This window comes from Pleurodeles waltl, chromosome 6 (assembly GCF_031143425.1).
Source record: "Pleurodeles waltl isolate 20211129_DDA chromosome 6, aPleWal1.hap1.20221129, whole genome shotgun sequence".
Classification (NCBI taxonomy): Eukaryota; Metazoa; Chordata; class Amphibia; order Caudata; family Salamandridae; genus Pleurodeles; species Pleurodeles waltl.
In genome coordinates, this window is record NC_090445.1 from 540,368,926 (window position 1) to 540,441,014 (window position 72,089).

Genomic DNA, 72,089 nt, shown 5'->3' on the forward strand with positions numbered 1-72,089 from the left:
CTTTTTAATTGATAACGTTACTTGTGTATTGTGGATTTTTGTCATTTTGGTCTTGTTTTGTTTAGATAAATATTTCCTATTTTTCTAAACCTGTGTTGTGCCTTTTTGTAGTGTTTTCATTAAGTTACTGTGTGTGTTGGTACAAATATTTTACACCTAGCACTCTGAAGTTAAACTTACTGCTTGTGCCAAGCTACCAAGGGGGTAAGCAGGGGTTTGCTGAGGGAGATTCTCTTTTACTCTGACTACAGTGAGGGTCCTTGCTTGAACAGGGGGTAACCTGACTGTCAACCAAAGACCCCATTTCTAACATTGGTGATCAGTGTTTGGGACTTGGACTTGTATTTGTACTTGACATACAGTAATTAAGTGTACACTACTGCTTTGAGTGCAAACCACTACGTGACCACATACTACTTGTTTGGTGATCTTCTATTTTTCTCTTTGCTTGGATTTTTCCCTAAATCCATTTTTGTGGTAATCTTTGATTGACTTCTAAACTTCATTTGGTAACTTTTCTGCTTTTTGGAACTTTGTACTTTTGTTGACTTTTCATCATGTCCCAATCTGGAGATGCATCAGTTGGAGTTGCTTTTGACCTGGAGAAATAGGATAGCTATACCAAGGCTCAGTTAAAGCAGTTCTGTAAAAGTTTTGACTGTCCCATTAAGAGCTCATCCAAGAAGGAGGAGCTGCAAAAGGCGCTGAGGCCCTGGGTGACAGCAAAGAGCACTGAAGAGGATGGGGGAGATGAGGAGGAGGAGGAAGTGTTCCATGCACAATGGTATTGTGGGTGGGCCTGTTATGTCCAGGGAGAGAGTCTCCAGGGCAGGTAGCAGTGTCTCATCTAAGGGTCTGACCCCTGAAGAATTGCAGGACAGACAGGGAGAGAGGGAGCACCAGAGGGAGTTGGAGAAAATGAGGATGCCCTAGAAGAGAAAAAGATTTTGTTGGCTCATGAGAGTAGCTTGAGAGAGCTGGATCAGAGGAGCCAGTCTAGTAGGGATGGTGGCAGCCACATCACAGTGCAGCCTAAAAGGAGGGTGCACATTCCTAAAGATCTTGTGAAGGATTACAAGAGGGAGTATGACATACTTGTGGTTCAAGGGGTATGAGTCTGCTCTCCTTTTGATTTTGGTCCCTGAAGCTCAGTGGGGGGTGGGTCTAGGGAAGCACTTTGAGGTAGAGGGGAGGGATACACTGACAGCCTTGGGGGATCCTCAGACTCTCACTTACTCTAACATGAAGGATGCCTTGCTCACAAGGTATGGTCTCACCCCTGAGCAGTGCAAGGATAAATTTAGGTCCTACAAGAAGAAGGAATCCCAAACATGGGTGGAATGTGTTGATTCTTATTGCAGGTCACTGGATGGTTGGGTGAAGGGCAGAAAGGCAACTACGTATGAAGGGCGTTACAATCTGATTGCTTGGGAGCACTTGTACAGTTTATGTTTTCCAGAGCTGCGCCAGCACCTGATTGACAGCAAGCTGACTGACCCCAGGAAGCTTGCGCAGGAAGCGGACCGCTGGGAGAACACCAAGGTCCAAAAGAGGTATGGGGGAGACCACGCCAAGGGTGGGCATGGTCCCTCTCAGAAGAAAGGGGGGGGCAAGGGTAAACAGGGGGAGTTCGCTAAAGGGCCCCAAAGTGATTCCCAGGGTAAAGATTCCCAACCCCCCAGTGAAAAGAAGCCATGGTTCTCCAAAGGGAAGCCAGTGGCAGGTGGTCCCCCACGTAAGTGCTATGCGTGTGACCAGGTGGGTCATGTGAGAGGAGACTCCAAAAGCCCCAAAAGTACACCGGCACCCACTGGTGCGCTGTCCCAGAGTTTGGCCAGTGTAGCGCTTGGGAAAGAGTTGGTTTTAGGTGGGTGGGAACCAGCTGAGATGACCCTTGTCTCACTAGGGGACAGTGAGATGGTCCAGAGAACCCTTGTGCCTGAAAACACTAAGAAGTACAGGCAGTAGGTGAACATTAATGGACAGAGGGTGGAGACTCTGAGAGACACAAGGAGCCAGCGTGACTACAGTGAGGAGTCAGCTGGTGTCTGAAGAGCAGATTGATCCCCGGGTACTTCACCAAGTAGTTGCAGTGGACAACTCAGAGCGCCTGTGCAGAGTGGCGCAGGTTCCCTTTGAATGGGGGGCACTCAGGTTCCTTGAAGGTAGCTGTGAGTCCAACCATGCCTATTGATTGTTTGATAGGCAATGACCTGGAGGATTCCCCTTGGAAGGAGGTGGAACACAGGTCTCACTTGGAGATGTTAGGTCTGCCTAGGTGGGTATGCATATCCACCCGGTCAATGGCAGCCCATTAGGGTAATCAATAGCCCCTGGAGCCTGAAACAGTGGCCCAGGGGACTGCCAAGAAGAGGAAGGGCAGTGGGTGCGGGAAACCGGCCCCAGAAGTTCCCACGGGCCGCGAGGAGGCGGAGCCCAAGGGTGACGCCCCGGAGCCTACAGGGGAACAGGTGGCTGAATTGGGGGAGGTCCCTGAGCTGTCGCAGTGGCAGCAGGAAGGGGGGCCCACCAGGGAAGCATTCTGTGCAGCACAGAAGACATGTCCTACTCTGGAGGGTTTGCAGCAGCAGGCTGCAGACCAGGCGGCTGGCAAGGAGCCAGGATCACACCTGATTTATTGGGAGGATGACCTCCTGTATAGCAAGCCTAGGGTTCCTGAGCCTGGGTCAGCCCATGTGCTGGTGGTACCCCAGTGCTTCAGGGCCTTCCTACTGGGGTTGGCTCATTATGTGCCTTTAGCTGGACATTTGGGGCAGGACAAGACCTTTGAGAGGCTTGTCACCCACTTTTACTGGCCCCTAATGCACAGGCACTCAGATGCACATTACAGGTCTTGTCAGACTTGTCAGTCAAGTGGCAAGAGTGGGGGGAAATGTAAGGCTCCCCTCCAACCTTTACCTGTTGTCAGTACTCCCTTTGAGAGGGTAGGCATTGACATTGTGGGGCCTCTGGATCACAAGGCAGCCATGGGCAACAGGTTTATCCTGGTCTTGGTGGATCATGCCACCATGTACCCAGAAGCCATTCCTTTGAGATCAATCACTTCCCCTGTGGTGGGTCGTGCTTTGATGGGGTTTTTACCCGCATGGGGTTCCCCAAAGAAGTGGTATCTGATAGGGGTACCAACTTCATATCCACGTATATGAAGTCTCTGTGGACTGAGTGTGGGGTAACCTACAAGTTCACCACCCCTTCCCACCCCCAAAGTAATGGTCTGGTTGAGAGATTCAACCGCACCTTAAAAGGCATGATCATGGGCCTGTCAGAGCCCTTGTGGCGGAAGTGGGACGTCCTCTTGCCATGCCTTCTGTTTGCCTACAGGGAGGTGCCTCAAAAGGGACTTGGGTTTAGTCCCTTTGAGTTGATTTATGGCTGCCCTGTGAGGGGACCTTTGAGTCGGGTTAAGAAAGCTTTGGAGAAAGCTCCTAGTAACCTCCCCCCCCCCCCCCAGGATGTATTCAGTTACATTCTGGCTCTGAGAAACCAGACTGCCCGCTTCAGGAGTCTCGCTCAGGAGAACCTGGAAGCAAGCCTGGAGGCCATGAAACGCTGGTATGACCAGAATGCCACTCTGGTCGAGTTTCAACCTGCACAAAAAGTGTAGGTGATGGCACCAGTGGAGCCTAGGGCGCTCCAGGATAAGTGGACTGGGCTATTTGAGGTGGTGGAGCGCAAGAGTGAAGTCACCTACCTGGTGTACTTGCTGTCTCCAAGGAACTCTTTAAGGGTCCTGCATGTCAACCGCCTTAAATCTCACTTGAGCGGACTGAACTGTCCATGCTCCTTGCGACGGATGATGGGGAAGAGGAGGAGAGTGAGCCTCTTCCTGACCTCCTGTCTGCAGGAGAAAAAGATGGGTCAATGGAGGGAATGATCCTCTCTCCCTCCCTGATTGAGGAGCAGTAAGGTGACTGTCGCCACGTGTTGGGACAGTTTTCCTCACTGTTTTCCCTGATCCCAGGAGTCACACACTTGTGCACACATGATGTGGACATTGGGGACAGTACACCCATTAAACAGAAGGTTTACAGGGTGACTGACAGGGCCAGGGCATGTATTAAGGATGAGGTATCCAAAATAATTGCCATAGGGGTTATTGAGCACTCCAGCCCAGTGGTATTGGTCCCAAAGGCTGCTGCACCTGGTGCCACTCCAGAACTCAGGTTCTGTATGGACTACTGGGGACTCAGTGTGGTCAGCAAGACTGGCGCACTCCCCATCCCCCGAGCTGATGAGCTCATTGACCAGGTTGGGAGCTGCCAAGTACCCCTGTACGTCTGATTTAATATCTGGGTACTGGCAGATTGCCTTACCTGAGGGGGCTAAGGAGAGGTCAGCATTCTCTACCTCAGATGGCCACTTTCAATTTAAAGTGATGCCTTTTGGGATGAAGAATGCCCCTGCCACCTTACAGAGGTTGGTCAACCAGGTGTTGGCTGGGCTGGATGGGTTCAGTGCCGCCTACCTGGATGACATTGCTGTGTTTAGTTCCACATGGGAGGAACACCTGCAACACCTCTGGAGAGTGCTAGAAGCCCTGAAGAATGCAGGCCTCACTATTAAGGTGAGCATGTGCCAAATAGGACAGGGATCTGTGGTGCACTTAGGACACCAGGCAGGGAGTGGCCAGGTGGCACCCCTACAGCCTAAGATCGATACCATTCTGGCTTGGGAACCTCCCAAGACCCAGACTGAAGTGAGAGCCTTTTTAGGTCTCACAGGATACTACAGGAGGTTTGTTAAGGGATATGGTACCATTGTTACCCCCTTACCTGGGTTGACTTTGAAGAAGCAACCCAGGAAAGTGATCTGGCCAGAGGCTTGCCAGAATGCTTTTGATGCCCTGAAGGCTGCCATGTGCACAGCACCTGTGCTAAAGGCACCTGACTAAGCCAAGAAGTTTGTTGTGCAAACAGACCCCTCAGAGCATGGTATTGGAGCAGTAATCTCACAGCTTAATGAAGAAGGCCTAGATCAACCCATAGCCTTCATTAGCAGAGGTTACTACCCAGGGAGCGTAGGTGGAGTGCCATAGAACGTGAAGCGTTTGCTGTGGTCTGGGCACTGAAGAAGCTAAGACCCTACTTGTTTGGGACTCACTTTCTAGTTCAGATCGATCACAGGCCCCTCAGATGGTTAATGCAGATGAGGGGTGAGAATCCAAAACTGTTGAGGTGGTCCATTTCCCTACAGGGGATGGACTTTACGGTGGAACACCATCCTGGTATAGAGCACGCCAATGCTGATGGTCTGTCCAGGTTCTTCCGCCTTAGTGATGAGAACTCCCATAAGGTTGGGTAGTTGCTCCCCACTTTCAGCTGGGGGGGACACATGTTAGACTTTTCATCCTTGGCGTGGTCTCCCTCAACTTTTTGCCTCTTTTCCCCAGGTTGTTGATGTGTGCTGGACTCTGATTTTACTGTTTTTGTTACTCTGGGCACTTTACCACTGCTAACCAGTGTTAAAGTGCAAGTGCTCCTTTACAAAATGTGTATGTAATTGGCTTATCCATGATTGGCATATTTGATTTATTAGTAAGTCTCTAGTACAGTGCACTAGAGGTGCCCTGGGCCTCTAAATCACATGCTACTAATGGGCCTGCAGCACTGATTGTGCCACCTACATAAGTAGCTCTGTAATCATGTCTCAGACCTGCCACTGCAGTGTCTGTGTGTGCAGTTGTAACTGTAAATTCGACCTGGCAAGTGTACCCACTTGCCAGACCTAAACCTTCCCTTTTCTCACATGTCAGGCACCCCTAAGGTATGCCCTAGGTAGCCCCAAGGGCAGGGTGCAGTGTATGGTTAAGGTAGGATATATAGTAATGTGTTTTATATGTCCTGACAGTGAAATATTACTAAATTCGTTTTTCTCTGTTGCAAGGCCTGTCCCTCTCATAGGTTAACATGGGGGCTACCTTTACATCTGATTAAAGTGTAGATTCCCTTTGGAAGTGGATGGACATGTGGAGTTTGAGGTCTCTGAGCTCACAAGTTGAAAATACATCTTTTAGTAAAGTTGATTTTAAGATTGTGTGTTTGTAAATGCCACTTTTAGAAAGTGACCATTTTCTTGCTTATACCATTTCTGTGACTCTGCCTGTTTGTGGATTCCTTGTCTGGGTCAGTTTGACAGTTGGGCTTGTTGCACCTCACACTAGACAGTGATACAAAGGGAGCTGGGGTGTAGTCTGCATTTCCTGATGAGCCATCTGTGCTAGGAGGGTGGGGAGGTGTGGTCACTCACACCTGAAAGGGCTGTGCCTGTCCTCACACACTGCAGTCTCCAACCCCCTGGTGAGTGTCTGGGGCCTGGCCTGGGCAAGGCAGGATTCCACATTCAAAAGAGACTTTACTTTGAAGTAGGCCTACTTCAAAGGAGCAATTGGGTATAAGAAGGGCACCTAAAACCACAGATTTTAGAACACTTATGGAAACAAGAGGAACCTCTGCCGAGAGAAGAGCTGAAGAGCTGAGGAAGAAGAGATGCCCTGCCTGTGACTGTGCTTTGTGGAGCTATCCTAAAGTTTTTGTTTCTACCAGAGTAAGAGAGCAAAGACTGGACTTTGTGTGCCTTCCATCTTGAGAACAAATCTCCAAGGGATTGATTTAGAGCTTGCCTCCTGTTGTTTGAAGTCTCAGGGACAGCAAAGGCTTCTCTCTGCCAGCACCTGGAGTCTCTGGAGAGACTCCTAATCTGCCCTGTGGTGCCCATCCAGTTCCTGGGACCCTGAAATGAGAAGCTGGCAGCCTAAGAGGAGGAAATCCACGCACAGAGCGCCGTGCAGGGAAAAGATTGACGCAACTCCGATCTGTAGCTGAAAATCGACGCTCGCCGGAAACGCGACCGAAGAGTCGACACATGGAGCTGGAGAAACGATGCGGAGCATCGCTGACGGAGACTTGGAGATCAAAACCCACCCTGTGTGGTTTTTTAATCATCGAGCGGCTGGATTTCCGACGCAAGTACCGCTGGGCATGTAAAAACAATGCAAGGCCTGCCCGGACCCGAGAGTGCTGACCGGATCGACGCATCGCTCTCCTGTGGAGAGAAGAAACAATGCACCCCGACCCGATGAAAGTAGAAACGACACAAGGTCTCGCTCGTGAGTGAACTTGACACACACTCGCCCGTGCGGGGTTATTTTTGACACACCCAAGGTACATTTTCACGCTAACAGTGTTAGTGTGTGTTTTAAACTACAGAAAGACTCTTTTTGCTTTTTAATTGATAAATTGAGTTGTGTATTGTGGATTTTTTTCCTATTTTTCTAAACCTGTGTTGTGTCATTTTGTAGTGTTTTCATTAAGTTACTGTGTGTGTTGGTACAAATACTTTACACCTAGCACTCTGAAGTTAAGCCTACTGCTCTGCCAAGCTACCAAGGGGATTAGTAGGGGTTAGCTGAGGGTGATTCTCTTTTACCCTGACTAGAGTGAGGGTCCTTGCTTGAACAGGGGGTAACCTGACTGTCAACCAAAGACCCCATTTCTAACACTTGGCATGAGATAAGCATCAGGATTGGTCTGAGCGGCTTGGTCTGCCACTTGGACAGTGCACTGGGGTCTGTGCAGTTTCTCCAACCCGGCTGTGCTGCCAGGTAAAGAGTGGTTTTGCTTGTGGTATTTTAGACTGTCTCAGTCTAACATGATCTGGAAGTGCAACCACCAGGAAGTTAAGATCAGGTAAGAGGTGGTAAAGTAAAGTGTTCCCCATACAAAAATCAATCCCATCAGCTTATCAGGCTTTTAAGAATATGTTTAGCAAATCTGGAGGTAACACTTTATCATCTCATAGAGAATATGATTGTGTAATAGATCTCCAAACAGGAGCCAAGATACCACATGGAAAAATATACCTGCTCACCACTAAGTAAGATTTAGGAGGTCATTATGAACATGGCGGTCCGGACCGCCATGTCAGCTGTGGCAGAAATTACCGCCACCGGCATGGCGGTCCAGACCGCCATATTGTGTTCAATGCGAGACTGCCACAGGCGGAACTCTGCCACCACCAGGCTACTGCTGCCAGGCAGCCTGGCGATAGCAGAGTTCCTTATCTGAAAGGGCAGTGCTGCAAGCAGCGCTGGCCGCCAGATGATGAGCCTGTGTTCCACCAGCCTTTCCCTGGTGGTTTCCCCCGCCAGGAAAAGTCTGGCAGAATGGGGTCCCCTGCACTGCCCATGCACTTGGCATAGGCAGTGCAGGGGCCCCCGTGCACAGCCCCATCGCACATGTCACTGTCCGATTTACGGGCAGTGATATGCGCGACGGGTGCTGCTGCACTGCTACATTGACGTCTGTGATTAGACCGCCAGCCTGAACATGGTGGAAAATCCTGCCGTGTTCACAATGAGGGCCTTAGTGTTGGAGGGATAGTTGGAAGAAAAACTAGCTAAGGGGTTCAACAGACACTCGGTATCCCCAGCAGGGGCTCCGATATTGTTCATCTCAATACCAAATTGCCAGTGCAGACTGTACATTGCTTACAGACAAATGAATGCAATAACTATTCATAACAGGTACCCTATCCCCTGTGTCTCAGTACTTTAGATCAAATAAAGACAGCTAAGGTCTTCTCCAAACTAGATCAATGAGGCAATTATAATTTGGTCCAGATAAGACAGAGAGATGTGGGGAAAGTGTCATTTAACAGTGAGCAGGGTCATACCCTTTAGACTCTGCAATGCTCCTGCTACATTCTTACATTTTGTAAATTATGTTTCTCAAGACATAGTGGATACTTTTGTAGCCATATATCTGGTATATATATTAATATTCTCTCAGAACCTTGAAGAAAACAGACAACATGTGCAAGAAGTGCTACATGGACTGCGGAAACATTCTTTATATGCCAAAGCAGAAAAGTGCATTTTTGATTGAGACTACATAGTTGTCTGACTTAGGATTCATAAATTCTGATAAAGGAATGCAAATGTATTCAGACAAGATGAAGGCAGTGGCTGAATTGCCTGCCCCTAAGACTGTGAAGCATATGTAAAAATGTCTGGGTTTTGCTCATTTCTATAGACATGGAGAGGATGTATCTGAGATTATCAAACCTATTACCGATATTGCAAAATAACTCTAACTTTTAAATGCAGAAAAGAACAAGAAGATGTCTTGCAGTTTTTTAAGTCTCCCTTTTCATATATGCCCAGCTTAAGGCATTCTGATTGTACTTGGCCTTACTACGGACACAGAGACGCTTTGGGGGTGATTTTAACCTTGGCGGACGGCGGAGGCCGTCCGCCAAGGTACCGCCGTGAAATGACTGCACCGCGGTCAAAAGACCGCGGCGGCCATTTAAACATTTCCGCTGGGCCGGCGGGCGCTCTCCGAAAGAGCACCCGCCGGCCCAGCAGAAATGCCCCTGCAACGAGGACGCCGGCTCAGAATTGAGCCGGCGTAGTTGCAGGGGTGCGACGGGTGCAGTTGCACCCGTCGCGTATTTCAATGTCTGCAAAGCAGACACTGAAATACTTTGCGGGCCCTCTTACGGGGGCCCCCTGCAGTGCCCATGCCATTGGCATGGGCACTGCAGCGGCCCCCAGGGGCCCCGCGGCACCCCCTACCGCCATCCTGTTCATGGTGGGTTTCCCGCCATGAACAGGATGGCGGTAGGGGGTGTCTGAATCCCCATGGCGGCGGAGCGTGCTCCGCCGCCATGGAGGATTCAATGGGGCAGCAGTAAACCGGCGGGAGACCGCCGGTTTACCCTTTCTGACCGCGGCTGAACCGCCGCGGTCAGAATGCCCTCGGGAGCACCGCCAGCCTGTTGGCGGTGCTCCCGTGGTCGGTGACCCTGGCGGTCACCGGCCGCCAGGGTCAGAATGACCCCCTTTGTCCTTTAGATATGTGCCACTTTTTCTCAACAACATCTAGAAACTCAGTTCATTCTTCCAAGAGGTTATTTCTTTCTCACCCTGTCAGCCCTATATCCTATATGTATGTTTCCAGATAGAAGTACCTAAACCTTTCTAAAACAAGTGAGAAAAAAAGAAGCTGAATTAAGTTTAGTTTTTGGATGAGGTCTATTGAAATTCAATGTGTGGTGACTGTCAAGGGCTCTACCTGAGTAGAAGGATAGATTCTTGTGATGGGGTGAGAGTAGACTTTGGTAGGATGTATCGGGGCCTTTGTTGGTTGAGATTTAAAAAAAGTCTTGAAATTTGTTAGGTTGACATTTGACATTTAACACTGGTTAACTAATATCTGCATGTCTGATGTGCTATGTTTTGCTATTTGAAGTGAGATTTGGTGAATACAAATATTGGAATGAAAATTACACTACATCAATGCTTTACATGCCAGGATTCCTGACTACCAGCTCTACTCATGGATAGTTCACTAGTTAGTTGACTAAGAGAAAGAGGCCCCAACTTTCCTGAGTTGTGCAGAGTCCATTAACTGTTTTGTTCCAGAGTGAGGTTTGAATGTATTTACAAATGCTGGTCAGTCTCACGATCCCCGACCCACAACACATTTTCTTCTGGGCAATGCCTCATAGATTCTGGGACATAACTCGCTTTCTATTGTTTCTGTCTAAATGCATTTAGGCAGGGGACATCACTACTTCTCTGTTTTCACTCCAATGCCCTGGAACCAGGTTGCTTTCTCATCACAACCTTTCTTTGTTTCCCTCTTTCCAAACATTCATCAAGACATTAGTATACATGTAATCTGCACATACCCGCTTTAGTAATCCTATGTATTTTCACTGGTTTTTATAGCTCTTCTAGGGTTTTGCAAATAGTGGCATATTAATTGGTAGTCTCTTACAAACCTATTATAGAGTTGTCCAAAGACTCTGGTTTACTTTGTATTCTGCTACTCAATTGAAGGTCCTCCAAGCCATATTTAAGATGCACCACGCCCTTAATCACAATCTCTAGATGTTTTGGAAGAGTTTGAAACCCTATTTCATTTGATCTGCTTATGACATTCAAAGCAGTTGGTCCCCTTTTTCAGATGCATCACTTGCTGCTCTTCATTATGCTTCCCACCTTCTTCATGGCAGTTGGCAGTTTATTCCCAGGTCTCTAGTTTTATTCATGGGAGGTATATGTACATTGTTCAACTGTCTATAAATACACCTTGAGGTAATTCACCAGAACTGTCTTTGGATGTATTTGGTGTATGTGCATTATTCAAGTGTTCCTAAATACATCAATCACAATATATACACCTTAAGGTAGCTTAAACTACCTCAAAGTGTATTTATGAAAACTTGATTAAATGCATACTCCTTCGATGAATGTTTACAATGGACTCTGTAATTTATGCACTTGCACTTTCTGAAAATAGAATCACTCTGTGTATATAATGGTATATTATGGAAGCAACTAATAAATAAATTCTCCATAAAGTTAAATTAATTTCTGTATTTGGTTGAAAATGTTTCTTGCACTGCTACAAGATACCGTCTACCTCATAAGTCTAATGTATTCTCAGTACATACATTATAAAATGATGTAAATCAAGAACATAAATAAAGAATCATAAAGTTTAGCCAATAATGATATAAGCTTTATTGAGCTAAATTGCCTTAAAGCTGAATTGACCTCAAAGGGAATCATTTTTGCACTAGAAACTAGATTGCGCTATGTAAACCCCAGCGCAATCGCGCTGCGTGGAAAATAAAAAGATAAAGTAGTCCGGAAAACATGATGAAAACATTGAGCCTCGAATGGTTTCAGTAGTTTACCGGTGCTGTGTAGGTGGGCTAAACACCGGAAAAGGCATGACGTATGCATGCCTTTCATAAATGAAAGCAAGCGGATTTTAATCTTAACCTCTTGGGTGCCTTGGACGAGATGATCTCGTCCAAGGCTACAGTTCCCCTGTGCCTTGGACGAGATCATCTCGTCCATGGCACAGGGGAACTTGGGGGCGCGCTAGCACGCCCCCTGTGCACCCCCCCTCCCCCCCCAAGGCGGGGATGGAAGGGGAAGACCTTCCCCTTCCACCCCCGCCCCCCCCCGCCACCCCCTGTGACGTCAGCGCGCGCGCGCGCGCTGATGTGTCACAGGGACCTCCCTCGTCGCGCTGGAAGCTCTGCTTCCAGCGCGATTGAAAAAGAAATGCAAAAGCATTTCTCTTTCAATCACCGGGGAGGCCCGGAGGGGCTTCAAAGGGAAGGAAAAGTATTTCCTTCCCTTTGAAGTCTCTCCGAGGGTTTCAAAAGCCGGATTGCTTGCAATCCGGCTTTTGAAACCCCACTAGACACCAGGGATTTTTTTTTTTTTTAATGATATTGACAAAAGGGAGCGACCCCTTGGGCAAGGGTCGCTCCCATGGGGGGCATTTTTTCTGGAAGGCCTTTTCTGCCCCCCCTGGGGGCAGATCGGCCTACTATTAGGCCGATCTGCCCCCAGGGGGGGCAGAAACCTCTAGGGCACCTGGGACCAATTTTTTTTTTTTTTTTTTTTTATGTGTTATTTTATTTTTTTGGGTGGGGAGCGACCCCTTAGGCAAGGGTCGCTCCCCTTGGGGTAAAATTATATTTTGGCCATTTCTGCTCCCCTTGGGGGCAGATTGGCCTATTTTAATGAGGCCAATCTGCCCCCAAGGGGGGTAGAAACCACTAGACACCAGGGAGTTTTTTCTTTGCGTGAATTTCACGCAAAGGGAGCGACCCCTTAGGCAAGGGTCGCTCCCTGGGGTGGAGGGCAATTTATTTTAGGCCATTTCTGCCCCCCCTGCTTGCAATCCGGCTTTTGAAACCCCACTAGACACCAGGGATTTTTTTTTTTTTTAATGATATTGACAAAAGGGAGCGACCCCTTGGGCAAGGGTCGCTCCCATGGGGGGCATTTTTTCTGGAAGGCCTTTTCTGCCCCCCCTGGGGGCAGATCGGCCTACTATTAGGCCGATCTGCCCCCAGGGGGGGCAGAAACCTATAGGCGCCAGGGCAAGTTTTTTTTTGTGTTTTTTTTTTTGTTTGTTTGTTTTTTTAGAGATGGGGAGCGACCCATCAGGCAAGGGTCGCTCCCCTGGGGGGGGGCAAATTGTATTTACACCATTTCTGCCCCCCTGGGGGCAGATTGGCCGATTTTAGGTCAATCTGCCCCCAAGGGGGCAGAAACCACTAGGCACCGGGGATTTGTTTTTTGGCGCCAATGTCACGCAGGGGGAGCGACCGCGTAGGCAAGGGTCGCTCCCGGGGGGGTGTGGGTTTGTTTGGGGGGTCAAATTTATTTTAGGCCATTTCTGCCCCCCCTAGGGGCAGATCGGCCTATTATCATGCCGAACTGCCCCCAGAGGGGGGCAGAACCCTCAGGGCACCAGGGCAATTTTTTTTTGTGTGTTTTTTTTTTTTCCGAGATGGGGAGCGACCCATCAGGCAAGGGTCGCTCCCCTGGGGGGCAACTTGTATTTAGGCCATTTCTGCCCCCCTTGGGGGCAGATTGGCCGATTGTAGGTCAATCTGCCCCCAAGGGGGCAGAAACCACTAGGCACCTGGGATTTGTTTTTTGTCGCCAATGTCACGCAGGGGGAGCGACCCCGTAGGCAAGGGTCGCTCCCGGGGGGGGGTGGGGGTTGGGGGTTCAAATTTATTTTAGGCCATTTCTGCCCCCCCTGGGGGCAGATCGGCCTATTATTAGGCCAAACTGCCCCCGGGGGGGGCAGAACCCTCTAGGCACCAGGGCACATTTTTTTTGTGTGTTTTTTTTTTGTTTGTTTGTTTTTTTTCGAGATGGGGAGCGACCCATCAGGAAAGGGTCGCTCCCCTGGGGGGCAAATTGTATTTAGGCCATTTCTGCCCCCCTTGGGGGCAGATTGGCCGATTTTAGGTCAATCTGCCCCCAAGGGGGTAGAAACCACTAGGCACCTGGGATTTGTTTTTTGGCGCCAATGTCACGCAGGGGGAGCGACCCCGTAGGCAAGGGTCGCTCCCGGGGGGGGGTGGGGGTTGGGGGGTCAAATTTATTTTAGGCCATTTCTGCCCTCCCTAGGGGCAGATCGGCCTATTATCAGGCCGAACTGCCCCCAGAGGGGGGCAGAACCCTCAGGGCACCAGGGCAATTTTTTTTTGTGTGTTTTTTTTTTGTTTGTTTGTTTTTTTCGAGATGGGGAGCGACCCATCAGGCAAGGGTCGCTCCCCTGGGGGGCAACTTGTATTTAGGCCATTTCTGCCCCCCTTGGGGGCAGATTGGCCGATTTTAGGTCAATCTGCCCCCAAGGGGGCAGAAACCACTAGGCACCTGGGATTTGTTTTTTGGCGCCAATGTCACGCAGGGGGAGCGACCCCGTAGGCAAGGGTCGCTCCAGGGAAGGGGTGGGGGCTGGGGGGGCAAATTTATTTTAGGCCATTTCTGCCCCCCCTGGGGGCAGATCGGCCTATTATTAGGCTGAACTGCCCCCAGGGGGGGGGGGCAGAACCCTCAGGGCACCAGGGCAAATTTTTTTGTTGTGTTTTTTTTTTTGTTTGTTTGTTTTTTTCGAGATGGGGAGCGACCCATCAGGCAAGGGTCGCTCCCCTGGGGGGCAAATTGTATTTAAGCCATTTCTGCCCCCCTTGGGGGCAGATTGGCCGATTTTAGGTCAATCTGCCCCCAAGGGGGCAGAAACCACTAGGCACCTGGGATTTGTTTTTTGGCGCCAATGTCACGCAGGGGGAGCGACCCCGTAGGCAAGGGTCGCTCCGGGGGGGGGTGGGGGTTGGGGGGAAGAAATTTATTTTAGGCCATTTCTGCCCCCCCTCCCCTGGGGCCGGCTGAGCTACAGGCCAAACTCCACAGGTAGGCACCTTGCAAAAAACACCTCTGTTTTCTGTGAAAAAATATGTTGTGTCCATGTTGTGTTTTGGGCCATTTCCTTTCGTGGGCGCTAGGCCTACCCACAGAAGTGAGGCACCATTTTTATCGAGAGACTTAGGGGAACGCTGGGTGGAAGGAAATTTGTGGCTCCTCTCAGATTCCAGAACTTTCTGTCACCGAAATGACAGGAAAAAGTGTTTTTTGGGCCACATTTTGATGTTTGCAAAGGATTCTGGGTAACATAACCTGGTCAGAGCCCCGCAAGTCACCCCATCTTGGATTCCCCTGGGTTTCTAGTTTTCAAAAATGCGCTGGTTTGCTAGGTTTCCCCAGGTGCGGGCTGAGCTACAGGCCAAAATCCACAGGTAGGCACTGCTTTTTATAAAAAAATGTGATGTGTCCACGTTGTGTTTTGGGCCCTTTCCTTTTGTGGGCGCTAGTCCTACCCACGCAAGTGAGGTATCATTTTTATCGGGAGACTTGGGGGAACGCTGGGTGGAAGGAAATTTGTGGCTCCTCTCAGATTCCAGAACTTTCTGCCACAGAAATGTGAGGAACATGTGTTTTTTTAGCCACATTTTGAGGTTTGCAAAGGATTCTGGGTAACAGAACCTGGTCCGAGCCCCGCAAGTCACCCCTCCTTGGATTCCCCTAGGTCTCTAGTTTTCAGAAATGTACAGGTTTGGTAGGTTTCTCTAGGTGGCGGCTGAGCTAGAGGCCAAAATCTACAGGTAGTCACTTTGCTAAAAACAGCTCTGTTTTCTGTGATGTGTCCACGTTGTGTTTTGGGGCATATCCTGTCGCGGGCGCTAGGCCTACCCACACAAGTGAGGTATCATTTTTATCGGGAGACGAGGGGGAACGCTGGGTGGAAGGAAATTTGTGGCTCCTCTCAGATTCCAGAACTTTCTGCCACAGAAATGTGAGGAACATGTGTTTTTTTAGCCAAATTTTGAGGTTTGCAAAGGATTCTGGGTAACAGAACCTGGTCCGAGCCACAAAAGTCACCCCTCCTTGGATTCCCCTAGGTCTCTAGTTTTCAGAAATGCACAGGTTTGGTAGGTTTCCCTAGGTGCCGGCTGAGCTAGAGGCCAAAATCTACAGGTAGTCACTTTGCTAAAAACAGCTCTGTTTTCTGTGATATGTCCACGTTGTGTTTTGGGGCATATCCTGTTGCGGGCGCTAGGCCTACCCACACAAGTGAGGTATCATTTTTATCGGGAGACGTGGGGGAACGCTGGGAGGAAGGAAATTTGTGGCTCCTCTCAGATTCCAGAACTTTCTGCCACAGAAATGTGAGGAACATGTGTTTTTTTAGCAAAATTATGAGGTTTGCAAAGGATTCTGGGTAACAGAACCTGGTCCGAGCCACACAAGTCACCCCTCCTTGGATTCCGCTAGGTCTCTAGTTTTCAGAAATGCACAGGTTTGGTAGGTTTCCCTAGGTGCCGGCTGAGCTAGAGGCCAAAATCTACAGGTAGTCACTTTGCTAAAAACAGCTCTGTTTTCTGTGATATGTCCACGTTGTGTTTTGGGGCATATCCTGTCGCGGGCGCTAGGCCTACCCACACAAGTGAGGTATCATTTTTATCGGGAGACGTGGGGGAACGCTGGGTGGAAGGAAATTTGTGGCTCCTCTCAGATTCCAGAACTTTCTGCCACAGAAATGTGAGGAACATGTGTTTTTTTAGCCAAATTTTGAGGTTTGCAAAGGATTCTGGGTAACAGAACCTGGTCCGAGCCACACAAGTCACCCCTCCTTGGATTCCCCTAGGTCTCTAGTTTTCAGAAATGCACAGGTTTGGTAGGTTTCCCTAGGTGGCGGCTGAGCTAGAGGCCAAAATCTACAGGTAGTCACTTTGCTAAAAAAAAGCTCTGTTTTCTGTGATATGTCCACGTTGTGTTTTGGGGCATATCCTGTCGCGGTGCTAGGCCTACCCACACAAGTGAGGTATCATTTTTATCGGGAGACGTGGGGGAACGCTGGGTGGAAGGAAATTTGTGGCTCCTCTCAGATTCCAGAACTTTCTGCCACAGAAATGTGAGGAACATGTGTTTTTTTAGCCAAATTTTGAGGTTTGCAAAGGATTCTGGGTAACAGAACCTGGTCCGAGCCACACAAGTCACCCCTCCTTGGATTCCCCTAGGTCTCTAGTTTTCAGAAATGCACAGGTTTGGTAGGTTTCCCTAGGTGGCGGCTGAGCTAGAGGCCAAAATCTACAGGTAGTCACTTTGCTAAAAACAGCTCTGTTTTCTGTGATATGTCCACGTTGTGTTTTGGGGCATATCCTGTCGCGGGCGCTAGGCCTACCCACACAAGTGAGGTATCATTTTTATCGGGAGACGTGGGGGAACGCTGGGTGGAAGGAAATTTGTGGCTCCTCTCAGATTCCAGAACTTTCTGCCACAGAAATGTGAGGAACATGTGTTTTTTTAGCCAAATTTTGAGGTTTGCAAAGGATTCTGGGTAACAGAACCTGGTCCGAGCCCCGCAAGTCACCCCTCCGTGGATTCCCCTAGGTCTCTAGTTTTCAGAAATGCACAGGTTTGGTAGGTTTCCCTAGGTGGCGGCTGAGCTAGAGGCCAAAATCTACAGGTAGTCACTTTGCTAAAAACAGCTCTGTTTTCTGTGATATGTCCACGTTGTGTTTTGGGGCATATCCTGTCGCGGGCGCTAGGCCTACCCACACAAGTGAGGTATCATTTTTATCGGGAGACGTGGGGGAACGCTGGGTGGAAGGAAATTTGTGGCTCTTCTCAGATTCCAGAACTTTCTGCCACAGAAATGTGAGGAACATGTGTTTTTTTAGCCAAATTTTGAGGTTTGCAAAGGATTCTGGGTAACAGAACCTGGTCCGAGCCACACAAGTCACCCCTCCTTGGATTCCCCTAGGTCTCTAGTTTTCAGAAATGCACAGGTTTGGTAGGTTTCCCTAGGTGGCGGCTGAGCTAGAGGCCAAAATCTACAGGTAGTCACTTTGCTAAAAACAGCTCTGTTTTCTGTGATGTGTCCACGTTGTGTTTTGGGGCATATCCTGTCGCGGGTGCTAGGCCTACCCACACAAGTGAGGTATCATTTTTATCGGGAGACGTGGGGGAACGCAGGTGGTAGGAAATTTGTGGCTCCTCTCAGATTCCAGAACTTTCTGCCACAGAAATGTGAGGAACATGTGTTTTTTTAGCCAAATTTTGAGGTTTGCAAAGGATTCTGGGTAACAGAACCTGGTCCGAGCCACACAAGTCACCCCTCCTTGGATTCCCCTAGGTCTCTAGTTTTCAGAAATGCACAGGTTTGGTAGGTTTCCCTAGGTGGCGGCTGAGCTAGAGGCCAAAATCTACAGGTAGTCACTTTGCTAAAAACAGCTCTGTTTTCTGTGATGTGTCCACGTTGTGTTTTGGGGCATATCCTGTCGCGGGCGCTAGGCCTACCCACACAAGTGAGGTACCATTTTTATCGGGAGACTTGGGGGAACATAGATTAGCAAAACAAGTACTATTGCCCCTTGTCTTTCTCTACATTTTTTCCTTCCAAATATAGGAGTGTGTGTAAAAAAGACATCTATTTGAGAAATTCCCTGTAATTCACGTGCTACTATGGTCACCCCGGAATTCAGAGATGTGCAAATAACCACTGCTCCTCAACACCTTATCTTGTGCCCTTTTTGGAAATGCAAAGGTTTTCTTGATAGCAATTTTTTACTCCTTATATTTCAGCAAATGAATTGCTGTATACCCGGTATAGAATGAAAACGCACTGCAGGGTGCAGCTCATTTATTGGCTCTGGGTTCCTCGGGTTCTTGATGAACCTACAAACCCTATATATCCCCGCAACCAGAGGAGTCCAGCAGACGTAACGGTATATTGCTTTCGATAATCTGACATTGCAGGGAAAAGTTACAGAGTAAAACGTAGAGAAAAATTGATGGTTTTTTCACCTCAATTTCAATATTTTTCTTTTTCAGCTGTTATTTTCTGTAGGAAACCCTTGTAGGATCTACACAAATGACCCCTTGCTGAATTCAGAATTTTGTCTACTTTTCAGAAATGTTTAGGTTTCTGGGATCCAGCATTGGTTTCATGACCATTCCTGTCACTGACTGGAAGGAGGCTGAAAGCACAAAAAATTGCACAAATGGGGTATGCCCCAGTAAAATGCCAAAATTGTGTTGAAAAATTGGGTTTTCTGATTCAAGTCTGCCTGTTCCTGAAAGCTGGGAAGCTGCTGAGTTTAGCACCACAAACCCTTTGTTGATGCCATTTTCAGGGGAAAAACCACAAGCCTTCTTCTGCAGCCACTTTTTCCAATTTTTTTGAAAAAAACGAAATTTTCACTGTATTTTGGCCAATTTCTTGGCCTCCTTCAGGGGAACCCACAAAGTCTGGGTACCTCTAGAATCCCTAGGATGTTGGAAAAAAAGGACGCAAATTTGGCTTGGTTAGCTTATGTGGACAAAAAGTTATGAGGGCCTAAGCGCGAACTGCCCCAAATAGGCAAAAAAAGGCCTGGCACAGGAGGGGGAAAAGGCCTGGCAGCGAAGGGGTTAAAAGGCAAGCCCACGAACAAATGAAAGTGACTGGCGTGACATGGGCGTGGTTAGAAGCCCAAAGAGAGATTACAGCATGGGACTGAGCAATTTGCACTTGCCCATAAAAATGGGGAACACTACAAATTCAGGTTAGTGTTCTCACATAGAGAAATAAAACCTCCAAGCTATTCCGTTGTGTACGGTTTGCTAGACTTTTCCCTGAGCAGGTCTAAGTGAGATTAAAATGTTTATTTCTTATCACCTGGAAAAATCTTCAAAGTTATTTCCTTCTTCATTTTTAAAATCTGATTTAATGGTGAAATCAGATTTTTGATAAATTAAGTGAAAATGTACTTTGGGCTGCCTAAGCCAGAACTGGATTAAAACCAGTTTTGTCATTCATCACACATCCATAGCTAGAATACATATCATTGACTGGGAGAATTAACTGCTGTGACTCAAAGGACCATCCCTTTGCTCCTCTGAGCACAGGAACAGCAAATGGGTGTTAACCATTGACCACTTAGAAGTGATTAGTCATCGGGGAGTGTACAAGCATAGTTGACAGAGCAAAGGCCAGTTTTAGCACTACCTCTCTTGAGTAGGAAATGACAAGGAGGGCTTCTCCTATTTATTTCCAGGACCCTCCCTGACAACCTTACTCCAGTCACAGTAAGGATTATATATACAGGTTTTGGCCTGTTGGATTTGAGAACTCATCTAAATAAGGGAGTGGCTCAGAAGCTGAGGAAAGGCTTGCCTGGTGGCATCTGGGTTCTGCCATCTTCAAACAGGGGCCAATGGGTCATTTTTTCAGTAAGGCAAAGAAGAAGTGATGCAAACCAGTTCACGGGGTTGCAAGAACATACTTAGGATTCAGCGGCACAATTTCTTCATTTACTGTCTAGTACGCAGGTTAAAGCTGGCACTGCAACAACCATGTTCTCTGAACATTTCTGGACCTGTAATGACTAGATCTGAAGAAGAAAGCCTTGTTGAAGAAGACTCCAGACTTGTAACTCCTGCTGGACAAAGAGTCCAAAACAAGGACTCAAGAACGCCTGATTCTTCCTGGTTCCCCGAGACTGGAACTGCTCACCATGACGGCCCACACCGCCACATAATGAAGCCTCCGTCAGGCAGCCTGGCGGTGGAAGGCACCATTATCCGACAGGGCAGTGCAGCTGCCCCTCGGATAATGATACCAAATCCCCCAGCCTTTCCCTGGTGGGTTTCCCTGCCAGGGAAAGGCTGGTGGAAGGGGTGCTCCTGGGTATCCCTGGGGGCCCCTGCACTGCCCATGCACTTGGCATGGGCAGTGCAGGGGCCTCTGTGCAGTGCCCCATCGTGCAGGTCACTGTCCGATTTACGGGCAGTGATCTACACAATGGGTCCAGCTGCACCCACCGCAGAGAGGCATTGACTGCAGCTCCATGTGGAGCCGCTGTCAATGTCCCGGCCAGGCATTCCTCTGGGCCGGCGGGCGGAAACAATGTTTCTGCCCACCAGCCCAGAGGAATGTCCATTATACGGCCGGCAGGGTTCCAGGGGAGCAGGCGGTCACTGGGAAGACTGCCAGCATGAACATGGTGGTGTAAACCGCTGTGTTCATAATGAGGGCCTTAGTCTGAAGGTAAAGATTTTAACAGGGAAAACTCATTTGATGTGTCTGACTTCTGCTTTGTTGTGGTCAGTTTTAAATTGTGAGTAACTCCCGATCCACTATGACTGTTAGGACTCACCAAAGACAGCGCACATGTGCTGCCACTTGCAAGATATTTTTTTACTATAAGGGTCTTGTAGCCCAGATGATTGTTGACCATTTGTTGTCTTCATTGTCACTCTTATTTGCTGTCTCCTGGGCAGTGTGTGCCAGTTTCACTTCCACTTCTTTCCTTTAGGAGAGTGGACCAAACATAATTTTTTTGATTAGTGCCCTTCTGCTACTTGCTCAGTGATTGAGGTACTGTTTTTTTCTTTCTTCTCCATCATTGTATATGTTGCCTCTTCACTCCTACCCCCATTGTCCATAATGCTTCTTCCCTCCCACCTCCTAGCATCCATGATGCTTCTTCCCTCCCATCTCCCACACCATGTTGTGCGTGTTGCTTGTTTGTCAATGTGGCAAAGAAGTAAGGAAGGACCCCACAGGGATGAACACTTGCGTGTAGTGAAAGGACACGTTGGACTTGTACATACTTGGACACTATTGAACCTGTGTCTCTAGAGCCAATAGCATTGGCTTCCCAACTCACACTGTGGATAATTTTGGGTGAAATTGTTAGAGGCCCCGGAGCAGAGGTTTGCCCTGGAAATTCTCTGGATTGGTCCTGTGGAAGGCACCAGTGAGGGGGCAACTTCACTCCTGCTGGACACACATGTATCCTGCAAGTGGCCAGGAGGCCTTGTGATGTGGCGAGATGAGTGCATGCAGGGAGACAAAACTGCTTTTGGGGCCATGGAGTGAAGCTGAGGAGCATTGTGGGCCAAGGGGATTACTAGGAGCCCAAACAGAGAAGCAGGTCTTGGGTCCTGCATATGAACGTTAGCAAGCAGGCTATGTGGAACTAAAAGCTCAGCAGGGTAGGCCTGAGCTAACCCTTGCCAAAGGAAAGCAGTTGAACATCAGCTCTGGAAAACCTACAACATTTTTAGAAACCAGGAGTCCTGAAATCAACCCTCCTGGTGGCTAAGGCCCCCACTACTAGCTGAATCTGCCCCTGCTCTGTGGGCCCCATGGGCCAGAGAAATAAGTAGTTGACCTACCTGCTCGAGTGCAGGATCCCCAGTGGTTACCAAAGAAAATGGTTAAAAGAGAGAAAGGGGCAGGTAAGAACGTGGTAGTAAGAGAGGGGGGCTCGCTTGAACATTTCAGGGGGAACCAGTAATAGTATTTTAGCAGGGGCTGTTGGGAACATTTATGTGAGGGCGTTTTTTCTGGTTCCCAGTCTGGAGATGACGGGCAGCTGACATAGCAACAAACGACTTTAGACTACAAACAAGAACAGCAGGAGGCTGCTGGCCACCCCTCAGCTTCATTTGACCACAGGACCCTTAGGTACCACAAGTCGTGAAGAGCCTAAAGTTCCCCTAAAATTAGCATATCGTACGACCAATGTGCTGAATATTACAAATAGATAAGAAGCTCATACATTTTTCCGGTCCACCTTAAATATGGTATTGAACTATTTTTACCCAACACCATTTAATCTAAATCACCATAACCTCAATTTCCTGTTTCTCTCCTTATTTCTTCTCGAGAATACATTTATATTTTCCAAAGGGATGGTCTACATTAGTAAGTAAATTGTATCGTTGTTGTCAGTAAATAGCTGAATTGTATTGCCTACTGCCTGTGCCTTTCACTATACTCACGTTTTACCTCCCTAGAAAATCGACTTTTTTTAGAAACAGTAACAAAAGCGTTGGTTACTTTGTGTTTAATGTTGCTTTCTCTGTACCCGTAGTTGCTCACATATGCACGACCTCTAGTCAGGGAAAGGATGGCATTTAAAAGAACCATGATAGAGGATTTGACTGACACATCCGTAGCCACTAATTTTTTGACTAAGGAGCAGGGCCATCCCAGGGCGCACAGCGGAACTGAGCTCAATGTATTGAAATATGCAAAAATGGAAGGCAGCATTTACATAATGAGACATCCGCTTTAGGTGATAAAGACGGATTCTCTGCTGTAAGTGTGCCTGGCGGGCGGTCATAATGTGAGGATTGACGCTCAGGGCAACACAACAGATACGGGTATTTTGTACAAAGTACAAACGCACAGGATAAAAGAAGGTGCATGAATGATGGAAGCATCGCACAGAAAATAACAGCTAATGATAAGACATACCATTGATTTTAGATAAATTCAAATGATTTGTAAATAGATAAAGGAAAAAGCAGCAAGTATAGCATTTTTGTTTCCAGAAATGTATTAATTTAATTTTATGTAATTTTAAAAAATTTGACCACACACTCTTTGAAAAAAGTAAGGATGCACTTCACAACATTAAAACTCATTTAAAAAACAAATACATCTCATACAATAAACCCCAACAATGCCCACACTCATTCAACTAAAAGACATGGGGAAAGAGAGCTGCCGTCTTTGGAACTGGTGAACTATGTTCAAGTCCTATTTTGACTCAACTGCTTGTGATTCTTGGCTAATTACTTAATCTAACCTCCTAGACCGCCTAGATTAAATGAATCTCTTTTTGTGCATTGTAATGTTGGTCTCTAATGACCCTGGGCCAAGTTCATGCTGAATAAAACTGCAAAAAAAGATTTCTTGTGATGGTCATTTTTGCACTGAAATCCTATGTCACAAAAATAGAAAGAAGAAAAAAATTAAAACTTGCTGCCACTTGAAAGTGGAAGTCATTACCTAGCAATAAATATTTGAAACTTAAAAGATAATTAACCATTACACTTAATTCTAATAGAACATTGAGTGTACTTTCTTACAGGTAACTGCAGTTACAACAGGAATAGAAAAAAAGCTTCACTTTTAATGCACAACACAAGAAAACATGCACCAAATTAGTGCAAAGAAAATGCAGTTTTGGCTTTGGATTACTGTAGCCCAAATAGATATTTAAACACATGGGTATGACTAAAGAATGTAAAAAAAAGGCTACAAAATGGAAAGAAAAACTATTACAAAGTAAAAATTGGTTATCAGCCCTGGCACTGAAATACACTTCTTTTTTAGGCAGAAGTGCACATGTGATTAGGCAAAATGGTGTAACTCAAAGTGCGAGAGAACTAACGGTTCAACTGGGCAGACACTGTAAAGTAAGTGGAAGTAAAATGTGGATGCCCATGGCTGACCTAAAGCCCCTTTATGTGTGTTTGTGTACATATATACATATATATATATATATACATACATGTATATACATGTGTACACATGTATATACATGTATGTATATATATTTGTATGTATATATACATATATATATTTGTACATATATATATATATATATTTTTATATATATATATATATATATATATATATATATATATATATATATATACACACAAGAACACCAAAAGACATCTCTAGACCAGAGCATGGAAAAAATCATCTTGCAGTATAACCACCACAGGGCACAAATCACAAACACATTTAGAGTCCTACTGTAATAGAACAGATGTGCCTCAACAAGGTTATTGTATATTTACAGAATTCCTGCGGATTTAGAGTTTTACTAAGACATTCTATGCTGCTCGTGGACTAAAAAGTCCACCCATGGGTGATACTGCACCTCATGATTGTGTTAATGTGATTATTAGATCAGGTTATTACCTCTAGATTTCGTACCCAACTTTGTATAAAAGCCTGAGCTCAAACAGGACTGCACTGTGTACACTTAAGGATGACCATCAGCTCAATTTATGATGTAGACCTTTGGGAGCAGCTTACACAAATTAATCTAACCAGGGCTGGGCTGGGAACTCAAAGTAGCCCTGACAAATTGGGTCAGAGCAGCCACCATACTGTGCATAGAAAGCGCAGTGAGCAAGCTTGACCACTACAACAGAGTTTGAGTGTGTTCTCCATCCAATAAGATTTGGGGAAAAGGGCATAAATGGGGCATTCTATACCACGTTTCATTATATATTCAATTGTATTAGTTTTTAAACCACAGTAAATGATGACCTTCCAGTGCACCAATGTACATCAATCTTTATAGGGGCTCTTCAATGATTCCATCATTAGCACCCTCCTACAGTGGCCCTCATTTCTCCATAGGCCTCTCTCCGTGTATTTCATTTGTTTTATAGTGTCTCTCATACTAGTGTAGTGTGTTGGAGCACTTTATATCACAGACACATGCAGAGACAATGAATCATACATGTGTAAATCAGTGTATAGAAAATGTTACATAAGACAAAGTGGACTAGAATGTGTAGGATTCACATGTCAGTCATACTGTGAGGCATTTTGTAAGAGTGCTTGGTCTGGGGAAGCAAACACTCAGGATTCAGAACATAACACAGTGGTTAGGGTGACTTTACTAATGACAATTTATTTCTACTCACACAAACCCTTTTTTAGCAAAATTAGGAAAATGAAAGACTGGGAAAAACATACATTTCTAATCTGTGCTATGCAGTGTGCATGCAGCTCTTTGATGGCAGTTCATAGCTCACTGTGCTAGATTATCACTGTAGTTTATGAACTTCACAGTAACTAAGGGATCTCTGTGACAAAAGCAGTAACTCACTGAGTTATGCACCTAAAATACTATTCTGTGATCTGCACAGTACACCTTCTTTGCAGCAGGCATATTAACCCTCTGTGCTACCTTGGATGAGTCAAAACTGCCACTAGATAAAACTCTAATCTCTCTCCAGCAGGTACATTAATCACCAGAGTTATCGTGGCACTTTTATTGTTGGCTGAAAACTGTTTAATATATGCTTTTAAAGCTGCTGCTCTGTTACAAAACCGGCCCCCGGTAATAAAAACGGCCCCTACCCTTCCAGACTCTCAGGGAAATGCCCGATGTCCAATACGGCCAGCCCAGCCTAACCCTGGGTCTGATTTAGATCCTGGCAGAGGGGAACATTTAATCACAAACGTGGCAGATATCCTGTTTGCCTCATTATGATCCCATGATATCCTATAGAGAGCGAAATAATATGGACAGCATATCTGTCATGTTTATGACGGAGTATTCCCTCGCCAAGATCTTAATCAGGCCCCCTGTGTTTGAACACTTTATTCAAACTAAGTAGACTTAATGGTTGAGTGTTTTGCCTAAAGCCCACACTTCAGCCATAGGACCACCAATGCTAGCAGATATGCGGTACTGAACGAAGCAATACTAAATAAGCAAAATGTAGTGTGCCTCTTTCCTCTACTATATGCCATCTATCAGCTTTCTTTGTTGAGGACTTGGCAAGTACATTTTCAAATGGCACAGAAGACACACAGATTCTCATGTCCCATGTAGTAATTTACTGCCATAATCTATTGCCACCATCACTGTCAACACTGCCACAGACTGGCTGTCTACCACAATCCAGTGCATTTGAAAAACAACCCAAATAAACCAATTATCAAATGGCTTGAACGCATATACCAATGGAACAAAACGTTTTCCTATGCTTAAATGGAGCCAAAAGAGATCAGAGATCTTAAAACTAGGTGGAACTACATCCAAACCCTGCCTGCCTGAGTGACTGCCCGAACTGGGGTTGCCTCTGGCTGTACCTCAGAAGTAAAAAAACAAACAGGGAGAAAGTAAGTGCAGAATATCTCAGTTCACTCTCCACATAAAAAGTGTCAACTACCAGCTTGTCATGCTACAAAAAATCTGAAACTCTTTCAACCCTAAAGCGAAGATAGGTCATTTAAACCCTGGAAATTGGCCACTTTCATGATTGCAACATAATTTAAAATGGAGTACCAGAAAGCCCTATAGGCAGATTGCAGAGAGTGCAGAATCACGTGGTTAGATAGGGTGCCAATCACCAAAATACGTCCATGCGGCGCTGGCTTTTAATGAACCCACTGGCTCTTGGTTCAGTTAAGAGCTAAATTCAAGGTTCTATGTACTATAAAGGATACTGGTGCAAAGGAATGGGTTGCTTATCAGCTGTCGCTTTACATTCCAGGAAGAGCTCTTCAATAAGTCACATCTAGAGCTCCCCAAAAATGTGGTGAAACGCAATTGTCCAGGTTTTCACAGATGTGAGCTCAGGCTGTCTTCATATTGGACCACTCATCCGAACTCCTGACAGGGGCTCAGTGTGCAGCTCTTCACGTACTCTCAGGGACTTTTCTCCGGACCACTGATTTTTTACAAACTACCCCTGACATAATTTGGGGAAACATTTTGGATCCACTGTTTGTAGGGCACTCACTGCGTTTGCAGAACCACACCAGTTCAAGGTATCCCTTGGGCCAAGAGCCACTGTCTACCTAATGGGAGGCACACCACGCACAGTTAATTGTTTCTTACATCTTATTTTCACTGTGTTTACACCCAGCCACCCCTTGAAGACACTGTAGGAGTAATTCCTTTTTATCTTTCCCATCTCACGTTGGGTGGGTAGTTTTGCAATATCTGCCTGATACATTTTTTGGACTCTACTGTACCCACGATTAACTTTCTCCTATTTTATTTGCCAGACCAGTTAGAGGCTCCTGTGAGTCTGAACATGGAGTGACTTTCACTTACAAGTTTTAGCTCAACAGTAAATTACTGCCCCCTCCATTTTCTTCTAGTTTTCCCTCTTTCCTTGCAGGTTTTCAGAAACCATGATTCTTTTCTCAAGATGTTCTTACCATTGCCCAGTCCTGATGAAGATCACACTTCATTTGAAGCTATGCCGACCAAACCCTACGTATCAAATATTGATTTACACCTATGCTTTCCATTTCGTCGTATTGTAAATCACCAAGAGTAATGTACTGGAATGACTTTATCAGAGAGTGTAACGTCGAGCACTTTCACATACTTTTGAGTAATTTGATAACCAATTTGATACTCATGAATATTGTTTATTTTTTTCACAGTTCTATATTACATAGCAAATGTTCTGTTTTTGCGTTGTGTGAATTATTTACACGTGTATTGTTAAATTGATTGTACGCTGTAATTGTTTCTGTTTTGAGAGAGACCCCTGTTTTTTAAAAATACTTACTTGACCCAGGTCCCTGTCTATCCTAGGGTATTTCTTTGTTTCAGCTCCATCACCGTAGGCTGTAGCAAGGTCCTGGAAAGAAAGATTCCCTGTGCCAATATACGAGTTGATATGGATTCGGCGAGGAGGGCGGCTGGGGTAAAGTAGGATATAACTTTAGTAGCAGGAGACTTTCTTCTCTGGTCCCTTCAGTGGAACAACTTCAGAGCAAGTTCAGGACATGAAAAATAGCTTGAGACACATGAAAAATTAAAGCATTTGGTGCTTCTGCTCCAATATTCATAGGGCTTTCTCCACATATTTTGCGTTTACATTTATTCAGTTAGCTGCAGAGTATTGCAATGAGGGTTTTCCCTCTAAACAGAAATGGAATTGAATTGCAGAAGATAAATCAAATCTGAGCTCCCACCAGTGCAGAAGAATAATATGCGTAAGTGTTTTTGATACAGATTTTATGTTAGATTATTGTATATGAATTTAGTTTATTTTCTCACCAGTGGGTAGAAATGTTTTTAAACAGAAATGGTTTATGAACATTTACAGGAAGTGGAAGGGAAAAAGATCAAAACATAGCACCTCCACTAAGGAAACACAAAATTCTTATCAAGAAGCGGGTGGTGAAAACAAAGGAAGAAAAGGGACATTTTGCATACATAACTTATAGTGGTAAGTGGTCAGACAGCAGTGAAACATCAATTAAGAATACACTGCAACATAACGTGAGAGAAGCCTATGGGCCAGATGTAGTAAGCCGTTTGCATGTCGCAAACTACAAAAATCGCAGTTTGCAGCATGCAAACGGCCGAACGCGATGCTCATTCCCAAATTGCGAGTCGGTACCGACTCGCAATTTGGGAATGCCACTCGCAAATAGGAAGGGGTGTTCCCTTCCTATTTGAGACCGCATCGCAATTCAGAGTTGCTTTGTGACCGCGAATGCGGTCGCAAACCAACTTGCAGTTACCACCAGTGTCACACTGGTGGTAACTCATTCGCAAAAGGGAAGGGGTCCCTATGGGACCCCTTCCCTTTTGTGAATGTCGAAAAAAAAAAATTCAGAGCAGGCAGTGGTCCTATGGACCACTTCCTACTCTGAAAAAAACGAAACCAAATGGTTTCGGTTTACTTTTCATTTTGCAACTCGTTTTCCTTTGAGGAAAACGGGCTGCAAAATGAAAAAAAAAAACAGCTTTATTTATAAAGCAGTCACAGACATGGAGGTCTGCTGACTACAGCAGGCCACCATCCCTGTGAGTGCAGGGACTCGCTATGGGGTCGCAAAATGCGACCCACCTCATGAATATTGATGAGGTGGGTCTTTGCGACCCCATAGCAAGTCGCAGAAGGTGTCTGAGACACCATTCTGCATCCAATTTTGCGACTTGCAAATTGCGAGTCGGTCAGACTCGCAATTTGCAAGTCGCAAAGTTGGATTTTCTTACATCTGGCCTTTGGTTATTAATGAATCTAATCAAAAATCTCAAACTATTTACCTCAGACATTTTAATCGTTAGCACCTCACTTATCACACAGTAGGCCATTCCTTCCCAAGACACTTAGGTAGGCAGATCAAGAGTTCAGTCCTCGATTCCTTAGTCCAATCATAATTTTCCTACATTTTGTCATGAGGACACGTTTTTCAGGGTGAGAACGTTTGTCTGAAGACAAGTTATTGAGGAGAGGCTGCTCATGTGTAACCAAAGGACTACTGAGCACAGTTCCTTCCCACCACTGATAATTTGCCAAACAATAAATTAACATGTGTACATATCTCGAAGTGTCTGATAATTGCAAACAAACACAGCTCGCACATTTTAGCAGCAAAAAGATTTAAGATGATTTGCTATAAGGTCTTCTTGGACTGTGCATAAAAATCAAGTACCACTCTAAATAGTACATCATGTAGAATTGTCTCAGCTTACTACACTTCAAAAAGATAAAGTTGCAAATATCATTGTTTGATGAGTGTTAATATTTTATATAAAATAAAGCTGGGATGGAATGCGGCCCTGAATATATGCCAGCGGCTGAAATTAATTCAAGCATTCCACCTATCTCTCTTTGTTTTCCTCCGTGCAACACCCTAAGTGCCATGGGTATGCTCAGTGGACCTGGTGGTCCTGGGAAGTGGGAGGCTGAATGAAATTTGAATTGATTGAAAATGGTGGAGATCCTATTAACTGAAAAAGAACATTACTCACTGTGTGAAATCCACATGTCTACTTTATCTCAACTAAACTACAGATATTTTACAGCACATATCCAGGAATTACCCACAATGCAAGGGTATTTCAGACAACTTTATACACGTTGCGTTATATTGGCAAGGTACAGTATGCTTTCGTGAAGGCAGCTGAAAATGACTCAAATCGTTCAGCAAACCCCACATTACATGAAAAATAAATAAATGTGCCTAGCACTTGAGACTGAAGTGTAAGGCAGAGGATCAGTTGCAAATATTCGTGCAGAGTGCCTTTTTTGGCTAATGAAAAGATTTCCCAATTGTGTATGGGAGCGGAGTAATGCTGGGTGTAGGTATGGGAAAATTACATGGTAGGACATGGCAAACTGTACAGCTTTTCAAAGAGTGGGTGTAGGTGGGGCACTGCAGGGGGACGAGCAAATGTGTAGCAGCAATATTGGGATATGTTGACTTGGCCACCCTCAATGTAGATGGTCAACTTAGTCATAATGATCTGTCCAGTATATACACATGCGCTTCCTGAGAGCAATAACCTTGGATACTATGTTGGTTTTGTTATTTTGTAGAACAATGAATAAAATATATTGAAACTAAATATCTAATATTGACATTTCCAAAGCATTGAAATAATGTGATCAGTTGGGAAGTTCAACTCCTCAATTTCACATTCGACTTAATCTCCTATTCTGAAGCCCTATCTTAACAAACTCATTTTCAGAGCTTAGAGAGGCTGCTTAAGTGAAATGCCACTACAGTTCAATGAATTCCTCCTATCAACTTCTACAGACTGATCTTCTATGGTTTCCAGGGAACTTAGGGCCTGATTTGGATCTTGATGGTATTACCACCGCCAAGTCAATAGATTTCAGACCACAGTATTTAGACGTGTTGCGGATGAACCACCGACCGCTTCGACGGAGTGCTCTTCCTAGCCGTCAGGCTGGCGGGTTCCGGCTGACCGTATTTAGATGTTACAGTGCTGCAGTATTGTTCTAACAGTGGATTTCTGACAGAGGGAGACTGTCGCGGGGAGCCAATGTACAGGCCAGGGAAACTAGGCAAGTAACACTCACCCCATTGAAATTAGCCATATATGTCCACTTGCATTGCACAACACACTACATACATACCATGATCCATTGCTATTCCACCACAACACAACATGTAGATGTGGAAAACACACAGGGGGTCATTCCGACCCTAGCGGTCCATGACCGCCAGGGCCGGGGACCGCGGAAGCACCGCCAACAGGCTGGCGGTGCTTCCTGTGCCATTCTGACCGTGGCGGTAAAGCCGCGGTCAGAAAAGGGCAACCAGCGGTTTCCCGCCGGTTTACCCCTGGCCCAGGGAATCCTCCATGGCGGCGCTGCTTGCAGCGCCGCCATGGGGATTCCGACCCCCTTCCCGCCATCCTGTTCCTGGCGGTTTTTACCGCCAGGAACAGGATGGCGGGAACGGGTGTCGTGGGGCCCCTGGGGGCCCCAGCACTGCCCATGCTACTGGCATGGGCAGTGCAGGGGCCCCCTAACAGGGCCCCATAATGATTTTCAGTGTCTGCTTTGCAGACACTGAAAATCGCGACGGGTGCCACTGCACCCGTTGCACCCCTACAACTCCGCCGGCTCCATTCGGAGCCGGCTTCATTGTTGAGGGGGGTTTCCCGCTGGGCCGGCGGGTGGCCTTCTGGCGGTCGCCCGCCGGCCCAGCGGGAAAGCCAGAATGGCCGCCGCGGTCTTTTGACCGCGGTGCGGTCATTCGCCGGACCGCCACAATGCCATACATCCTAAAACACAACATACACACACTATTGATATGACACCCACAAATACAACACAACCACACCTACCAACACAATGACACACTCATCTACACAAACACACACAAAAGCACATCTATGCACATCACAACAACAACCACAACAATACTCACCTGAATGTTGGGCACAGCAACACAACCAAACATATTCAACAAATATCAGACCCACATGCAAGTGGCGCACATACAGACATAACCACATCACCCACTCCAGCTCCCTCTGCCTCAACCAGCCAATCCACTCACCCACACACATACACATACTTATTAACATACACAACTGGAAGCACAAAATGACACTTACAGATTCCATTGCAAAGTGCACACATGGACATAGTTTACAATTGTGATGTCATTTTTATTTTGGTGTAAGCATTCATTTGATCATTAATACTTACACCAAAATAGATGTTTGACAGATACACGCAGATCACAAATGTTGTTTTTAATATTACTGTGACGTATATTTCTGCAGTGGTCCCGGGCTAATGTGAAGTGACCAACCAACATACACAAGTGATCTGGAACGCTTACCTTCTAGTCCGGTGATGATGTGGTTGTGTGTCCTCCGTGGTCCAGTGGCAGCAGCAAGGACAGGTCTCGTCCAGTCTTGCCTGGCTGAAAACAGGAGTGGAAACAAGAAAAAAGGTAAGTGTTTACCTCATTTTTCTTTCAATACGCCAACTCAAGTTTTGAGGTAACATAGCCACAGTTGTCTTGGCGGGAAGGCTCATTGTGTTTAGCTCGACGGGAACAGTGATTGTAGTCCCGCCACCAGCCACTATTTCCAATGGCGCCTTCAACACAGGGGGAGATTCCTGATGGAGTTGGGGGGACTTGGTCGGTCTTTGGTCTTGGGACCCGCCAACATCTAAATGGGGCAGGTGGACCGCCAATGCGGCGGACAGGTTTTCCAAAAGAAAAAAGGACAGCGGGACCATTACTGACAAAATCTAAATCAGACCCTTAGTCACAGGACAGACACCGGTAATATGTGTTATTTTGTTGATTCTAAGGACTCTAGATAATTAACTTTGCCCTGCTGTGAAGTGACCTCTGCATCTTACATTTCCTAAACATCACATGTATACTCCACTTTTAAGAACTGACAGTAATAATGCCGGATGAACTAAAGAGACTAGGACCAAATGAGAAGAAAATATTTGGGAAATTGAAGACATAGATTGGTAGGCAGCACTGATGCATCCTAGAGAAGCTGCAGTCAAGGCCAAGCTGCACCTGATTCAGCTGAAGGTCCTTCAGAAGGCCTACCACAACCCCAGGAGGCTGTGTAATATAGGATGGGCCCTCATACCGAATTGTATAAAATGTGCAACAGAGAAAGCCACCTTCGTAAACAGAATATGGAGCTGCACTGAGCAGCAGGAGTTTTGGAAGGGCTTAATACATGAACTGGGACAGGTCCGACACAGCGGCATTTCCTCATTGCCACAACTTATAATATATGGGACTCCATGAGAATTGCTACATAAAGAGAATGGCAAGTTGCAATGGACATCTACATGGCAACAGAAAAAGTAAAATATGAAGCTAGGGGATGTTTCCATCCAGGGTACTCGATGGAACAGTATGGTGAAATGTAACTGAAGTGAGAAACAATCGAGTAAATCATGGGTACTCACAAACATGTTCCCAGGGGCCACAAAGTTTGGTCTGTGGTGTGACCAAGGGCCGCACTGATGCAAGCAGCGTGGCAAGCCAACGTAAGGAGGGGGATCTGGATGGGGAGGGGTTGTGGCGTTATGGTGGGTGTAGGGGGTAGCAAAGCATATAGATCTAGTGGCTGAATCGCTCAATGTGAAACTAGAAAATGTGGCTTTAATCCCAGCTTTGCCACTTTACCAAATTGTGTGATCCTAGGCAATTGTTTTATTTCACGTTCCCTTCATTCTCTTCATTATTGTATGTAGGAGGACTTCACAATGCATGACTTCAGTATGTGCGAAGCCTTCTCTTGTGTTTGATTTAATAAACTATGAAGTTGTTCATGTATAATAGCAAATCAGGCCAATCAGAGAGTGCAGATAACTGACATGCCTCTTAATTCACTATTGGCATTGTTATCAAGGTGGGGGTAAGAATGAATGTTTCTGAATTTATGTTTGAAATCTATTGTTCTTAAAAATAAAAACACTTCTCCATGCACTGATATAATCTGATGTAGTAAAATGAAATGGTCTTGCGTGTAAATGAAATACACTTTTTGAATTTTTAAGAACCCTCATCATATTTGCAGACATTTGCTGCAAGATTTCTTAAAAAATGAAAGTGTTCCTGCAGTTAAGCGGTTCAGGACAAATTCCTAGTGTTTAAATAAAGTATTGCCTGTTGAGTCCAGTAAATAGCAGCCTAGTGCTACTGCTGCCCTGGGGGCCGCATGTAAAGGTCAAAAGGGCTGCATGCGGCCCCCGGGCTGTACTTTGAGTATCACTGGAGTAAGTGAAGGGCCACTTTTGGGGGATGATGAAAGTCGTGGGACGAGATGATGATGATAACCCCAGTATATCTGATCTGCTCAACATGTTCATCTAAATGTTGTCTGTAATTAACGTTTGACAATATGATGTCCGCAAGCTGCTTTTCTAAAGTGAATATCTGGTGAGTTGTAGAACAGTGATCCCTTATTGGTCAACAGATGATATGATGTACTTAAACAAAATGTTAATAAAAATATTTTTTTTAATGAACTAAAGCAATCCAAATAAGTCATAATAAATAACTGGAAGACATCACACATCACACTTCTAAAGCCAGCTGGAAGTACCACCAGTTCACATTACCACTGGTACCAGTTCACATTACCAGATCCACAATTTCATATGGATGGCCGGGTACAGAGTCAGACATCCCTAATGGGTCGTTACAACAGTACAGGGCTCTTTTTGCACTCTCTAGATCTGCAGTCTCATATAATGAGTGCTTTAGCACCGCATAAAATCCACTGACCCTCTTCCTTAGCACCATGCTCATCTAATTTCCTTCATTACTAGGCAGATCCTACTACTGGTAAGGAATAATGTCTCCAATAATATCCTCAGTGGCTGGGATCTATTCTTAGATCTCCATGTCAATCAGTACACACTGCACAACTCTAGTACCCACTGACGATCAGGTAAATATTGTGAAACTTCCTCCAGGCACCACCACCATATTTCCAAAAGGTCCTATGCCTCACTGTTCTCAAACCTTCTTACTGATGGAGAAATAGTGTTTCACGATTGAGAATCAGCAATAACATACTTAGAGGCAATCTTAATTTCCCGAGAACACTGGCAAACATGCTACTGAATTACGATTTGATCAAGATGAACTTAATGCTAAGGATATAGGGAAAACTGAAGACTGGATTTAACAGCAAGCTATGCCCTCCGTCGTGGCTGCAAGAAAGCAAATAAAACACACTAGCTGAGGCGAATCACTGGACCTATACAAAACATGCTGCAGGAAAAGGATTGGCCTCCTCATGGCCAGAATCAACGTGGTCACCGATGGTAGCACAACACACACAAGTTGGTGAGGAGGGACAGGATGAATAGAAGGGGAAGGAGGTAATAGGGGAGGAAATGGATATTTAGAAATAAAATAAACTGTGTTAACAAAATGCTGCAGAGACGATCAAGCACTTCCCTTTTCCCAAGAAGTATTTTATGAGTTAATTTATTGTCTAAAACACATTCCAAAAAAGGGCGCATAAACGCTCCTCAATCTTCTGACATACAAATGCCATTGCACCCCTCAGCCCGAGTCCACCAAATATCCTCCAAAGTAATGGATGAGGGCTAGTGCCGTATGTAGGGTCTTGCGGTTTCAACTACTTCTTGGAGGAATACATACATTGTCACAGACATACATATATAGATTCACACACACACACAAACTAACACTCATATATACATTCATACACAATCACATGACATCAGATCCTGCGACAATGTTACTGTTCCTACTGTCACGGGAGACAGTCATAGATGGATCACCAATAACAAACGTGACACTGGGCATTTTGGCACATTTCTTTGGATGTGCCCATGGCAAATGGTGAAATTGAGGATTGGTTTGTGTTTTGGTATTTGCCACTCATTCAAAACACAGGACTGTGTGTGTGGCATTCTCTTTGAACATCAACAGGTTTTCACAATCGGTAACCGGCATAGAGCGAAATCAGCAAACACCTTTCCAAGTGTAAACCAGGAAAACGCACTTGTTGTGTCTGAAGCCATGCTTTAGATACCTGCATATACATAGCGGAGCAATTCTGTATGATCCTGAGATCTATTGCCAGATAAAATGCCTATAATGAGTGCACAAGACCTGGAGACCGAGGACCTACTACGCACACATGCACACACAAACGCCCACTCTGACGATAAAGAAGGTGCCATAGGAGAAGGTTGTTAAGAGCTATTTTTCAAACCAGTGCATGTACAAACACGAAGGTGGATTGTACGTGTTATATAACTGAACTCTTACTAATAATGTGCTGTAGGTAAAGCAATATTACTACAAACAGTGCTGTAGAACTCCTAGACCTATGCCATCATGTAGAACTTAAAGAAATATGATCAAAAGATAAAGAAAAAATCAAAAAGTCAACTCATGAGAAAGTATTGTGTATGACAATGACACATCACAGGAGGGCACACCACAATTAGTAACGTAGATTGCATCCCTCATCTCTGCACAACCCAGAAAGCATACCAGAGACCCCAGTCCAAGCCTACCCTGAAGGTGTGCCTCCCTGTCAAGTGGTGTATGTGCCTGTGGAGACGATACAGTAGTCTGCAGGCGATGTGGTCACGCCCTTCATGGGTGCCTGGATTTCAGTCACATAAATAATGACGCCATGGCCTGGCCACCGCCAGTCCCCTCGTCAGTGTGTAACTGCAGAAGGTCCTTATCTATGTCCCTGAACCGACAACTAATATTAGAAACGATCACTGGCATTAAAGTCTATGAAATAGGATGTATGCCAGGGCCCATATGTTGTATTGTTTATGTTGTTGTCGGGCTCGCGCTAGTTAGCGCGAGCCGGAGAACAAAGGAATGTGAGGGAGGAATGTTGGGGAGTGCGAGGAGACGGTTGGAGAGCAGACCGGAGGCGAGGATGTAACCGGTCTGTGTGCTGCGACCGGGTTTTTTTTTATGTATTGGAATAAATTGAATTTACCAGTTGAGACCACGCTGCTGGAGTCCTTTATTTCACCTAAGAAGATTCTCAACAAATTTGGCGACGAGTTGCGCAGCCCCGGCTTCCACGCGTATTGATGTTTCCTCTCCGCCTTGCTAAACTTGACTGCTGCTTTAGGACCTATCGAGGAGTATGTTGCAGTACCTATTAATCGGATTTTTTTTTTTCCGTGTTTCATTTTGTTTTGGTGGTTCCTTGGCGAGCGGAGCGGCGCGAGCAAGGCAGCGCGAGCGGAGCGGCGCGAGCAAGGCAGCGCGAGCGTCCTTTAATCTATGGACGCGCATGCTCAATGTGCGTTTCCTCGCCAACGTCACGGAAGCGGAGCACCATGACGCGAGCGTCTCCAAGGAGACGGAGACGCTAGCCAGGTCATCTAGAGAGGTTCTCCGCACGCTGCGTAACACTGAGGATTTTGGGTTGGTACAGCGCATTTTGTATATAAAGTAAGACTGTGCTACAATGTCAGTGTAGAATCTCTGACATCTATTCTGTCAAACTTCGTTTTTTTTTGGATTTATACTTGTTTAAGTGACATAACATAATTACTTATGGCTTCAAGTAATTTGAATTTACCACCACCTCAACCTTTCATACCTGGATCTAGTGATACTTCCACAAAGTGGCAAGAATGGCGGGAATATTTTTTAAATTACATTTCTACGTGTGATGAAGAAAATGATTTTTCTGCTGATAAAAAGAAGAAAATTCTATTACATTGTCTGGGACCGCTTGGTTTGAAAACCTACAATAGAATTGAAAAGAAACATAGAGAGCATGGTGATGTTTTTTGTCATGCTTTAGAAGATTTAGATAGATACTATGCTCCTACTGTTTGCGTAGGTATTGATCGTTACAAATTTTACCATAGGAAACAGGAGAAGGAAGAAACCATTGAGGAATATGTTTCAGCCTTAAAGAATTTGGCTTTAACATGTAGGTTTGGTGTCTTGCACGATGAACTTATAAGGGATCAGATTGTTATGCATGCAGCAAATCGGCATATACAGGATTGTTTATGGACTAAAGGAGAGTCGTCTTTACAGGAAGTCATCGATGTTGTTAAAAAAGCAGAACTGACTGGAAGATGTGCGAAAGCGGTTCTACAGGGGAGTAAAAAAAATGATGACACGTTTCCTGGATCTGACATTCTTGTAAACAATATTAGGGAGGTTAAGTATGGGTCTGACAAGTTTTCAAAGAAAGACTACACCAGTAAAAATAAAAAGCAAACCAAGAAGGATTTTAGTAAAAAGAATGTTACATGTTTTAGATGTGGTTTGATGGGTCATTATGCCAACGATAAAAACTGTCCTGCCAGGAACCAGAAATGTTCTGGTTGTGGCATCAGTGGTCATTTTGTTAAAGTTTGCAGGAGGAAAAAAGATTTGGCGATAAAACTTTTAGAGAGTGCAACGGACTCAGCTTCTTCCTCTGACAGTGACGACAGGAATATGTGGGTACTCAATGTAAAGGATCATGAATCTTCGACACTAGATTTTCCGCGGAAAAAAACGAAATGCGACATTTCTATTGGGGATATCACTATCACTTTCACTGCTGACTCTGGTTCACCTTATACTATTGTAAATGAACTGGTTTGGTTAAAAAAAATTGAACATGTTATTGGTGGGGTTCTAGACAGTCCTGATAGCTCTCCTAGAAGTTTTACTGGAGAGCCAATCCAGTTGATAGGGTACAAGAAATTGTTATTTTCTTTCAAAGACCGTAAGGCAGAATGCAAATTGTATGTTTCTAAGACTGGACCTTCGGTTTTAGGCTGGTGGGATCAGGGAGCGCTTGGAATAGTCCTAGATCCAAACAGCTTGGAACCAGTGTCCGTTATACAGGGTGGTGAGATGAGTGATGCAACTATTAGGGATTTGTTTCCACAAGTATTTTCGGGGACTATAGGCATGTTAAAAAAATTCCAACACAAAATCATACTTAAGGATAACGCTGTACCAGTAATACACAAGGCCAGGAATATTCCCATAAGTATTAGAGACGAAGTGTCTGGAGAATTAGACAAATTATTGCAAGCTGGTATTATTGAGCAGGTGGAATCATCCGATTGGATTTCGCCATTGGTTGTAGCGAGACGTTCCAATGGCAAGTTAAGATTGTGTGTGGATCTTAGGGACCTCAATAAAAATATTTTGGTAGATCAATTTCCATTACCTAAGATCAGCGAAGTGTTAGCACTTACTAAAGGTAAAGAATGGTTTACCACAATCGACTTGACTTCAGCGTATCACCAGATTTCTTTGCATCCTGAAAGCCGTAGATTGACCGCGTTTATTACACCATTTGGGTGTTATCAATTTATTAGGGTGCCATTTGGGTTGGCATCTGCGGCTGCTATGTTTCAAAGGCTGATGTATAAATTATTTTGTAAGGTGCGTGATGTATTTTTTTTTCAAGATGACATATTAATTATGGGAGATACGAGAGATAATCACAATGCCAAAGTTAGAAAAGTTCTCCAGGTGTTGGAAGATAATGGACTTACTGCAGAATATAGCAAATGCAAAATTGCTAGGCGAAGTGTCACATATTTGGGACATGAAGTTAGTGGTAATGGCATCCAACCTAAAGCTAGTTTAATACAGGCCATTAAAAAATCACCTGCACCTACAAACAAGGATGAAGTTAGGGTGTTTTTAGGCTTGGCAGAGTATTATGCCAAGTTTGTCCATAATTTTTCGCAAAAAACTTTTCCCATTAGGCAATTGCTTAAGAATAGGTGTGTATTCAAGTGGTCTGTGGAGTGTGAAAGGGCTTTTGAAATAATTAAAAGAGACATTATTCAGGCACCTGCTCTACAAGGATTTGACCCAAACTTGCAAAGCATTGTTACTACGGACGCTAGTAGTAAGGGGTGGGCAGCTGTACTCTCACAAATGAATGAGAATAATGAGGAATGTGTAATTGCATTTGCTTCCCGTTCGGTAACTGATGCTGAAGCAAAATATTCGGTCATAGAGAGGGAAGCTCTTGCATGTGTGTGGGGCTTGGAACATTTCAGGGCATTTGTTTGGGGTACTAATGTCATTTTGCAGAGTGACCATAAACCACTCACAAAGGTCTTAACGACTAAAGGTTTGTTCAAGGCTTCACCACGAATAGCTCGGTTATCTATAAGATTACTAGATTATAAGTATGAGGTATGTTATGTGCCGGGGGTCAAGAATAAAATTGCTGATTTCCTAAGTAGGATGCCCCTTGTTAATACGAATGATAGTGTGGCGGGTTTGGAAGATTGTTGGGTAGCCGATATTGTACAAGATGTTCAGGGTATTACTGATGATGAATGGGATAAGGCTGTGGAGGAAGATCTAGTTTTAAACAATGTTCAAACCATGTTGTGTGAAGGATGGCCTCATAAATAAAATTTGGATGAGAATTTCAGACGATTTTGGGAGGTGAAGGATGAATTGTCTGTTGAGGGGAACAAGTTAATGCGTAATGGGAAATTAATACCTCCTGAAGTACTTAGAAATAAGGTTTTAGATTTGTGTCATGACGGCCATCTAGGTATATCCAAAACAAAAAGTAAAATTAAACAATTGTATTGGTGGCCAGGAATAGATGTGGCTGTGGAAAGAATGGTAAGAGAATGATTCAGAGAAGACTTTATCAACATTTAGACCACCGCTAGTTCCTATTAGGTGTCCTGATATGCCTTGGGAAAAAATTGGTTTAGATATTGCTGGTCCTATACATGCAGATGGTGAGTGCAAATATATAGTTGTGATGTATGATCATTTTTCTAAATGGCCTGAAATCAGTATCATGACCAAGGTTGATTCTGGTTCCATTGTGAATTTTTTGGATATGGTTTTCCTAAGAGAAGGTTTCCCCAAAGCTGTAGTTACGGACAATGGATCGCAATTCATTTCTGATAAGTTTAAGAATTTTTTATCGAGGTGTGGCATTAAACACATTACTACGTCCAATTATCACCCGGCTGGTAACGGTGCTGTTGAACGCTTTAACAGAGTGTTGAAGAACAGCATACAGCTGGCAGTAAATGCAAAACTAAGTTGGGAAAAAGAAGTTTGGAGAACTGTTTGGTCATACAGGACCACACCTTGTAATTCTACGGGGCACTGTCCTTTCGAGATTATGAGGGGAAGAATTCCGTTATGGAAGGATAACATTTGTTGGATGAAGGATGGTAGGAAGAGTAGTTGGACTGTGGAAGGTGTTAGGAACAACATTAAAATGGCGCAGACGCGTTCAAAAGGAAACTATGATATAAAACACAAGTGCAAAATGGTGAATATACAAATAGGTGATTTGGTTAGGGTGAAAGTTCCAGGTTTCAAAAAATATGGAGCGGGTAGATACTATCCTCCTTTGAAAGTTTTGAAAATTTTGTGTAATGCAGTGCTACTTGAAGATGGAAAAGTGTGGCATTTAAGCAGGGTTTCCCCATATAAAGGAGAGGGGAAGAAGAGTATGATTGGAACTAAATGGTTTGTGGATGATGAGGTTAGTAATGACATGTCCTCACAATGTGAATTTGGAGTTCCAGTTCGACATGCCAATGAGACGCAGGTGGTTGGAGGCAACGGAGTTCCTATGCAAAGTGATGAGGTAACAGAAAAAAGAAAAAGGAATGTTCAAGAAGAAGGTATGACAAGCTTAGAGAGTAGGTTTAGTAGATGTGGCAGGGAAATCACAAGACCGCGAAAGTTAAGAGAATATGTATGCAACTAAGTCCAAATTCATTGTAAAATTAAATAGTTAAGATAGAATTTTGTAGTCATTAGACATTGTGGGGTATTGTTGGAATAAGTAATGATGCTGTTTATACTTGATATATATGGAAAAATATATATATATATTTTTAGTGTAAGGGTAAAGATGTGTTGTATTGTTTATGTTGTTGTCGGGCTCGCGCTAGTTAGCGCGAGCCGGAGAACAAAGGAATGTGAGGGAGGAATGTTGGGGAGTGCGAGGAGACGGTTGGAGAGCAGACCGGAGGCGAGGATGTAACCGGTCTGTGTGCTGCGGCCGGGGTTTTTTTTATGTATTGGAATAAATTGAATTTACCAGTTGAGACCACGCTGCTGGAGTCCTTTATTTCACCTAAGAAGATTCTCAACACCATAGAACAAAGCAAGCTTTATGGGGGTTAATATGCAAATACATGTAAAAGCATTTGTGTATAACTTGTACATACGATTTAGATGTTTATTTTTTTAACTGTGCATGTCATTTTGTTCCTTTCACCAGTTTTACTGTTGTTTTATTTAGATGTGGTAATTATTTTGTATTAGTAGGTTTTGTATTGGGTTCACCAGACCGAATAATTACAATGGCTCTTGATTCTCACTATTGGGTCATAACTGTTTGTAATTTTTGTGTTTTTGCCTGTGTTTGTATATTCTTTCGGCATGGAAATCTACAGAATTTGTCTTATATAATCTTACAAATTTCAATAATCTAATTGTTGACGTATGTACAGATCTTCTAAATACCCAATGAAACATATGTTTAATATGTTTTATAAAAAAACGTATGCTTAATATGTTTTTTAAAAACCTTTAATAATATGATGTAATTTCCACGTAAGCCTCACTTTAGTTTTTGACTGAGCATTTATTCATTGGTGTAGGTATTTATTAGCAGTTTTATGTACCACAAGAAGGACCAAGTGGATAATAGAGTGCATTACAAATGTGGTGTTTCACAGGACATTTAGTACTGTCACATGGATTGAAATACATTTGAACAGTAAGATCATGACTTTGCAACTTCTATGTGAATGAGTGGAAACGTACATTTTCTAAAACAATTCAGGTATACAAAAATGTGCGGAAGTACTAGAAGCTGGTCCAAGTCCTTGCATCTGTCAAATCTGGATGTAACACTGGAACAGAAGGCTCTTCCTCACTCTTTTAAATGATTCATACATCAGGGTTGTCTTAATGGTCTAAGAAATACAGTTTCATAGTCTGGATGCACTTCCCAAGACGGATTGCTTTCTTGTTATTTACCTCTTGAATGCTTGAATTTCGAGAAGAAGAAATTGATGGGTTGCCACTGTCCTGCTGAATTAACCAGCGACTGGGCAAAGGTAATTGGGGTGCCAGTGTGGAGTTCCTTTTGTGTCATGCAAACTAATTTGAAAACTGTTGAGCTCACAAGTGTACTTTTGATCATTAAGTGTTTCTTCTTCAAATTAAATTAACCCCAACTTGGAATTTTCCCTTCTGCACTTAATTACTATGTTGCTCATGTGATTGTCTTCCTTTTTCTTACAATGATGTCCTCCAGTTCCACTTCTCAGTTTACTGTAGTCATGTATAGAAGATTAGATTTGGTTCTTCTTTGACATAGCGTTTGGATGTGCTGCAACTTTTATTTTGATTAAAGATCCTGTCACACAGCCTGAAATATCTCCTCTCAAACATCAAACATTAGTGAAAAAGGGGAACCGTGTAACAAATTGGATCTATGATCTCAGTCACGGCTGAGTTTGTGTGACGCTACGCTGGACGAACCAGTGAACCGGAACTGGAAGTGGAAGGGCTACGATCCTCCGGACACCCGCACCCAGACCTCGTCCGCTGTGGACGTCTGTGGCCCTCCCTCAGTCCTCCCCTGGCCCCAGCCATCAAATGAGCCTCTGTTCCTCTATGCACAATAGGAGGGAGTAGGAAGGAGACTCTGTGATCCTTCGCAAACCTCTGGACCCCCGCACCTACACCTTCGTCCGTTTGCTTGCCAAAATCACTGTGGCCCTCTCACGGTCCTCCCCTGACCCCATCCATCCAATGAGCCTCCGCTCCTCCAAGCACAGAAGGAGGGAGGCAGGCGGTCCAGCAGAGCAGCTGTACGGAAGAGGGGGAAGTGAATATCCCGGAGTTTGGAAGCCCTGAAGCTCGGAAGTCGCGCTGAGCTGCATCCAGAGCATTGAGGCTGCAGGCAGCGAGCTGCGAGTTGATGCTGCTGCAGTAGCAGTCTCTGCCCTCAGCTTTCTTCCGCTCCCACTCCCGCTCTGCTGCTACCTGTATCTGCCCTACTGCCCTACTCGTCTCCTTACTCTACTGCTCCTTGACATCCAATTCTAGATTGCCTTGCTGCCTTTGCTGCCTCTGCTGCTCTCACTTTCCATCTGCTGCCTTCGCCTCACCACCTACCACCACCTACCCACCTACCCGCATTACAGACTACAGAGTCTGCTACTTTGCCGCTACTGCCATTTTACGCCTTTGTATCTGTCAGGAGGTTGGCAGCAAGCGGTTAGCGGTCATCTCAACTACGTGGTCAGCTGGACAATCAGCACTAATAACATCAATTACACCAACATCCCCCTGGCTGCTTGGCTGCTGTTTTGAGATCTAGCCTCACCAAGAATAAGCCTTTTCCAGGAAATACAGGGCCATGAGAATTTAAAGGCCATATGACCAAAAATGCGCTAGGATACCACCTGGAAGGCCAATCTACAGCAAGTGTAGTGGACATAGTGGCCCACTGCTGAGAGCGAGCCCAGGCTCACTGCGGAAGCGGCCCATCCAGGTTCGGGTGCAGCTTGCTAAGAGGCCTGTGAGCCCCACTTGCGTCAGCAGTTTAGGATTATCAGAGGCAACACCTGTCCCTGTGTGCTGAGCGGGGAGGTGGTGGGACTTCCTTGGAGGAACCTCAGGTGGAATTTGGGGGAATTTTGGTGGCAGTGGATTGCAGGAGTAGATCCAGATTAGAGATTGTAGCCTGCAACCAGGAAGTGGTGATAAGCCACAACAAACCACAATACACTATAAACCCCTTCTCTATTCCCACCGCCCCCTCCAATTAATGGTCTCCTGCGTGCTTGTGCCCCTTGCTTTCAAGGTGTGGTGGCATGTTCCAGTCCTTTTCAGTACTCCTTACCAATTGAGTATTGCTCCAAGTCTGTGAAGCAGCAAAGCCAACATAGGCGGATACCCCAGTCCAAAGGAAGTATTTATTCTTCACAAGGGAGAATGCGTTCAGGAAAAGAAAGGGCATCTCTCTCACAAGCAAAAAGAAACAAAAGGAGTTAAAAATCGCTTACCATGCAATTTGTGAAGTCAAAGCGACTAAAAAACTCAGAGGAAGAGAGTTTGGCCCTGATCTCCCCAATTACGCGTATGTTTCAGAAGGGAGCTAAACTGCTGCATAAATTTGACTTTTTGGCTGACCCCTTGGAAGCGATATTTTGCTCTACCAAAGACCAAACAGCTCTCCCGTCTCCCATCTCACCAACAAAAAGCTAAAGCAGCATCATAATTGGAAAGTGGGATAATGGTGGGCCAGATGCTGGTCAAATGGTTCCAACAAATGCCCAGGTTGCTTTTCCCCCTCTTCAAGCTCCTGCAACTCGAGGGTCATCCCATATTTTGGCCTCACTGAGTGAATCTACGGGGAGGATTTTGATAAATTGTTACAGGAATCAAGGTGAAATGGAATCAGATGGGGAAGGGATAAAGAATGCTGCGGAAAATATTAGCAACTCATTGGCTAATAAAGGAAATGACTGGGGCTCGATTACTGATTTGGATCTACTGCCGATGAGATCTCCCTCTCCTCCATTATCACCATCTCTTAATAGAGTCAATAACTTTTTTCAGACTAAAGGTTCTACTCCTCTAGAAGTAAATGTCATCATTAGGAAGTCAATAGCTACTGAATATCCCAAAATGTTGTTTGGTAAAGAGTCAATGGGGGGTCCTCAAAGTAATTGCGTGAGTCTACAAAAACAGTAGCCATGAGTTCCAGCGCGGGCAGCGGGAGCCTATGCAATGAATGGCAGATATGCTCCCAAAAGGACCAAGGTAACTGCATATCCAGCAACTCAATAATTTATTCTAAATTAGAATCTGTGGATGTGCTGCATATAACGCAGATTACTGCAACCAATTATCAACCCATTTCATCATCACAAGGCAACCTGAGCCTAAAGGAAAAAAAAACATTGCTAGCACAACAATATGGTTGCCCAGTTCTTGAAGAGATCCAGGAGGGTTCTCTAGACCAAAACAAAGTTTGGGACATTTTCTTCAATACTTCACAACTAACTTTGGACGCTTTATCTTATCAATCCTCAAAGATGGATGTGCAGGTGGACCTATTATACATAATGGTGCAGTCAGTTGCTGGGATTGACCAAATTGGCAGATTTAAATGCTTTGATCCAGCGAGCCCAGACCCATGCCAAAACAACAGAGCATGATTTCATCTGCGCCCCAATAATCAATAAGTTAGCCTCAATTCCTGAGGTTATAAACTCCCTGGTGACCAATTTTAAAGCTAATCTGGCCACCTCAAAAGAGTATGATATGGACTTAAAGTTAAACAAGGGTGTACAGGTCAGTGTTGGAAACAGTGAAGGGCAAGAAGGGAGTGAAATAAAGGTTGGTGAACAAAAGGTTTGTCATTGCACTGATAATAAAGGTCTTATAGAGTTATTTAGTATAACAGAAGACAGTAAAAATAAGGTTTATCATAGCGCTGCTAATGAATGTATTACAGTGCCAACAGTAACTGATTTAATAGGACCACGGGGTGGGCTATCCAACCAACTTCTTCTGCCCCATTCTTTTTCTTTCACCCTGCCTATAAAAACCCAACTTAGACAGCTATCTAGCCCACCAGAAACTAAAAGGCAAAGGAAAAAGCAAAGAAAGGCTAGGAAAAGGCTGAAAGGCCCCCTTACGACTAATGACAAAGATATGAAAAATATGCCAATCCCTGAAAGTATTAATTCAAAAAAGGGAAACATATTAAGAAAACCCCCAAAATTGGGAGCAGTCTTTTAACGACAAAGGTGTGCCCTTTATTCAACATTCAAAAAGAGGGGTCTTCCAATTTAGGCTCAAGTGTGTCCACCCCTTGTTTAGAGGTGGTTGAGGTTGATGCCGTATCAAATATGGGTAATCTATGTTGTGGAGCAGTAGAAACCCAAGCACAACAAGAGGCAGGGTGGAATTATCAGAAACCAGGTCACGAATCGGAATTCAAGAAAAAAGAAGGTAAAAGAGGGAATTGCAGAAGGAAGGCAGATGAAAAAGCTTCAAAAATGTTTACTTGTCAGGGCTTATCAAACCCTCTACAGAATGATTAAGAATGTTAGCATAAGAATAGATCTTGATCATGGCAACCTACCATTGAATGCTAGAGAGTGCCCCTTACATACCTCTATGAGTGTTCAGCACGAACCATCCCGTGAATTGGAACAGGAGCCAGTAGTAGAGAGCTACCAGCAGGAACCAGCTGGGGTGGAAATAAGCTGATCTTTCTTCAAAGATATCGGACTAGGGGTTCACAAGACATATTAAATCGTGGAAATATACTTAAACTCCTGCAAGCCTTACCCCCGCTGGAGAATATACAATCCATATACATAGACATAGAATCCATAGAATGTTTAACTGAGGAACTGACGCTATACAGCCCCCACCAAGAATCCACCCTGGTGACCTGGTCTTAGGGCAACTGTCGCCAATAGGGTTCTTAGGGAGAAAAATCTTTTTTTTATAAATGGGGAATTGAGGTTAAAACTCTAGAGCTAATCGGCTACCCTTGGTTTCGTTTAGCCACAAGGTAGATCTCACAGGGAAAAGTGAACCCTTAAAACCTTATTCAATACTGAGGGCAGCAACTAGAAACCTTACACCGGCTATCTATCATCCAATAAATTACACGCTAGATAACGGACATGATGCAGGGCAATTAAATATAGGATGGCTCTCAGCGGCTCTCCACCATGATGTGAATCCCTGCCAAAATTCCTCTCTATTTAAATCTCCTAAAGCTAACTGTCAGCATAACTTATTAAAAGTCTGCTCCTGGGACATTAACGGGACAAGTGCCAATAACCAGCGAAAACATCTATCCCTGCTAAAAGATTTTCAAATTGTGCTTCTTCAGGAGACCTGGGCAATAAATCCTTTCACAATTGATGGCTATTTTTTTTTTTTTTCCCCAGCCTATAAGGTGAAGAAATCTGGGCAGCTGAAGGGGGGGTCTGGCGTCCTTTAAGGCAGCTGGGCTGAGGATAACCTGTATTCAACTAAAAAAAGACCATGCTGATATTTTGGTAATAAAACTGCTAGATTGGCAGAAGACGTTAGGTAGACCTCTGTGGGTAATAAATATTTATATACACCCAGATGCCCGCTCCAAGAAGATATTGTCCCCCAAACTTGTGGAATTAGTATTAACGGGGATGTAAGAATCTGATGCCCCGGAGCCACTAATAGCAGGAGATTTTAACATGAAGTCATTGCAACCATATGATAGAGAGGAACAGATAGTAAATCAGGATTTTATATGGTCTGTTCCATAACAAACATTGGGGAATCAAGTTAGGTGTGGGGGAGAGGATAAAGTGGTTGCTTTCACTAAAGATCTGGAGGTGTCCGGCCTCAGAATCTTGAACGGGAGATATCAACAGGATACCCCTCCTGCTCCTACCTGCTATGCTTTGTGATTTCAGTCAGTAATTGATTTTGCAATGTTACTCTGCCACTTTTGGCATTAATCGCATCCCATTGTATTATAAGGACAGATTTAAGTGACCACGGCTTGCAAAGTATAGAGATAAATTATGGTGTTCCTACACATAAACCAACTATTACCTCTCCTAGGAACCTTATCTCAACCAATTACAAGAAGCTTTGGTGGCATGGGGCTTCAATCTAAACTATTGGGAAAACTTCAGAGGAGGTTTTTAACCAAATTAGGTGCAATTCAACTGATGAACCAATAACTCTATAGTCATTATTCCTGGAGAAATTCATAGCTAGATTTCTCTCTGACCACCCCCCGTAAATCTCATTTGCATTATGAGTTAGAGAAGGACAAGAATAGAGATAAAATAAAAATAACAGCGGTCACTGCATTGTCGAGGAAAAAGAGGAATCGGTTATCAAGATTAGCCAAAATACACTTTAATGATCCTGGTATACAAAAAGAGTTTAAAGTCATAAATAGTCAATATCGTAAACAGATATGGGAAGAAAAAATAAAGAATAGACAAGATGTTTGGGCAAAGGTCTATTTCCTAAGCAAACAAAAGAACTCTCACGCCTTTTGGAAAATGATAAATAACCTAAACAGGGCACCTACAATTCTAACAAGTTCAGATATCTCAGAGTTATCTTGGTATGATTTTCTTACTCAGTATTTTAATCATGATAAACAAACTAAAGAAGAGGCACTTTGCACAGGGAGTCTATTAGTGACTCATGGGCTGCAATCGGATGAAAATCCAGTCAGTTATAGATCTAAGGAGGATAATGATCAAATGTTCTCCTTCCTGCAGATAATAAAACTTATTAATAAAAGCAAGCAGGATGGGGCCCCAGGCCAGAATGGGATCCCAAATGCTTTATATAAAACCAACCCAGGCTTCTGGGCAGAAAGGTTGGTCACGATCTATAACAGTGCATTAGAGCATGAAACTCTCCCATGCTCCTGGAAATGTGCCATTATTCACCTGATTTTTAAAGGAGGTGATCGTTCAAACCCTGAGAATTATTGGCTAATCGCTCTAACTGACACCGAGGCTAAATACTATGCGGGCGCCCTCTTGGAAGATCTACAGAAGTGGGCTGCTCAAAAAAGTATTATTCCGATCAATCAGTCAGGATTTATAAAGGGGGCTGGAAGAGCTGTAAACATCCTATCCCTCACCACAATTATAGATAAATGTAAACAAAGTAAACAACTATCAAGGAAGGTGGGGACTGAAGGCGGTCTTAAACAAGGCTGCGTCCTAGCGCCCTAAATTTTCAATCTTTATTTATCAGATCTCTCCTATATATTAAATGGAGTAAATGTGCACCCCCCAAAGATTGGGGATCTGTTCATCTCAAATCTGCTTTACGCTGACGATGTTGTCCTTTTAAGTTACACAAAAATTGGATTACAGCGTTTGGTAACGAAATTGGCAGATTTTGATGCTCAAAATGGCTTAGATGTAAATGAGAAGAAAAAAAAACTATGGAAATAAGCAGCAAAAGACAGAAAAAATATAAGTGGTACCTTCAAGGCTCAAAACTTGAACAAGTCAAAATATATAGATACTTGGGGGTACTATTAAATGGGAGAGGGTCATTTTCCCCCCAGATAATGGATTTAGTACAAAAAGGAAATACCTTGTTGCTTGCTTTTTGCTCCTTATTAAGAGTACTAGATGGCCCCAGTTACAAACCGCTCATACAAGTGATAGCTGCCAAGTCAATTTCAAGTATTACTTACGATAGCAAAGCCCTGAGGGGTACGGATGCAATCACCCTGAATAGGATTATTGGGAAAGGTTTTAGATTGCTTTTCCATCTTCCCAAGAAAGCATCTCAGGCCCAAATTAGGCTGGAGTTTGGGTATATAAATCAAGTGATTGCAAGACATGGGGCCTATATCAAACTTTGCAGAAGCGTGCAATTTGCAAACAAAAATGGGTTAAGTAAAGCTCTTAGGAAAGAGCTAAATATGGAACCAAGATCCTCCTTATGGTTATAGTTTGACCAGTCCTTGGATGATCTGGGTGCCCATTCTTTATGGGATCTGAGTTTGCCAGTGGCCACTTTAAAAAAAAAAATTAATCGTATGGTAAAGAAAAAGTCCCTGGTTGTGGATAAGAGTCTCTTTGCATGTAGATCACATTCGTGGGTTATAATCAGGGACCGGGGTTGGTCAAAAAAAAGAAAAAGACCTATTTATTAAATATAGATTTGGTAAACTTCCAGGAGGTCAAGACTTTGCACAAAGGGCAAGTTTAGGATTAACGTCATCTTGCTCCCTATGTGGAAGTGGAGTAGGGGTTCTGCTACACCTGATTTATATATGCCAAAGCTTAGGGCAAGAACGAAGAAGGTACCTCAAGGTCTTGTTCAATCAGAGGTTTATAGGTACTTGTAGGCAGGCTGTGATTGCCTGTTTTAATTCCTCGTATTTTTCATTGAATGTTAGGTTAGTAAAGTTTCTAAGTCAGGCCTTGAAAAAACTGGAAGTTTGGAGCATGCTAAAATCAGTAGTGGGTGCGGAACAAGTTTGAGTTCTGGCCATTAGATTTATAACTGACAAGATGTTAGCTGACAAACCTTAGTGAATAAGGTCTTAGCCAAGGAGATAATGGTATGGTAGGACTTTTATTTTCATTTCCTTTTTAATCCAATTAACAGTGGACGGTTTTAAGGAGAATAAGTACTGACTAATTAAGCTTTATATGTATCATCAAAAGTGTAATGGAATTTTATTTAAGGTCTTAACATTTGAATAGACTGTGTATTTTTAAATTGTATTAATGAATATTATGGCCAGTGTAAAGATTTCAATTAACTAAGGACGTGTTTTGCACAAGCTCAGGTCCTTGTTTCAAAAGGTTTTATTTGGGTAGTTAAGTTATGACATAATTTATATTTTTTAATAATGTATTGGTTTACCACCGATTCATATCTTTGTTTTTCAGAGTATGGGTGCTCATTAGAAAATGTATATGAAATAATTTCTTATTGCTGATTTTTTACATTGTTATGGTTTTAATTAACTAAACAATTAAGTTTGACTGACTGACAGTGGATCTATTATATAGTCACTCTTCAATCTGTTTATCACAACACCTCCAAACTTGCGAAGAGTGTATTGGGTTATTTGCCTCTTAGATCCAAATTATAAATAAGGCAGAATCAGGTGCAGAGATACAAGGTGGACGGAATTTAGGATTCCAGATAGTATCTTCACGCCTGCATTTATTACATGTTCCACATGGAATCGGAAATAACTACATGGACGTAATTTTCAAGGTGGAATTCCTCACAGAAATCTCAATTATGTGGCCAACATCCGCACTTACCACTGGCCCTGTGCAGGTTGTAAATGTGAACAGTGGGATTTGGTGGGGAGGTTCAAGGAGCAGGGGAGGTTCCAGAGGAAGGAGACATTATGACCTGGCAGGGATGAGCTTCACATGCTTTAGAAAAGGTGTAGGAAGGGGTATGGCCCAGGGGAAGACTGCATAGGCAGCCTATTGAAAAAGTGATCTTACCAGCCAAATTTTCTAGATGGTAAAATTGGTTCTGAAAAATTCTCGGTCTAGGAACACTGTGCTTTTCACAATTGGATAGAAGGGATGGAGCAGGATAGTGCACAGTCCAACTCGTAATCAGGGCTGTCTATGCAGTACGAAAATCTCCATGCTCCTTTCTCTTTTCTTGCATGGATTTACTCCAACCTGCAGCTGTTAAAACCACTCAAGCATTAAACCACTCCTCATTCCTGTACTTACCCAAAATTGTGAGATTCTGATGTTTTTCAAGGAAACAAATCTTTGTAATGCAATTGTGTTACATAATTTACTCAGATCTATACAAGGAACATTAGTTTGTCACATGAATAAAAGTATCTTTCCTGCACTATTACTTATTGCTTCAATGAAAACAAAAAGCATAGAATTGTTGTCTTCTAATTTGGAATGTCTCCACCAAGGTTCCAGTTGAGTTTTCCAGATCTTGTCAGTTTCTGCGGGATCTGGAGCAGTCATCAGGGATCACCGTATGCTGTCCGTGTTCTTCTGCTAATTAACACATATAGTGGGAAATTGGAGTCTGATTCACATTAGTCCATATAACGCATTTTGGCGATGAGGAGGAGAACTTAAATGCAATGTAGTCCAGGGACAGCACCAATATGGCCTGCGCAATACCCAAAGACTTAAGTTGCTTCACTGTATCGCCTCAAGACGATTTGTGAGATATTGCCAGCAAGCGCTTGTTATTATATTTGTGTGCAACCTTTGTCCTCAGCAGCCTCTGTGCTTTCCAAGTCTTTGCCATTAGTGGCCACATCAACCAAAGGAGGACTACCATACTTGAACAGCCTTGAAGTAGCCTCACGCACAGATCGTGCGTGAGAGAGGCAACGCACACAAGATGAGCAAGAGAGAAACGACATGTGCAGGCCAAATGCGTCACAACAAGCATGTGTTAGAGAAGCAGCACGATCACCTCACCTTTTACATTCTACTGCCCCTCTCTGCTCCCTGCAACGTTATAAAGCCCTCTTGTCTCTGCACAGTGTTTAAGCTGCATCGCTGCCTTGTTTCTCTCAGTGCTCCTTCCCTAAACGCTGATCACTGCTCCTTCACCTCAGAGTTGCTAGTGCAAAAAGGAAATGCCCCAGGGAAATGCTGAGAGCACCTCTTCACATAATGAATTGGAGCAGTGATTGAGGAACTCAGCAGTAGTACAGACTTCTGCATTCTGATTGGCTTACAGTTTTCTGTTTTTTTATACTTGCTCCCAGCTCTTGCTGGTTGATTTGACTGATTCACATTCTTCTGCTTTGTGACTGGCTCCCAGCTGCTGCTGGTTGATTTGATTAGCTCCCTGACTCCTGCCTGTAATTGGCTGTAGCTCTGAGGGCAAGACTGCTACACATCTGTCCCTTTTTCTCAAAGGTTTTTTGAAGGTATTCAAATCCTTATGTGGCATATTTCTGCCAAGAACAGGTCTACCACTTTAATTTCTAGGCAATCATGCAAAGTGGCAATATTCCCACACCCTTTGTTGCTGAGCCAGGGGTACTCATGTTCAAATGGAAACAATGTTTTTAAAACTGTGATAGTCACATAATTTCAAGTAATGGAGCTAAGTTTGACCCCGAAAGGAAACTATCATTACTTTATAACTGGCTGTGTGCAGAAGGTCAAATGATTTTTGACCATTTGCCTGCTGCCATCCAACCACCTTATGTGAAGTGGGAGGACTATGTAAAATCTATTAAAAGGCTCCACAACCACTGTATGGATGACACCAGAGTACTCACAGAACAACATAGATCAACATCAATCAGTTGACAATTTCTCAGCGGACCTAAGAGTCCTCGCTTCTACGTGTGAATTTGACGGCAATGTGTATAACAATTTTAGGACCAGATTGTAGTTCACTGTCATGACAAACATACTTAGGAAAAATTATTGTGCTGTCACAATCACAATCTTCATGAAACTTTGAAGATTACCAGAGGGACTGAAAAATCTGTGATGACCTCAAAACAATCGAACCGAGCAGAGACCTTGCGAATGTTGAACAAGTAAATGCAGTCTTTTAAAAAAATAATCTGAGCAGTGGCACAGCAAAAGATTGCAAAAAAGGGGAGGAGAGCATCTTCAAACTCAAGCTCCTCATGCTTCAGATGTGAGTCTAATTCACACTTGGCAAATTCATAAAGATGCCCTGCTATTGGGAAAACATGTTTAAAATGCAAAAAAGTGAGACATTTCGGAAGGGTATGCAGAAATGTCCAGAAGGTGGGTTTCATCAAGGATGAAGAGTTCCCAAAAGGATGGTGGTCCCGGGGCTCACGATGCCACTGGGATTCAAGCTGGCCTGGCTGATGAGGGGTGAAACCCTGAAATGGATCCCAGGATGTTTGTTACCGCTTCATGAATGACCTCGCCTGGCAGTTTATGCTGAACTGTTCCCATGGAGAGCAGGCTCAATTCTGGGTTGTATATGGCTGGGTCCCAACTGGGGTGACATGGTAGGCAAAAAGACATGGAGTGGGATGCAGCCCGAGTGATTGTCAGTGGCCGAGATTAATTCAAGCCACTGGAGTCAAGCTAACATGGCTGATGAGGGGTGATGCCAGGATACTTATTTCCAGTCCAGGGAGAACCTGGCCTGGCAGTTCAAGCTAGACTGTTTCCATGGGGAGCAGGGTCAAGACTGATTTGATTATGGCTGGGTCCAAACTGGGATGGCATGGTGGTCAAAAAACGATGGATTGGGATGTGGCCCCAATCAATTGCCATTGGCTGAGATTAATTCAAGCATTCCATCCATCACCTTGTTGTTTTTGGAGCTCCCAAAAGGACACAATGAAGAAGGAGAAAATGTTGATAGTAGAGTGGTGCTCTCCATCAAAATGGTTGAGACTCAACAAGATACACTCAAGGGTGGTGGCTCTGTTTGTAATGTTGGTATGGGTGGGTTGGAGGTGGCACTTACATTGAATTCTGACCCTTCTAGCACCATCATTATGATACATTAATTTGGAGAGAGTGGGGTACAGTTAAGTTGACCCCTCCGGACATACGTACATTTGCATTTGGGGGGCATAGTATTGACTTGATGATATATTTTCCAGAAACAGTCACATTTAAAAACAGAACAATCTCCAACAAATGGTATGTAGCTAGGAAGCGATACAATATCCTGGGTTGCAGAGACTAGGGAACTTTCAGTATGTTTTTGAGACCGGGCACTGAATGTCCCATTTCTTTAGTCGCTGTTCCTCCCTTCCCCTCATTGCCTCAGCCAGTGGATGATTTGTGTGACACACACAAATCGCTATTTGAAGACCAACCAGGATTGGTCAAGGGGTTCAAACATAAGAGTTTTTAAAGTAGAATGCCATGTCAGTAGTGAACAAGGTTAGGAATGTTCCATTGAGCATTAGGAGTAAATTGGAGGGGCACTTAGATAACTTGTGCTCAGAAAGGGTCACAGAGCCAGTTGGCTCCTCTCAATGGATTTCACCTATTGTTGTGGCAAAGAAAAAGAATGGGGAAATGAGACTGTATGTTGACCTCAGATCTTTGAATAGAAACGTCTTGGTGGACCGTTTTTCCCTCTTCAAGATTCAGAAAATGTTGGCCCAGTTGGGAGGTGCCAAAGTGTTCTCCACAATAGATCTAGAAGCAGCCTACCATCAGGTACAATTATGTGAGGAATCCAGATCGATGACTACCTTTAATACCCCTTTTGGTACATTTAGGTTTTTGTGTTTATTATTTGGGCTGGCTTTGGTGGCATCAGTTTTCCAAAAATAGATGTTTCAGCTATTTGGAGATAGCAAACTGGTGATGGAGTACTAGGGCGACATTCTAGTGTTCATTGACAGTGAAGAGTAAAACTTAAGAGTTTTGAGTGATATGTTGTGCACACTGAGGGATCTAGGGTTCACAATGAAGAAGGATGAATGCAGTTTTTTGGTACCAGAAGAGTGTTTAGAGCATATGCTCTCTGGCACAGGTATCAAACCTACGACAGATTTGATAAATGCTATCAGGAAAAGTCCAGAGCCTGTAGATAAAGAACAGCTAAGATAAATTTTAGGCATGTGTAAGTATTACTCCTGGTTTATCAAACATTTCACCCAACAGATTGAACCACTCAGTAAAATTTTACACAAGTGTCAGACCTGTCAGCCTTAGGGGGGGGGTTTCCCCCAAGCTTTTGCCTGCTTGCCTCATATTTTTGCTGATTCTTTTTGTTGGCCTTAGGACTCTGAGCACTTCGCCACTGTCAATCAGTGCTAAAGTGCATGTGCTTCTCCACTAAAACAAGGTTTGATTGATGTATCCACAACTGGCATATTTAATTTACTTATAAGTCCCTAGTAAAGTGCTCTATTTGTGCCACCATGAGCAGGACACATAGGAGTTGAAACGGGTTGGCGTTCGCACTTGATTTCCAATAAAGACAAATCCAAAGAAGTCCAGAAGTGCAATGTCTCTTTTTGGGTACAGATTGCATGGATGGTCGGTCTCCTTCCTTCGCCTGCACCTGCAGTGGTGTGCTCTGATAGTACCAGTGAGCGCTTTGCTTACTACATATTACATACATACATGCTACAGATATTTATCAGCTGCACATCACATCAGCTGGCATATTTAGGGAGGTGCCTGGCTCCCAATTGGTTCGGGTGCCATATTGGAAGGTTTTCTATCCTTTTTACATTGGTTTTATGATTTCTGTTCTCCCAGTTATTTTACTTATGTTTTAATTTGTCAGTAGTCTCCTGTGTCAGGGAATCCTATAACAGGATTCTGTGGCAGCTGTACCCCAGTTTGGATTTTTATTTTCCCACACTGCACGGATCGGAAGCCATGCCTCATTGTCATGCCCCCTTTCATTGGCAGGCTGTTTACAGGACACGAAAGCCCGTCTGCTGTGCAGATGTGCGCAGTGGGCGTGCCGCTGGTGTGCGGAAGGCACACCAAAGGCAAGCCCATCTGCACCCATCCATGCCCGTATCGCGCCTCGTGCCAGTCCCTCTGCCCGTTTGGATTCCCAGAACATACTGAGGAAACACTTTACAAGGGAAGCGCTTTGGACCCTGATCAAGGGAGGTAAGATAATAAGGTGCACTAAAGTAGATCCTCTTTCCTTTGATGAAAGGTCTAAGGTAGGCTGAAAAGACGGTGGTGTATTATTATGGCACGATGAGCTTCAACTATATGTTACACCTAAAATTGTGCCCAAGGGCCAGTCAGAAGCCACTGCAAAAGTTAGAAGTGTGCGTTGTTCTCTAGTTAATACTAAGGGCCAGATGTATCATCACGGCCCTTTGCGATTCGGTAATAGCGATTTTTAAAAAATCGCTATTACCGACTCGCAAAGTGCCATGTATCACATTTGCGATTCGGTAATAGCGATTTCTTTAAAATCGCAAATGCTATTACCGAATCGCAAATTGCGATACCGGCCCCATTCGCAGCTATGGGCCTGTTGGCCCATAGCTGCAAATTTTTTGCATTTCCAAAATTGCGATTTCTGAACCAGAAATTGCAATTTTGGAATTGCAAATCCCCAGGGTGCTGGGGGCCTATGGCCCCCTCTGCTGCACCCCAAAAATGTTTTGTGGGACATGTAAAGTACACACATGCCATAAGGGCATGTGTGCTTTACATGTTCAATTTAAAAATGCATTTTAAATGCATTTTTAAATTTTGCACCAGGTTACCACCTGGTTGCAGTCCATGGTATTTTGCATGTGCAAAATGCCATTCTGCGAAAAATCGCAATTTGCGATATTTTGCAGCATTGCCTTGCGACCTGGAATTTGCGAATCGCAAATTGCGACTCGCAATTTCCACGTCGCAACACAAGAAATCGCAATTTTTGCGATTTCTTATTTGTGGTCTGCGAATGCCTTTCATGCATTGCAGACCACTGTTTTGCACTCGCAAACGGACAAATTTACCGATTCGCACCGTTTCCGAGTGCAAAACTTTTTCATACATCTGGCCCCTAGGTCTCTAGTGAAACAATGCACAGAGTTTTCCATGTTTATAGAGATGTTTGAACCAGCACTGGTGTTTATAAAAGAAATGTGGGCAGATCCTACATCAGGCACTGACTTGATTAGAGCCATTCCTGAGGGGTATACCATCTATAGACTAGACAGACAACTTAAGCAGGGAGGCGGGCTCACTATTATCTATAAGGATATAATTCAAGATATTTTTGATCCAGTGCAGTGATCGTTGTGCAAAGCCATTGCCTTTTCCATTGAACAGTCTCAAACTGCCAGACTTTTAAAGGACTATTTAAATATCACCCTCCTGGCCCGAGAAGGCCTTTTGCTCAGAATATTAGCAATCTATTGGAGGTGAACACTCTCGCCAACTACTACATGGTACTAGGGTACTTTAATTTTTACATTGAGTCACATACAGATATTGAAACTGAAGCACTTGCTCAAACTATATCTGGCCTTGGCCTCTCACAGAAAGTAAGAGTCCACTCATCAAGCTGGGCATACCCTGCATGGAATTTTTACTAACAGTGATTCCCTAACTAATATAATCGTTTTGCCTCTAACATTGTCTGTTCATACGGCCATTTATTTGAGCTGACTTGCAAACAACCAGAGCAAACAATAAGAGGTTCAAACTCAGCACTCTCTACTCATGCTTGTCATGCATTTCAACCCAACTTATTTAAAATAGCTCTTGGGGAATCCCTTTCATCTGTATATAACAGAGCTAGCACCAATACACCTACATTTTATATATATGGCCGTCACTAGTAAGTACTTAGGATCTAGTATCTATACAAAAAGAGTTTTTTACTTGCCTATATCTTTAGCATCAGTTGATGAATCTTCACAAAATTTTCCCCAAAAATACAACGCTCACTTCAGCTGCTGTCTGGAAAGTTTTGGGATGACTCGTCAAGCAGGGCAGAGAAAAAGTGGGGTCCCAAAATGCAATTTTCCAATGCATTTGTCTATAAGGATTTTGAACAGGACTACAGCTCAAACTGCTGGACGGAATTACAACAAATTTGGCACAAAGCTAGCTCTTGTTCAAGAAAGAGTCCTTTTTGTTATTTGGTGTAAATCAGTCTAGTAGTTTTTGAAATATTAAAGAAAAAACAAATTTGTATATATATATATATATATATATATATATATATATATATATATATATATATATACATCTATATATTTATATATAGATGTATATATATATAAGAGACTCAAAGGCTCCACGAACCCTCCTGATGTCGTCCTGAGATCTGATTGGCTGACAACACTTCAAAGAGCAAGCCATCTTGGGTCTCGGCTTCAGTCGAGTCCCAGAAAAAAAGATACAAAATAAGAAAAGGGGCCAGGTTAGGGATGCCCTGACCCCTGAGCTCTGGGGCTTGGTCCCAGATGGACCCACCAGGGCAAAAAAAGCCCTTTAAAAAAAAAGGTTGCTGTGAATTTACCACAGGGTTGCGAATCTGCGACAAACATTTGAAACAAGCAACGTCTCCAGGACTTGTTTGAAGAAAGCCCCAGGGTGGGTCATATCCTGGGGCATGTTAAAAATAAAATGGGAGGAGCACGGGGCCCCCTCTGAGGGCTTGCTCGGCCCCTGAGGGCCACTACCTCCCCAGGGCTTAATTTACATAGATTGTGGGTGGCTGCATGCTGCCCCCCCCCACCCCAGGAACCACCACCTCCCCAAGGCTTAAATTCACTAGATTGCAGGGGGCTGCGTGCCCCCATGCCTCAGGGACCACCACCTCCCTGGGGCAATTATATTAAAATAAGGGGGCGTGCACCCCCCTGCCCCCACTACCCCAGGGAACACCACCTCCCCAGGGCTGAATTGTAAGAGTGCAGGGGGTCCATGGCAGAGCCCCAGCCCCAGGGACCACCACCTCCACATGGCTGTTTAACGTTGGAGGGGGGCTATGTTGCATCTTCATGGAGCCAATAATGGCCCTGGGGACAGCCACCCCCTAGGGCTGGCTCTTGCTATGTCCCGGTGTGCCACCCCAGGGACATAGCTGTTTGCTCTGACTTGGCAGGAGCTTTGCAAGCTCGCAGCAGGTCAGAGCAAACACTCCGCTCTCGGCAAGCGAGAGCTGTCAAACAGCTCTCGCTTGCTGGCAGCGGAGGTTTCCTCTGATTCCCTGCCCGCAGACATGCAGGCAGGGACAATTGCTCTCACATACAGGAAGCTGCATGTTTAGCAGCTTTCTGTCTGTGACAGCAATGCCGGCTCCCACAGGAGGTGAGGATCCATCTGGGACTAAATGGCCTTCAGGCACCTCCTGCAGTCCTGTTGCACACTGGGTGCCCTGCGGGACACCCAGAACAGGTAGCCAGGCCCCAGGGGATGGGGTCCCCAGGGCTGAAATCGGCCAAAGGGGAGGGGTTGACTGGGCCCCCTCCTCCATTTAATAAAAGCCAGGCCCCAGGGGATGGCGTCCTAGTGGGCTGAGAACGACCTTGGCGGCACGCTCCCCCCCATTGAATTGTAGTGGGTCCCGGGGCCCCCATCTCCCATCCCCCACACTGGCCATTAACCTAACGAGGTAGCACTTACTAACTGATCATGAGGAAAGTGCTCCAGTTGGATAGACATTTTGTGCAAAACTGTGGACTCTTGTTGGATATATGAGCAGGTGAGTTTGAGTTCTGTCCTTGATGCTCAATTCACAGAAATTAAACTTCAACAGGAAGCACTTACAAATATAAACATAGCAGGTGCCCCAGTTGAAGCTACACTTCCGGAAAGGACAAATGATTATAATTCCTGGGCTTGGCGAAGACAATTCCATATTGAAAAACGATCTGAAATCCTTTGTGGAGGTGAATGCATCTTTCATCTATTGGCGCGCGACCAGTCACTCTCACAGCCACTCTCACACCCAGACACTCTCATGGCCACTTTCAGACCCAGGGACACCCTTGCACACCTATTTTCATACCCAGAGAGCAGTGTTTAATTTGTAAATAAAAACGTGCCGGTGCCCAAATCCTCTTTTTAAACCTGCGGCTATTGCAATTAAATGTGCGAACACAGAATACTGAGGCAGCATAATCCTGTAGCCATCTCGGGCCTCTTCAAACCATTTAAAGCCACTCCCTGCCCCTTCAGCTCACTCTTGCAGCTTTCTGTTTTCTCCCATTGTGACATTTTTTTCATCTTTCTCTTCCTCCATCTTTCCCATATGTGTCTTTTGCTCACAGTAGATGCTTGAGGCAGAAAAATAAGTGGCAGCCCTCAAAAATAAGTGCTGGTGCTCTGCACCAGTAACAGAAAGCACAAATTAAGCACTGACAGAGAGACAGGTCCTGCAGCCGGCCGTGCGCAGCTTGGGGTTGGGTGGCTGGGGGGTGGTGGCGGCAGGGATAGGCGTTATGGTTAGGGTCTGAATTTATGTGCACAAAACCATAGAAATTTTGCAGTTGTAGTTAGAGTTATTTCAAGTAACTATGGCTCAAGTCCTAAGGTAACTATAACTCATGCCTTCACCATGCACTGCTAATTAACCCAGCTATTTCAGCACTCATGACAACTTTTATAATGTCAATAAAAATATCAATGAAACATTAGCAATCGAACTATTGAAAAAAAACTGTGCATGGGGGTGACACGAGTTATGGTTACCTCAGGGCACACATAATAACCAAACCGTCTGATAAAGTTGCTTCTGCTCGAGACTTTTGATCAGTCTCCCTCCCGCCATTGTCACCGAACCTTCACATTGAAAACTGAAGCTCAATCTAGTCCTAGCTTTAACCATTTTGGTCGACCAGCTTCTTGTGTCTTTTTTTCCCTTCCTTTGAACGGGCCACTTTTTTTGCGCCGTTCGTCTCCGGGTTGTTTTTGTCCTTTGGTGTAGGAGCGGGTGTAATGCTGCTGTATTTACAGTGCAGTGAGGAGGAGGGGGCTCCCTGGGTGGTCTTGGAGCTGGAGCTGGTGTTAGTGGCAGGTGTTCTTGGGGAGAGGCGGTGATTAAAGTTTGTGCAGTACGAAAACACTGCCTTGTAGTCCCTAATTAAAGCATTACGAGTCAAAATGTTAGACAGCATTGTGAACGCCTGACACTCTGAATTGCTTCGCTGAATGCATTTGCTACAACTGCACGTTGAAGTGGTGAGAAACGCTTGACAGCTTTATTTATCTCTGCAATATGCTGGGGTGTTATCGCATCTCAGATTTCTCTTCTTTTCTTTTTCTTTTTTTTTTTAATAAGGGAACGAAATCAAGATGTTTCTGTCTCTATTTCTTGATGTGTTATTCGATTTTTTTTGTTTCCCTTAAAACGAAGATCCTTGTACGTTTCAGTGTCTATATCGCGATGTGTTTAGCAGTTTGTTCGGCACCAGACTTACAGATTCAGTACTGACATTGGCCTAAACACCAATGAGAGCATAGTAAATGTATGAGAGAGTGCACGGAGGAGGTGCTGGTCTGGGAAACGCTGGATGGACAAAGAAAAGATGGGTGTGAGCCCTATAATATAGTCACATCTCAGGACTAAGGTATACATTCTGATGAGCCACATATTGCGAACCACACCCTGGCCTGGGGTGGACCCCGAGCATTTAACATACCTTGGCACAGGTACAAGAGGCATATAGATTAAATAATACATTAGCTAATCCCGGCGTTTACGCAAGTTTCCTATTACCGATTATTATACAGAATGTCTTGTGTCCTGTTTGGTGCTGGGCAGGCGTGGTCAGGCAGGGGTGTGGAGGTTGCTATGTATTGAACTACATAGCATAAATGCCTTCAGTGCAGGAGGCCTAATCAGACAAGTAGTGGCGTAGAAATTGCTGAGCCTGCGAGTAAGGCTTTCCACTGCTGACCAAAAGAGCGGCACTCGCCTTATATAACCAAATCCTTCCACGCTGATTCTTCATAAGACAATATTTCGTGCTCTGGAGCAGACTTGTCTACATTTGGGTGCAACCTGTGTCAAATAAATAACAAAAATATGGTGATTCGAAATTGATGTCATACATTGGAAGTGCTTTTTGGGATGACTATGTTTTCTGTCCTGTGGTTAAATAAAAATGATATCTTCTTATGTCACATCCAACATTGAACTTGTGATACTCAGATAACACACTTGGGGCCTCATTAGGAGTGTGGTGGTCTTATGACCGCCACACCTCCAGACAGGCACATAACAACCCTGGCGGTCTGACCGCCAGGGAACTGCCAGCTCAACCAGAAACTTTAATCCCGGCGGTCTGGCGGTGGCGGAGATCCTAATCTGCCAAGGCAGCACTGATTTGTGGATTACGACCTCGTTCTCTCCCAGCCTTTTCATGGTGGTAACACAGCCATGAAAAGGCTGGGGGAGAACAGGTGCAGGGGGCCACAGCAGAGTCCCTGCACTGCCCATGCACTTGGCAGACAGTGAACATTGCGAGGGTGCTGGTGCACTCTGCTGGCTACAACATTGCCACTGGCCCGATTACGAGCCAGAGATAATGCTGTAGCTTGTTTCCCGCTAGGCCGGTGGGCCGAAACTCAGGTTACCACCCACCAACCTAGTGGGAAACTTGTAATGACTCCCATACTTACCAGAAGCTTGAGGAACTGCGTCCTACTCGTCCATCAGTTTCTACACTGAGTGCCACAGTTAGAAACAATAGAAAGTAACGAAGGACTACAGCTTCTATGAGCTGCACACAGAGGAAGCTTCCTTACCATATTAGAAATAGAAAGAGGACTGTTCTTGGAAAAAGGGAAAGACCAAATAATAATATAAGTAATATTCAGCGTTGAGTAAAATATAACAAGTACATAAGAATAAGGTTTACTCACCATGAATAACTTAGCCATTATTGCACTACCAGCATTTTTACAGAATGTTGGTCCACCAGATATTGAGTGGGAAGAATGGATTGACATTTTTTAAAACTATCTGGAAGCACTGGATGGTCAAAGTTTCAGACGTACAAGAAAAAGGGCCATTCTGATGAGTGTACTGGAAAAAGAAGGTCAACGTGTGTTTAAATACTTACCATTGATCACTAATGAGGACGGAACACAAATTGAGGATGTGTATTTGGAGGCAAAATTAAGACTGAAAAAAAGATTTTCCAAAGATATCAGTGTGGTAATGTGTAGCTATAAGTTTTATACACAACCTCAAAAGGTCGAAGAGTCTATTGATGAATTTGTGTTGAGACTGTGACAACTATCTACTAAGTGTCAGTTTGGAAGTATGACTGACGAAATGATAAGGGATCAACTCATTGTTCAATGTAGGAGCAAGAAAATATATAAATGCTTATGGGCAACAAAGAATCCATCACGTAAAGATGCCATAGAAATTGCTAAAATAGTGGAGCAATCCGAGTTAAACATGAAAAAGATGGAATAAAAAGAAGTGCGTAACAGTGATATTACATTTGTAAAGAAAAATTAGTCCTCTGAAGGTGCATCTGCTAACAGTCGTAGTAAACCCATGCGCAACTTCAAGCCCACTTTAAAAGTGTGCTTCAGGTGTGGCAGTGGTTCTCACAATCTGGATTTCAAAGCTTGTGTTGCATGGGGAAAAGTATGTAGGAAATGTGGACGTAAAGGACATTTTGCAAAAGTATGTCGGACTCCAACACAATCAAAGGTGGCAATAGTACAGGATCAGTCAAATGCAGAGACTCTTGAGGAGTGTAAACAAGACCGAATTTTGTGCATAGGAGATTTGCACACTGATTCGGGGAGAATTTCTAGACCCAAAGCAAATTTTGATTTGTAATCTATGAAAGAGTTGTACAACTTATGGTGGATTCAGGATCCTTGTATACTATTTTACCTAAGGCTATGGTGAAACATGAATGGCCTGATATCAGCCTACTACCTAAGGATATAAATCTAGGTGGTTACCAAGGTGAACAAATCAACATTACTGGATACATGGTAGCAACTATAACGTTTCAAGATAGGTCCGTGGAAGGCAAAGGGTTTGTAGCAGAGTCTGGACCTCCCATTTTAGGGCGGCAGCACCCATATGATCTTCATATTGTTATCAACCCCAGAACTCATAATCAGGTCACGGTGATGGAGGAGATGTCCATTGAAGATATTATTGAAGGTGCAAAAGATGTCTTTTCAGAAAACATTGGGGAATTGAAGGGGTATGTGCATAAAATAGTATTAAAGAAAGATGCAGTGCCTGTGTAACATACTCTGAGGAAGATACCTATAGCAATAAGAGCCGAAGTGAAGAAACTAATTGATGATATGATCTCCAAGGGTATTATAGAGCCAGTGGGAAGTTCTGAAAGGATTTCACCTGTGGTTACAAAGAAATCGGATGGAAGTTTAAGATTGTGTGGGGACTTGCGCAGTGTGAATCACAATATAGTAACTGACACCTTTCCACTACCAAATATCAATGAAATTATATTATTACTTAAGGGAGTGTGTGTTTTCAGTAAACTAGATTTGAAGAGTGAATACCGTCAAATTAAGTTACATCATGAATCAAAGAAACTCACGGCTTTCAAAACTTCGGAAGGTGTTTTCCAGTTTAACAGAATGCCTTTCGGGTTATTGTCAGCTGCGAGTGTGTTTCAAAGGATGATGTCTAATGTTTTCAAAGGTGTGAACAACGTTATGTTTTTCCAAGATGATATTCTTGTATTTGGAGAAACAATTAGAAGTCTGAAACAAGTATTTGACAAACTTATTTCGGCAGGTTTAACCCTCAAGAAAGAAAAGTATAAGTTCTTGGTGGAAAAGATTGACTATTTGGGGCACACTCTCTCTAAGAACGGGGGGAGACCGAAGAAAGATCTGTAAAAAGCTTTCAAAGATGCCTCTCCACCAAGTAACAAGGATCAATTGAGATCATTCATGGGTCTTATAGAATATTACTCAAAGTTTATTCAGAATTTTGCTAATAAGACTGATAGTTTGAGAAAACTGTTAAAAAAACAACAGTTTTGTATGGGGTGAAGAACAGGAGTTGTATTTTAATGATATCAAGAAAGAGTTGTATAATGCTGGTGTTCTTGTACCTTTTGATGTAAAACTTAAGACTGTTATAACAGTGGATGCGAGTGCTGTAGGGTTAGGAGCAGTGCTATCACAGTATCATACTGGAGGAGAGAGAACAGTTGCGTTTGCATCAAGATCCCTCAATCCTAGCAAACGCAATTAATCCGTTATTGAGAGAGAGGCGTTGGAAGCTGCTTGGGCATTAGAGTATTTCCGCACATATATTTGGGGGATGACAATAGTGTTGTGTACAGACCATTAACTTTTAGTTAGAGTATTAGCACCACGTGGTGCAGGAAAGGGGTCTGCAAGGTTAGCTAGATTTGCCTCACGCTTACAAGAGTACAGGTATGTATTAGAACATATTCCAGGCTGGCGTAATGTTCATGCGGATTGTTTATCTAGTATGCCAGCTAGATTGCAGGAAGTGGATGTGGCTAATCTGGAGAAGAGTGGAAACGAAGAAGTAGTAGCAAGCATAGAAGATGTTTATGATCGTATACAAGGTGTTATTTCAAAAAAAGAGTGGCAGTCAAGGATGATGGAGGATGCTAATTTAGCAGAAGTTACAGATTTGGTGAAGTGTGGTGCAACAAGGGAGAGTTGTGTGAGTTCATCTACACATCCTTATTTACAGGTATTGGATGAATTGTTAATAGTTGAGGATGAAGTGTTGATGAGAGGGGATAAGTTCATTCCTCCTTCTGGTTTGCAATTACATTTGTTCAAGTTGTCACATGAAGGACACTTAGGTCAAACATTGACAAAGAGAAGATTGAGGGAAAATGTTTGGTGGCCAGGTATGGATGGTGATGTAGAAGAGTGGGTTGAGAAGTGTAGCATGTGTAAGAACAGTAAGAAAAGGTTAAAGGTTGGGAATCAAATCTTTAGTGGTGTCATTGAAGATCCAGGTAAGGTATGGCATAGCATTTGTGTGGATTTGTATAGGACCACTAGTGCATTTAGGTGCTTCTTTGAGGTTCACCATGGTGGATGTCCATTCCAAATGGCTAGTAGTGAGATTCATGAGAGAGATTACCACGGGATCTACCTTAAAGGTTTTGGAAACAATATTCAAAGTAGAGGGTTATTCTTCTAGGATTATCACAGATAATGGGACGCTGTTAGTCTCGGCAGAAAAGAGATTTTTTTGGGAAAAAACAGGTATCAAGCACTCTTGCACAAGTTTATACAATCCTCAAGCTAATGGCATAGTTGAGAGGGCCAATAGGTTGGTAAAGGGGGCAATTCAAATGGCTGTTACTAATGGCAATTATGTTGAGTCTTTGATGACAGATATGGTTTGGGCGTATCGTACAACCAGAAATGGAGTTATGGGAAAGGTTCCTTTTGAGCTGATGAGGGAAAGAAATGTGCAGACGAAAAGGCTTCCGGCATGGATGAGGACTCTGTTAGATAATAGTTTGGATTCGGGCAAGGTTGATGGCAGTGGCAGGATCATCGTGAGAAAGTTTAAGGAAAGGGATAAATGTAGGACCACTGGGAGGAAAGCTAGCAAGATTCAGAAAGGTGACTGGGTAAAAATTAAGGTTAAGTCATGGAAGTGGAAAAAATTCTAAGGTCCATTTAAAGTGAAGGCAGTGCATCGGTTTTTTGTCATATTGGAAAATGGTGAGAGGTGGAACTTGCAAAAAGTGGCATGGTATGGCGATGCCAATACAGTAGATATTAGAGAAGAGAATGGCTGTAGCAGTTATATGCTAATCAATGATGAGTTGTTTGTTCAAAAAAATGTCAGTAGTGAATTTCCAAATGTGAGCAGAAAAGGGAATGTAAGTGCGAGTGAAAGGGGTGAACTTGGAGAACTGAGGAGAACTCAAAGAAGTCACAAGACTCCGGAGTATTTGAAAGATTTTGTAAGATAATGGAGTGTGGAGGAGTGTGGGAAACCCAAAGACAAAGAAACCTCTAGATCCTTTCATGTTAAGAAAACTTGTATGGTAATCACATGTACAATGTATATAATTGATATTTGCATTTTTTTCATTTTATTTTAGTTCATTTCTTTCCTTTTCTTTTTTTGTGTGTTTAAAGGGAAAAGATGTGTTGTAGTGTACCTTTAAGGAATGTGTAATGGAATGTTATGTTTGGAATGGTGTTTGCGAGGCAACGTGGAATTTCGGTCACGAAGTCAGTTGGTTTGACTGGCTGGTGATGGAGGACTGTGTGGAGCCATTTCTGCCATTTCTTCTGGAATAAATGTAATAATCGTTTCCGAGTTCGTCACAGTGTTTTTCTTTAGTAAACACAACAAAAAGCTTTGTGATTGAGGCTGTTGGTCGCCGTTTTATTTTTGCAAGTTTTCCTATTGTTTAACATTTGAAAAATGATCACTGTGCTATCTTTAGGTTTCGATTCGTAATTATATTATAAAATTATAGATTAGCTCATTCTGTATGTCTGGTTGATCTCACCAGGGCCCTCATTATGAGTGAACCGGATTTGTGAGAGGGAGATTCCAGGGCCGGATTAAAGATTGCAGCTGGTATATCCCAATCCATATCTAGTGTCTCCCCATCCAGTAGTGCAAGATAATGCTCCTGGAATGGGGAAGGCCATGCAAACCTGGATTTACTGGGTTGTCTGCTCTCAGGTTTACCCCGTGGCGTGTCACGGCATCAGTTGGGGGTTAAGCTCAGCCTCAGCCCAAAGCCTTTGCTGCATTACCTCCTCTGCCTGTGGTTTTACTATTGCAGATCCACACCTGAAAAACAGGCCTGGTGTTTTTGCCCCTTGAAAATACAGGTACCAGACCCCCAGGCATTCTCTATCCTAGCAATACTAATTCATCAGACTCATAATCAGATTCCAGGAGTTAAACGTTTTTGACATTTTGTAAAACTTTGAAGTAAACACAATGATGTAAGGCTAGTTGTTTTTTATAATGAAAACAAAGCATGTCGAAAATATGCTAAACCTTGCCCGTTGGTTTCAGTCCTACTGATTGTATTTTACAAAACTCTGTACAATTCCACTAAAGAAATTTCAGTGAAAACCAAAAACCCAAACAAATGGGCTAAATATATTGCCATTTCCCTTTGAACTTGTCTCATTTTTCAGGTCAGTCTGATCTTTTTTTCTTAACGCCCACGATGTATGCTTGACCTTTCATACCATAGCCAGTATGGTGAAACCACATTCAAGGGAAGGCCTGGAACATTACTCTGATGCACAGACATTTGTTAGTTAGGGTCTCATTTGAAGCTGGTTGTCTAAGACTCTGGGGGTCATTACGAGTTTGGTGGTCGGAAACATTCGACCGCCAAACTCCCAACAAGGAGACCGCCACCGTGGTGGCGGTCTCCCCATTTGCCTCATTACAGCTTTCCTACTGGGCGGAAGGGCGGGAAAGGTGCAGCAGCATTGTTCCCAGCTCATATTTGACCTGACGGCAATGCTGCCGCACGTAGGGTGTGCCAGCGCCCTTGAAATGCACACTGTCTGCACAGCAGACATGTGCATTCCAGGGGTGTTGGGCAGGGCAGGGTCCCCTCTGTGGCCCCCTGCACTTGTCCTCCGCCAGATTTTCATGGCGGTCAGACTGCCATGAAAAGGCTGATGGAGAACAAGGTTGTAACCAGCAGGGCAACGCTGACTTCAGTGCAGCCCTGACTGATCACAACCAAGACTGCTGTCATCCTGTCGGTATCAGAGATCTTGGCAGAGACGGTGGTCCCCTGGCAGTCGGGCCACCAGGGTCGTAATGTGGCGGTCGGAGAGCCACAGCCACTGCGGTCAGACTGCCACTGTCATTCTGGCGGTCTTGAGACCCCCAGACTCGTAATCAGGCCCTCTAGCTGCCACAAATTGGCGGATGCAGTTCTCCCACCTCCATGTGGGGATGTATGGTGTTTCTGATAGCAGAACCTCAGTTGGCTACTCTGTCAAAAAAAAACTCTATGCCACCAGTGCCTTACAATCAATTGCCAGTTGAGGTTGCTGGTATTGACACTGGAAGACAAGGTCTACATTTGAAAAGAATGCATGGGGAAGTTGCTTCTGCTGCCCAGCGGTCCATCTAGCTTCCATTATGAAATCATATGAGAAAGACTGGATTACATTTTTGTCTTGGTGTTCTGGTTGGGACTTTCAACACATGTCAAGTTATCTGATGAGAATGCTTCTTGTAGGCTTCATCCCGCAAGCCCAGTTTCAGCACTGCTGGATTTTGGGGATGCCTTGGAGAAAGTACTGCACATCAAATCTGATGATTCCAGTCTCAGTGTAGGTTCCTTGGCATCCATCCTCCCTGCCCATTATATCTTGATGCAGTAGGGCCTACCCTAGGTTGTGCGAGTTCTTCAGTCCCTCCTATTGGGCCAGCTCATTGAGGTTCTCATGAGGTTTCTTTCCCTCAAAACCCTCATTTTAGTCTTGCTGGAACAACTTTCAAAGTGGGGGTTATTGCTGGTGAAGTTAGCTCAGTATAGTGTTAGTGGTTTTAAAACACAATTGTGTGTACAAAGGAGAAAGGTGCAAGAAATGAGCTGAAGTCTATCAGTAGGAGAGTGTGGACCAAGTAAAATGTAAAAATGGTAACAATGGTTCATTTTGAATAGCTAATTTTTAGAAACATGCAGATGTAAAGTTTGCAGGCAGGATATGCTCATTTACAGAGAACACGTCTTTGATCCAAATGACATCTGAGAGTCTAACTTGAGGAGAAGTATGTTTTATTCGCTTTGCCAATTCAAAGATATCTGAGAAGCATATCTTAAAATATTGTTCTGCAACCCCAACAATCTTTATGTTCCCATTGTAAAAAAAAAAACAAGTTGATTCTATCGGGTACTTTGATGCACTGCAGGATAACAGCTGAAAATGCATGTGTTCCATGACTATTGCACTTCTGCAGCAATAGTGATCATGGTTAGAATCCAAGGATGAAAGAGGGTTAGTAGAGATGCTGTGCAATGGTTAAAAACTCCATGAGGGAGTTTGTTTGGCTTTAAGATTGTTTACTTTCCTGTGATAAGTAAACACTCTGTAAACACCCTCACACCACCACTAAGGAACACTCGCACAACTACCAGAGGAATATATTGTAACTTGTGGATTGATGTTGCACACGAGAAGTTGCTTCTAGACTCTGATGCTATGAGATTTCTTTATGTACATGAAAATAATGAAAATTGCTATGGATAAAAACACGATGGGGAATACTTTGCTAACTGCCAAGTTGTGCATCCAGCAGAAATAATTATTCTTAATAGTACTATACAATGTAATGATATCCATCAGAATACTATGCACTCCTCAATGCTCCTCAAAACATCGGGCTCAGACCATGCTCAATGATTAGTGGGGAACTGAATGTTGCCCTGTAATACTGTGCAGCAGCATGATATCTTCACAATGTTATCTACTGAGAGGTATCTGACAATATGTACCAAATTAATCTCAACATGGCATCCTTGTAACGTTACTTACAGCATTTAGGCAGTCATATTCCTTAAGGATATTAAAGTAAGATTTTTTTGTTCGACCTGCTTGTATTATCTAGAAAGGATCGAATGAATGGGTCAGTCTGACAACGTTTGCACTGATAACGGGTAGCCAATACTATTTGCCCTAAAGTCCCCTCTGTTTGTTTTAGTCTTGTTACACAGAGCCATTCACAGGTCTGCTATAACCTATATATACCAAGACACGCTAGTGGCTCACATTTAAAAAAACCACATGAACGCAAAGCTCCGAGGTTTCTACTCATTCTAATTTAGCGCTTCGATCTTCTAACACCGGGCCCTCATTAGGGGTGGCTCAGTGGCACACCAGAACATTAGTGCACCTGATACAATCTGACTCCGACGTGTTCAGAATTTATCAGGTGCAATAATGATGGCCTTTTCTGGTTCCTGCT